General features: G+C 44.3%; 3 protein-coding genes across 4 annotated transcripts in view; 1 reads left to right on the top strand and 2 right to left on the bottom strand.

The window, feature by feature from the left end:
* LOC125917620 (cytochrome c oxidase assembly factor 7) overlaps nucleotides 1–3,463 on the top strand; it is a 17,483-nt gene extending 14,020 nt beyond the window's left edge. Inside the window, exon 3 of the mRNA XM_049623767.1 lies at nucleotides 2,191–3,463. Coding sequence (XP_049479724.1) covers nucleotides 2,191–2,639 — 449 coding nt within the window. The 3' untranslated portion in view covers nucleotides 2,640–3,463. The remainder of the gene's footprint in view (nucleotides 1–2,190) is intronic.
* Nucleotides 3,464–28,076: 24,613 nt separating this feature from the next.
* Nucleotides 28,077–43,683, bottom strand: LOC125917621 (protein shisa-like-2A). 2 transcript variants are annotated; one of them, XM_049623768.1, is made up of 3 exons: nucleotides 43,502–43,683; nucleotides 37,979–38,118; nucleotides 28,077–28,357 (listed from the first exon to the last, which is right to left on the bottom strand). In XM_049623768.1, the coding sequence occupies exons 1-3, from the start codon at nucleotides 43,681–43,683 to the stop codon at nucleotides 28,089–28,091; spliced, it is 591 nt and encodes a 196-aa protein (XP_049479725.1). In that variant the 3' UTR covers nucleotides 28,077–28,088. The 2 variants fall into 2 exon arrangements, with proteins under 2 accessions (XP_049479725.1, XP_049479726.1); XM_049623769.1 differs by having other exon boundaries at nucleotides 28,077–28,342.
* Nucleotides 43,684–55,357: 11,674 nt separating this feature from the next.
* LOC125917618 (glutathione peroxidase 7) lies at nucleotides 55,358–63,397 on the bottom strand. The gene is made up of 3 exons (XM_049623766.1): nucleotides 62,749–63,397; nucleotides 57,837–58,098; nucleotides 55,358–56,288 (listed from the first exon to the last, which is right to left on the bottom strand). The coding sequence occupies exons 1-3, from the start codon at nucleotides 62,881–62,883 to the stop codon at nucleotides 56,125–56,127; spliced, it is 561 nt and encodes a 186-aa protein (XP_049479723.1). The 5' UTR covers nucleotides 62,884–63,397; the 3' UTR covers nucleotides 55,358–56,124.
* Between the last annotated feature and the right edge of the window lie 7,825 nt (nucleotides 63,398–71,222).

Genomic DNA, 71,222 nt, shown 5'->3' with positions numbered 1-71,222 from the left:
CCGACTGAGCCACCCAGGCACCCCGAGTGTGACTCTTGATCTCAGGGTTATGGGTTTGAGCTCCACGTTGAATGTAAAGATTACTTAAAAGTGAAATAAAATCTTTAAAAAAAGAAATACACGATTCCGAAGAATGCAAGAAAGGAGAAAAAACAAAAAGCATTTGGGACAAATGGGAAATAAGTAAGATTATAGATTTTAACCCAGCTATAATCAACAATTGCATTAAGTGTAAGTAAACACTCTAGTAAAAGGCATAGATTGTTAGGCTGTGTATAAAAGCAAGACCTATATCCTATTTAAATATAAGGTGGCACAAATACACTCTCAGAACTGAAAGAACTCAGGGGAAATAGAATCTATGAGTTTTTCTGGAAAAATCTATTTGATAACCAATAAAGAAGTTAATCAAAAGAAACAATTCAGGAATGGAGAAGCTCTAATGAAAAGACTGGTGATGAGTGGAATCCATTTAGAATGACTATTGGGCTTATTAGGTTACTGAACAGAATGTAAATAATATAAACCTTTAGAGCATAGAAACACCACAATGTTTCCCGGACACTTATTATGTGCCAGGCTCTTTGTAAAAATGCATTTAAGCTTCTAACATATGAAGTAGGTACTGTTTTCCTTATGTTACAGGTGAGGAAAATGGAGGCTTATAGAGGTTAAGTAACTTGCCTAAAGTCACACAGCCAGCAAGAAATGGAGCCAGGACTGGAGCCTAGGTTTTCTGGCTACAGAGTCCAGGCTTCTGTTAACCACTGTGCTATGCTGTCTTCCTAAATTAAAATAATAGAGAAGTAACAAAAAGTAGAGGGAGGGGGAGGAAAGATGGAAGGAAATGTGAGACACCAGTCTCCTCACCTATTATAGTTGTGAGTTAGTACTTCTTAGATTTAGTTAAGGGGCACCTGGGTGGCTCAGTTGGTTAAGCATCAGACTCTTGATTTCAACTCAGGTCATGATCTCATGGTTCGTGTGATTGAGCCCTACATCAGGTTCTGCGCTGATAGCATGAAGCCTGCTTGGGATTCTGTCTCTCTCTGCCCCTCCTCTGCTCTCACACATGTGAAATAAATAAACAAACAAACAAACAAACAAACAAACTTTAAAAAATAAAATTAGCATATACAATCCAGTTTTTCAAAGTACATCTATCTAGCTGTCCATTCAGCCAGCCAGCATGTAATCTGAATATATACTACAAAGCTAACTGGAATGGTATTCTCTTAATGATAATGATGGTTATTTTTAGGTGGTAGATTTGGAGTGATTTCTTTAAAAAATAATGTTAAAAGATAGTGTTTGTATTTTTTGAGAATGAGTGATAGTACATAGGGATTTGAAATTTTCCATTAAAAAGAAAAATCTAAAAACTAAAGAGAAAATTGAGCCCTGTCATCACCATTGCTTAAAATCACCCATTAGCAGTTTCCCATAATTTCTAAGATAAAGTACAGGATCCTTAATAAGGTGCGTCAGACCTGTGATCTGACCCTTACCTGTCTCTACAGCCTTTTTTCCCTAGCGATTTCTGGGTTCTAGACATATGAGTTTTTTTTCTCTTTGTATCCTATTCCTCCTGCTTAGAACAATTCTTACTCCATTTTTTTTTCCTTCTTTTTTTCCCCATTATATTACATCTCAAATATCACTTCTTTGGGGAGACTTTCCTTGATCTTAACCTGGTCTAGGTCAGAGCCATGATACATTCTCATAGCATCCTGGACTTTTCTTCCAAATACTTGTCACACTTAAAATCATACATTAGGTTGTGTGGTTGTTAAATATCTGTTTCATTAGATTATAAGGGTAGGGACTGTGTCTGTTTATTCCAGAACCTAGAACAGTAGTTGGCAAATAATATGTATTCAATATACATTTAATGAACATTTAACAAAGTGCTTATAAGATCACATGTTCTCCCTATAACCCCATGAGGTAGTTCTTATAGTCCCCACTTTTCACCTCCCTTAGGGGTGGTCTGCCTTATAAGATATCATTTGAACAAAAGATTCCAAGGCTGGAAGGTCTTTGTGCTATATACCAGGCCACCTTCCTTTCATGCTGCCTTAGCTCAAAATGTATGAACTTTATTCAGGAATTAGTCTCTAACTTTGGCCTGAGACATGCAGGTTCTGCCCTGGTTGGTTTTATTTTTTTCTTCCCTTTCCTTCCTCCCAGGTGGACTGACCCAGGACCTGAAAGCTGCCTCCAGCTGCTTTCTGATGGCGTGTGAGAAGCCTGGAAGGAAGTCTGTGGAGGCATGTCACAACGTTGGTCTCTTGGCACATGATGGACAGGTCAATGAAGATGGCCAGCCTGATCTGGAGAAGGCCAGAGACTACTACACAAGGGCCTGTGAGGGCAGCTATGCCTCCAGCTGCTTCAATCTCAGTGCCATGTTCCTGCAGGGTGCCCCTGGCTTTCCCAAGGACATGGGCCTGGCATGTAAATACTCAATGAAAGCCTGTGACTTGGGCCATGTCTGGGCCTGTGCCAATGCCAGCCGCATGTACAGGCTGGGGGATGGTGTAGATAAAGATGAGGCAAAGGCCGAGGTGCTAAAAAACCGGGCCCGGCAGCTGCACAAAGAACAGCAGAAAAATGTCCAGCCTTTGACATTTGGGTAGTGTGGCCCATGCTTCTAAGTAACACACAGCTTGAGGCTGGCACCTCCTATGTCTTACATAGCCCTTGAAGGTCAACCTGCTGGAGCAGGAAGACTTGGGACTTAATGTCAGTAGCTCTGGTTACATAGACCCATTACCCCAGAGTGTCACCTACTAGGTTGTAGCCTGAAATGTTTATTTCAGTCAGTATTCTTTCATCTGTTGTGTTCTGTGAAGACACACACATTTATGGGATTTTATGTCTCAGAGTCTGTGCTCTGTGAAAAACAGCAAACTAGAGAGCAGTAGAGACTGGGCGGGGGGTGGAGAGGGGAGACAAAGAGCAGGAAGACTCAGCAGCCACAGTGCCTGAAGGAATCAGACCTTATTATTATCATTATTATTATTTTAGTTGGGAGGGCTTGAAAATCAGAGTCTTGACTTACATAATAGAGGGCTTAAGGAGCTAAGAACAGTTAAATAGTCACGACTTCCACCCTCTGACTTATGTAATCATTGGTGTGGGCTTCCTTTTTGCCTTTAGAGTCAGATCTTCAATAAATTCTTAGAGATTGGGAGGGATGTGCAGCATAAAAGTTAAAGGTCATTATGCTTCAGGATTGCCAAAGAGGATGAAATATAAGCTGTGCTTTAGCGGAGGCATCCACAGTTGAAAATTAGCATCCCCAGTCCACTCACTTGGCATTGCTCATCATGCTGAAGGACAGATTATTCCCAAGGCAACTTCACCTAGGGATTTGTAAGCAAAGGTTTTGTGACACATTTTGTCCCTCAGAACTGGATCTTTTTAACTGTCTCTGTGAATAAACTATTGTGATTGATTAGTAGTTTGTGTTACTAGTTTCTCTCCAGATTCTGGGTAGGGTAGAGATGTTCTTTGTGGTGGTTGTGCTTTTTCTTTTAAGGTAAACCTTTGCCTTTTCTATTATCTTCCTAACCCGTCACTAGGGGGCACGCTTGTCATTTTCCTGCAATAACAGGACTGGTCTGTCACCACCTACTGTTTCTGAGCTTCCAGTTTTGCAGCTGTTCTACAAGGAAGGCATGCAATGTAGATGAAGGTTTGTAAGCTCGGCCTGCCAGTTTCTCAAGTTGATGGAGGAAAGGGACTTCCCCAGGAGCAGATAAGTTTTAAAAAGTGAGTTTATTTTTAAAATGTGAAGTAGTTTTTGTTTGGTTTAAAATAAACTCTGTAAGCCAACAAGCATATGAAAAGATGCTCAACATCCCTAATCATTAGGGAAATGCAAATCAAAACCAGAATGAGATAATTATCCCACACTTGTCAGGACGGCTGTTCTATTAAAAAAAGGGGGGTGCTCCCTGTGTGGCTCAGTCTGTTGAGTGTCCGACTTCAGCTCAGGTCATGATCTCACGGTCTGTGAGTTCGAGCCCTACGTTGGGCTCTGTGCTGACAGCTCAGAGCCTGGAGCCTGCTTCGGATTCTGTGTCTCCCTCTCTCTCTGCCCCTCACCCACTCATGCTCTATCTCTCTCTCTTTGTCAAAAATAAATAAACATTAAAAAATAATAATAATAAAAAAGACAAACATTTTCAAGGATATGGAGAAATTGGAACCCTTACACATTGTTGGTGGGAATGTAAAATGATATAGCCACTTCAGAAAACAATATAGTTGGGGGGGGGGGAGAAAACAATATAGTGGTTCCTCAAAAAATTAAACATAGAATGGCCATATCATCTAACAGTTCCATTTCTGGGTGCACCTATGTTCATAGCAACATTTACAGTTGCCACAAAGCAGAAGCAAACTCAGATGTCTATCAGTGAGTGAGTGGATACACAAAATGTGGTGTATACATACAATGGAATATCACTCAGCCTTAAAAGGAAGGAAAATCTGACCCATGCTACATGGATGAACCTAAAAGACATGCTACATGAAATAGCCATCACAAAAAGACATACTGTGTGATTTCATTTACATGAGGTATCTAGATCTACTCAGAGAGAGAGTAGAATGGTGGTTGGCACAGGCTGGGGGAAGGGGAAAATGGGAAGTTATTTAATGGTTATAGAGTTTGAATTTTGCAAGATGAAATCGTTCTGGAGATTACTTGCACAAAAATGCAAAGTAGTTAACACTACTGAACTATACATTTAAAAATGATTAAGATGGTAAATTTTAGGCGCATTTACCACAATAAAAAAATGTAAACATTTAATTTTTTTTAATGCAAGGTTTGAAGTTTTTGGTTATAAAAGCGGTATGTTTTCATGAAATGCATTTTGGAACATGGCAGAGGAAACAATTACCCATCACTATCCTTTACAACCTACTAGCATTCTTTGGCCCAATAGTGTTGTCATTTAATTACTTTTTAAAGAATTATATCTTTCCAATTAAATTATTGGTATTGTAATTTTGAAGAGTTAATTTGATTTTTGGTAGCAGATGTACTGGGTTATTTTTTTATGGATCAGTTCCTGCCTGGGACCTAAGGTGCCTGCCTTCCTTGGATCACATAGTGAGATGGGGCTGAAAGCAAGAGAGTAAGCATTAACAGTTTCAAAATGTATACTTCACAAAAGTTATTAAAATGTAAAGAGTAAGAATTTACTGCCTAGAAAGGTCCCAAGGCCATTTCATACCCAAGTCGCTCTGGGAAGGAATGGATTGATAAAAGCCAGCATGGTTGAGTTTCTCACTTTTGTGCAACGTTTGAGGCAAGGTTTGAAAATGGGTTTCCAGATTCTGTTCACAGCAAGCTACTCATTACCGTGTCCTCTGGCTAGCAGGCATTCGAATCATCATTAGCAACTATTTCTAATGTGTTTCCTCTGTGCCAGGCTTGGCCTGGATAGTCTAATGAAGAAGTTTCCTAATTGACTAGTGGTTTGTGTTTTCACTAAAATTTCATAGTGCAGTGCTCAGTGTTGTGAGAAAGGGAAGCAAGAGTCTCAGAGACAGAGGGCCTAGAGGTTTGGGTTTTCTCTTGTTGGTCATGCAGAGTCACTGAAGGGTTTGAGCAGGAAATTAGATCACCCTACTGTGGAAAATGAATTGGAGAGCAATGTGGGGATAGAAGGGGGTGGAATCAAGCCTGGGGTTAAAAAAGAACCCAAATTTCTAGCCTGAGTACCTGGGTGAATGGGTGAGGGGGTGGGGTCCCCTTCATATTGATGTGGAGTGAAAGGAGGGGGAAAAAAAAACTTCTTAGAGCCGTTCAGTAAATTTTTTTAAATTTAGAAATAAATTGCATTTTAATTTGTTAAAGTTTTACACAATTGCCTGAAAAAATTTTGTGAGAGGCAACATGGTAGAGGGAAAATGCCTAGATTTCAGATCCTACAGATGTGGGCAACTCTGGATTAGTCAAAGGCATACTAATAAGCATGAGTAATTAGGGCACCTAACAAAGAATGAGAAGATATAAATCAATAAAATAATTTTGTATTTTTAAAAAACATCAAATAACCACTTGATGTGAAAAAAAGGTAAACATTTTTGGCTTTCTGATACTGATTTTGCAGTTTAGATCTTTTATTTTAAATTTATTATTAGGGTTGGGGAGGGGAGGTACCAGACTCTTTCCAGGTCTTAGGTCTAAAGGTCTTAACCTGGATTCTGATCTGGGTTTTGCCTTTATTGGCTGTGTGACCTTGGACAAGTTATCTTACCTATGGGTCTTGGTTTTGTTACCTATAACATGGGGATAAAAGATTTTTATGGGACCATATTTTATAATTAGGTAATTGTTTTCTCTCCATGTGTCAGTGTTAACTTGTGAAGGTGTCTAACTGTTAAGACAGTCTCCCTTTGCTGCCATTCTTTTAATATCCAGGGAGCTGATGGTGAAGCTCTCTAGAGGTATTCAGGGCCTAAAACAGCTGCTCTACAGGCCTGGAGAAGGGGGTGGGGGGTGGGGTCTGCCTCCTGCTGCTGCCGCTGCTGCCGCCGCCGCCTCCTCCTCCCCCTCCTCCTCCTCCTCCTCCTCTTCCTCTTGCTCCTCCTCCTCCTCCTTCTCTGTGGCCCCAGTGGAGACAGAGTCACTGAGAAGACTTGCACCTGCTGGGGCCTGGAGTGGAAACTATTCCCAGCTGGTGCCCCTCCCCAGGCTTAAGGAATGGTGATTGTATTACAGTTTATAAATCAGGCCTCCCCACTGTCTGAAGAGGAAAGGCCAAAATTCTTTGCCTAACATATAAGTCTCCCCGCCCCCATGATACAGTCCCTCCTTGCCTCCATATTTAGCTCCATCTTCCTAACTTGGGAGCTGCTTGTAGTCTCTGCACCACTGCTAAAAAAAAAAAAAAAAAAAAAAATTAACAACAAAACACCCTGGCTGTTTCTTACTGCCATGCATTTATGATGCTGGCTCCTCTCTCCGGAATGTTCCTTTATCTTTTACTTTTTTATTTTTATTTATTTTGTCACCCCTCCCAAGTCCGGATCCCCACCCCTGATTCTCTCCCCTACACCAGCACCAGAGTGCGAGGGCCCCTGCTTCCTTGTGCCTTTTAAGTAGAATGCTCTTCATCTTTTAACACTTTGGAAGCATTCCCTTCATCACCCAGGCTGGTTAGAGGCTTTTTCTGCCCCAAATTTCATCCATCACAGCGCTGATCACACTGTATTATCATCTGTGTGTTGATGGTCTCCACTTTCCACAGGACTATGAGCTCCTGGAGAATAGGGACTTGATTGGCTTCTTCTGTATCCTTAGTGCCCAGGGTGAGGCCGGGAACATGCTAGACCATCAGTGGCTGCTTGCTGAGATGAACAGCATAGCGTGGCACCTTAGCAGCCTCCAACCACCCCAGGACAAATCAGGCCCAGACTCATATTCCTATCTAGGGACCAGTGTAAGCCACAGGGGTATATTCTTTTTGAAACTGCTCATCAAGAAAAGTTCCTGTCTGAGTCAGAGCTGACACATGATGGATCAATACTCTTTCTTGGGCTGTGTTCAGGAAGGGTCTTTTTAAAAAAGGTTTTAAGATAATGGAGGAAAAGGGCCCAACAGAGTGCTACCCTGGCACCCTAAAGTACATGCTCAAAAACTTAATGCCAATAAATCAATATCCTCATGGCTAAAGAACCACAAGTCCAAGTTTGGCACTTTTTTTTTCTTGGAATACTAAGAATTAGTCATCATTATAAATTCTTGTTTTCATCGTTGTGTCCCTGATTATGAGTTTATGAGGAATTTATGAGGCTCCACACACAGGGACTAAGAATTCTATCCTCTTTTTTCTTAATTTATTTTTTTAATGTCTTATTTATTTTTGAGAGAGAGTGTGCAAGTGAGGGAGGGACAGAGGGGTGGAACAGAAGATCCGAAGCGGGTTCCACACTGACAGTAGCAAACCCGATGCGGGGCTCGAGCCCACCAACCACAAGATCATGACCTGAGCCGAAGTCCGACACTCATCCGACTGAGCCACTAGGCTCCCCAAGAATTCTGTCCTCTTTGAAATCCTTCAAAGATGTCCCTTATAGCAATGGTGACCCCCTACTCCTTATTCTCTTAGAGCACCTGCTTAAAATAGATTCTTGGGCCCACCTAGATGTACTAAATAAAAGTCTGGATTCTAAACAAGCAAACACCAGGAGATTTCTCACACATACTAAAGCAGATGGCCCACTCCAGTGGTATGTAGTCCTCACTCCTTGGTTTGGCACCATGACCCTCTGCAGTCTGGGCTCCATAGCTTCAGCTTTTTATAACAGCAGTTCCACCAAAACATCTGCTCTTTTCCCCCCTTCACACAAGCCTAGCCAATTCCTAATCCTCTAAAACTCAGCCCAATGTCACCTCCTCCAGGAAGCCCTCCTTGACCCTCAGGGTCTGTGGTGCTCTGACAGTCCTTGTACTTGTCAGTTTTTTTCACATGGTTTGGGACAGGCTGTAAGTGCCTCAAGGGCCTGTATTGTGTCTGACTCATCTCTATTCCGAGTGCCTAGCTCAAGACCAGTACAGATAAGATACTTAAAAACTCTTTACTGAAGGAAAGGGAAGGAACTCTGAGGCACAAATTCTGTCTTCTGGTGGATCCATTGAACATTGAAAGGGTAGCACTTTGGAGAAGGATCTGGATTTACAGCACTTCTCTGCTATGTACAAATGTGTTTATGTTACCTCTCTGAGCCTCATTTTCCTTATCACTAAAGTAGGGATAATGTTTCCTTTTCAGGACTACTGTGAAGGTTAAAGGGTTTAATGAGATAAAGTGAGATGCTTAGTTCAATGGCTGGCACATTTTCATTGTATAATAAATCATTGGAGGACTATCTTCTGGAAGGGGAGCGAGGCTTGTTCTGTACAGCTGCAGAGAGCAGAAGTAGGCCTGATGATGGAAGCTGCCGGGAGACAGACCTCAGAACTAGGCCCGATGTATGGAAGCCTTAGGAAGTGGTGAGTGTCCTATCACAGGAATATGCAAGCCAAGGGTAGATGCTCACCTGTCAGGGCTGATGCGGAGATCTCCACAATTCTATGTGAGAATTGGGGTCAGAGGTCTGTGTGGTGAAAGATGGGAGCCCAGTGAGGCTTTTCTATTCAGTGCTCTCCATAATTCATCACCCATTCAAACAATACTGAGAGTGGGCTGAATCTGACAGGTTCTCTGTCATTTAGGAGCTCACATCTATGACGTGCCAGATGCTCTAATCCTCTCAGCAGCCCTGAGAGTTTCTCAACTCTCAGAAAAAGTGGCTTGTCAAGAGACAGACCCAGAGAGTAGTGCAGCTGGGATTAAAATGGAGTCCTGCCCATTTCCTGACTCCTTTTCCCACTTCCTGAGGCTGCCCATCATCCAGATGTTGAAAATTCTTTGCATTATCTGGGAGATCCCAAAACAGCATCCAGGGCTCTTCTGGGCACCAAACAGATGCTGATGAACAAGAGTTAAAAGGCTGAGGTCAGCTTCAGGAAGTTGTGGTCTCCCTCAGATGCTCTGTGCCCCAAGGTTCTCCAGTCTGGGCCATGTGGAGAGCCTGGGAGAACATGCTGAGGTCAGATCTTACTGCTCACGTATGTAGCCGAGCTGCCTGGGCCTCGACTTTCTGACGGAACTTGAAACCCAGCTAGGTTCCATCAGCTCCAAGAATAGCAGCTGACCCTGCTCTCCCTGGGCTGGTGGCCTCCAGTCAGGTTCTAGGAGGCCCCAGCAGACACCAGACATCAGTGGCAGCAAACTTTGACTGTGAAGCTGCTCTGGGCTCGAGTAATTATGACTACATTTATGAAGGGCCCTCTGTGTACAGGGCACCTTCTGGAGGAGGGGACATCCTTCCAGGGACGTCTAGGATGTTGGTGAGGAAATTGGAGCTCAGAGATACTGAGAAATTGCCCAAGGTCACAACAGTATGTAGCAGAGCAGGATTTGAACCTGAGCTGCCTATGCCAGTGACCCTACTTTTGTGAAGAAAGAAGAATGTTCTTGAGGCCTGAGAAGAATCTTGGGCAGAGGTGATAAATGACATTAACATTCAGAGTGGAATTACTTCCAGCAGGGTGGGCCCAGGCACTTAGAACCACAAAATCTGAGAACCAGTAGAGATCCTGGAGAGCAACTCCATTTGCTTGAGCCTGTTTCCTCATCTATAAAATGAGACTCACACCCACATGGCAGGTGGAAGAGCATAAACATAGACTTTGGAGCCAGGCACATGTGGATTCGAATCCTGACTGTGACATTTTCTAACTGTAAGACCTTGGGCAAGCCACATCACTGCCTCTTTGGATTGTTTTCTCATTCATTTGTTCCACAAATGTGTATTTTTTTTTTAATTTTTAATTTTTGTTTGTTTGTTTGTTTATTTATTTATTTATTTATTTATTTATTTATTTATAAGAGAGAGAAAGAGAGCAGAATCTGTGGAGAGGAGCAGAGGGAGAGGGGGAGAAAGAATTCCAAGTAGGCTCTATGCTCCATGCAGAGCCTGATGCAGGGTTCAGTCCCACGACCCTGGGCTCATGACCTGAGCCAAAATCAAGAGTTGGACTCTCAACTGACTGAGCCACCCGGGTGCCCCCCACAAATGGCTTTTGAACACCTACTGTGTGCCAGGCATTATTCTAGTAGTTGGGGATACATTGTAGAAAAAAAAAAAAAAAGACAAAAATCATTACCCCTGTCAAGTTTAAATTCTAGAGTTCTGAAAAATATCTCATTAGATTGTTGTGAGGGTTAAACCAAGGAATGTACAAAGGTGTAATGCATCTGGGAATGGTGCCTGGTAAATAAGTGCTCAATTTAATGATATCATTATGATGTGAACATGCCTGGTCAGTGCTCAGTAAAATAACATTTAATTTGATACTGAATTCAGCCATTTCATTTAATACACAAGAAAACAGACTGGAGAGGACATGAAGTGCTGTCAGTTGCCCAGCAAGATTATGATAGGTCCCCAGCACCTAATCTGGTATTTGTACTGTTATCCACTAAATCCATAGGGCTGCCTCTGACAAAGGGAGCTAGTGGGGAAGTGGGCAGATTGAATCTTACAGCCAGTAAAGTTCAAGGTAGACTTATAGCTAATTGATGGATTCCAGAGCTCAAGTGGGCTTTAACTCTTGGTGCCAAATGCTTCCTGTGTTTCTCAGGTGTGCCAGGAGCTTTCCAGGCTCAGCTTCTTGTGTGCGTGGCAGGATGGGCTGAAGGTGGGGTGGGGTGGTGAAGAGCCATAGTTAGAAGGTGCTGCTCAGGGCCAGTTTCATGAATGTGCCACCTGTGCATTTTCATAGAACCTTATGCTTGGTTTAATTCTCTACTGTCACTACCTTAAAATTCTTAATTTCTTAACAAGGACCTCTGCATTTTCATTTTATTTCACTGGGTCCTACAGATTATGTGGTTTCTTTATGTAGGTGCTGTGCTCTGGGGTGGGAAGCAGCAGCCCCCAACCTGCAATTGTCCTGGGACTGGTCAGAAGCTTATCGATCCCTAATGGGCCAATGACTGAGTCATCAACAGACAGGAATGAGGCCGGACCAAGCCCCATCATGCAGGTCTGGCCTGTGAATGAAAATCTCTAAGAGACTGGAATGGGGCAAGGAAGAAGACAGGCTTTCAGGAGATTCTAGGGGCATGTTCTGAGGGGGATTTCAGCTCAGTGAGAGAAAGTGTTTCCTAATATTAAGTCAAAATATAATCATAATGTTTAAAATATACCTCATTAAAGATGTAAAAAATATAATAATGGCAGCTAACATCAACTGGGTACTTACTATGTACAAGGAGTTCTGCTAAGTACTTCATTGAAAATGTGAGGGATCAGGGCTCCTGCCTGGCTCAGTCAGTAGAGCATACACTCTTGATATTAGGGTCGTGAGTTCAAACCCCAAACTGAGCATAGAGCTTATTGGGAAAAAGAAGGAGAAGGAGAAGGAGAAGGAGAAGGAGAAGGAGGAGGAGGAGGAGGAGGAGGAGGAGGAGGAGCAAGAGGAGGAGGAGGAGGAGGTGGAGGAGGAGGAGGCGGCGGCTAGCAGAGTGGTCAAGAACACAGGCTCTGGAGATGTACTGCCTGTGTTCACTTCTGGCTCCACCACTGATGGGCTGTATGATATGGGGCAAATTACTTGACCTCTTTGTGCCTTCTTTTCATCAACCGGAAAATGGGGATAAAAATGGTACCTACCTCCTGCGGTTATTTTTATTAAATGAGTTTACATGTGGAAGACACTTAGAACAGTATGGGACGTATGCTAAGCACTGTATGTGTTTATTGTTTTATTTAATGGTCAGCATAATCCTGTGGTATAGGTATTGTTCAGCATTATTTTCATTTAACAGATAGATAAACTGAACCTTAGAAGAGGTAGATGGCTTGCTGACTACAGAGTTGGTAAGTGGTGGAGCCAACAACTGTCAAGGAAGTTTCAGGGAGAACCCCCCCTTAGGAGTTAGGTCAGACATGGTGACCATTATGCCCAGTGCATAGACCAGAGTAGGCATCTGGTGAGTTTTTGGTAAACTAATCAAGTATTTATTATTTTTTTTCTCTCTGAGATTCTCAGGGAAATGTGCACTCTGCCTGGAGAAGGATTCAGGAACCCTACTGCTTGGGATTTCTTACCGATTGTTGGCCTTAGCATAGTTAAGTATCAAGTGTGTCTCCCTCCAAGCCTTCTGAAATAATTGCTGTTTGCTTCCTCCTTTCATCCTGTGGGCACTACCCAGGCTCCAGTCTCATCATCTCTGGACTCTGAACCCAGTACCACTGTATACTAATCCTGGTCTCTCACACCTGCAGAGCACTTCACAGTGCACAGTGTTTTCACATTCAGCGATTCATTGGTCCGTGTGGCAAATAGCTCAGTACTCATGGCAGGCCTCTGCACAGACCCCAGCTGGGCAGGGCTACCCCCCAACAACAGGACAGACTGTGTGGGAGGCATGTACAGTCTGGACACTGAGGGAGCTTGTGAGCTGTTATTCTCTAGCTGGTGTGTGGGGATCCTCTAAACCAAGGAGTGGACTGAGAAGGGAAAACCCTCAGCAGGGTATGTTCATGGCCACTCACACTTACGACCTCAGACTCAGATCCAGTGCTTGGGAAGAACTATCTGAAGATGGGCAGTCTCTTAGCAACTCTAGAAGTTTAGAAGGTATGCCTTCAATGAAATTGGAACTACAGAGGGCTGGGGTCCTAACCCTCATCCCTGCTAGAGAATATCTTTCCCAAATTGCTATCAGCTTATAGCCAGGATTGCTGTAGGACATACAGTGGAGTGCCAGCATACCTATATTTAACAGCAATTAGAGCAAACACTCTGTGCCAGGTACTCTTTCAAGTGTTCTATGAATATTAACCCTTAATTCTCACAACAACCCTATGGGGTAGGTACTATTTTTCTGACTTACAGAAATTCAATTTTACTTGTGAGTGAAAAGAGACAGATGGGAAGAGAAGGACCGATAACATATTAAATATTAATTCATTCACTCAGCATATTCCCCAGAAGAGTGTGTTAGGGGAGAGGTAAATCTGCTGTTCCTTCCATTGGTATCAGCTCCTACATGCCTCATAAAATCCTTGGTGTGTGCTCATTTTGCCACACCTTATGTGATTCCAGTGTTTAAGGCAAGACAGTCTCTTCAGATACACCACCAAAGAAACAGCAGTCTTTTCTGTTGCTAGGGGATAATTGGCTGTGCTATTGAGAGGTGGGTTCTGTACTTTACTTCTTGAATGAGTGTAAGGCTTTCCAAGGATAATTTTATTTATCTTTCATATTTATTTAATTATTTTATATATTTTATATATTATCTTATATTTATTTTATTTATATATTTTATTTATTTTTAATATTTTATTTGAGAAAGAGAAAGAAAGTGAGTGGGGGAGAGGGGCAGAGGGAAAAAGAGAATCTTAAGCAGGCTTCACGCTCAGCAGTCCCGCAATCCTGGGATCATGACCTGAGCCGAAATCGAGAGTCAGACACTCAACCGACTGAGTCACCCAGGTGCCCCTCCAAGGATAATTTTAATTATACATGCTACTTTAGAATCTTACCATAGGTAATCTCTGACTGACCGATAGCTCACAAATAAGGTAATCAACCATCTCAGTTTGTCTGGGACCAAAGAGACTCATGGGGCACAAGACTTTCAGTGTTAAAACTGAGAAAGTGCCAGGCCAACTGGGATGAGTTGGTCACTCTACTACAGAACACATCTCTGGGTCTATTGTGAGGGAGCCCATTACATCATTCTTTAGGAGGATCTCAGGAGATACTCTTGTCTGGTCTTCATACCAAGAATAGTTGTATGTCCCCTAAAGAGTAAGTGGTTTGTTTTTATCTCATGAACACTGTGAACTGTGTAAGTGAACGGGTTTCCCTTTTTGCCTTGGCTGCTGGAAGTCTTAGAGCTAAATATGTGGGATACAAATTTAGCTGTTGTAGGTCACTATGTTCTGCACTTTTTGCATCATTCCAGGCTCCGCTTTGCCCCTACCATGTTTGTTTGTTTTTTTTTCAGTCTTATCCTATCTTAAACTTAGATCTTGTTTTATTTTAAATGTCTTTCTGGATTAAGGCAGGGTAAAATTAAGCAGTTCTTAGCTTAGAGTCCATGGATCCTGCTGAGGGTTATTGAAAATCTGAAATGATACACAAAATGATATGTATGTATACATTTTTTTCCTGGGGAAGAAGGAGCCAGAGATTTTAAGAAATTTCTTAAAAGAGTTTGTGTTCTCCAAAAATTTAAGAGCCAGTGGTGTAAGTGAACCAAGAGACAAATAAATGGTTATAGTAGAAGGAAGTTGGAGGATTGAAAGTTCCAGTTGTGGTGCTGGTATTTGAAAATGTTGGAGTGCTGGTATGGAGGAATGTTGGTGGAGCAGAATGTTGGAATGGCAGAGAGAGGAATGTTGCAGGGGTGGAATGTCACCCATAGGGAATGGCAAGGTGACAGAATGTAGTGTGCTGGAACATCCGTGTGTTAGAATATTAGTATGTTCTGGAATGTTGATGTCACTGGGTCCCTAAAACACTGCCTTCTAGATGTCCTGGCATCCTTCTTGCTTAGTTTTACCTCAGTGTTGAGCCTCTGATTCAGACTCTGATTCTCATATCCCCAGCTTAGTGGCCTATAAGGGCCCAATAAAGACCTAGTTGGCTGCTAGAGCTTCTCACTTATGGGCATCTGGCTGGCTCTTGGGCTTCTGTCAGCTTCACACTGAGATGTCAGGGCCTGCACAGAGACCATGCCAGCCTGTGGCTACTGTATGTCCTTTCTTCTAGGGTAGCCTGACTGAGCTGCTGGCCAGCAAGCTGCCTGCAGATGGGGCTCTCACTACTGGAGTTCACCTTCTGGGGACATTAGACTGAAGGCAACTCAGGATCCTTGTAGTTGGTCAGGAGCAGGGGAAGCCAGGTCAGAGTTAGTTGGGGGAGAGTTGAGGCTTCATTATCAAAGAAACTAGATCCAAAGGCGAAATCCAGGAGTTGGGATGGAACAGAGACTGATATCCTCGGCCTGGAGTTTAGAGTGCGAATAGAAGAGGAACTGGGGAGAGGGCTGCATTCCTGGGTGTTCTCTCCTCCTTTTTCTCCATCCATTCATTCAGTTGGCTAACATTTGCTGACTCTTCTCTGTGGCAGACTTTTCCATACCCTGGAGTTAACAGTCTCTAATGCAGGAGACAGGGGCATATTCAATGACAACCCAGTGTGGTCACTGATGTAACTTACATAGGAAAGCTGTAGGGGCTGCAGGAGACCAGAGTAGGTTCCAACCCAGCGTGAGAATCAAAAATTTTTCCTAGGGAAATGCTATCTGAGCTGACTCTGGATGGAGTCAGGAGGGGTAGGAGGAGGGGCAACTGTGTGGAGGGAAGTCTGCCTCAAGGGCCAAGGCACATGGAAATTTCCCAGTGTCTAGGTGTGGGCCTTAGATGAAGGCGCTAATGATCACAGACTGTCCAGCTCTTTGGGCCACACAAGTTTGATCTTGTCCAGGTCTAATCTAATTGCCTTCAGATCCCTCTCTCCAACTATTCTAATAACCCACAAATTTAAGTCTGTGTCAATCAGTTCCAACCAGGATGAGATAACTGGCTCTCAATGTTTGGAGACATTTCCTGATTATGAGAGAACAGGATTTTCTGGAGGTTCAAAGCCTCCTACTTCTCAGCCATCCTGCTGCTTTTTTCTGGGCCCACACCTAAGCCTTATCCCAACAGCTGAGTGCGCCATTTAACTACCCTTCTGTCCATTTTAGTTACCTCAAGTTTAAAATGAGCTCCATAATGGTGTGAGCAAAGCTCACTAAACTGGGAGGCAAGACAACTGTATTCAAACCCTGGCTCTTGTACAGAGGCTTTATAGACAGTGCTGTGTGAGGTTGGGCAGGGCACCTCCTCTCTCTGGGCCTCAGCTTTCCCATCAATAAAAAGGGAGAAGGCTTGCAGAGTCTTGAGGCCTCTTCCTGCCTTGGCATTTGTGTCTGTATTGAATCTTGAATGTCCTGCTTTCAGCTTGCTCCTTTGAAGTAAAGGCCATGTGTTAGAGCAGACCCTGGGAACAGGAGACCTGGATATGATTTGGGCTCTGACTTGCTTTGGAAGTCACAAGTTCTGAGCTTGGAACAGTCACTAAACCTCTCTGAGGCCCTGTGTTCTCATTTTGGTAAACTGAAGTAATACCTAACTCACAGAGGTTTGTGAGGCTCCCATGAACTAAATAAATAAAGGCAATATGATGATGATGGTGATGATAATCTGTCTACACTGGAGTCCGTCTCTTGGGGTAAACTACAATTGTGAGTGTTGTTAGTGGCCAACTCCAGAATCCTAGGGAATATGAACAAGTCTTTGAAAGCCTTCCCCATGGCTGAGCAAACATTTCCCAGCAATAGCTACTACTCAGGGGGAAAAGGGAGTTAATATTTCCTGACTACCTACATCCATTCTTTTTATTCCATTCCTGCAAGGTGAGTGTTAGTGACCTGCTGGGTGACCAGTAAATAAACCCTTCAGAGACAAATTCTCTATAAAATGTAATATTACCTGATTCCAAGATTGCTAAAGGCTTGAGGCGCCTGTGTGGCTCAGTTGGTTGGGCATCCAACTTCAGCTCAGGTCATGATCTTGCGGTTTGTGGGTTCAAGCCCCACATTGGCTCTGTGCTGACAGCTCAGAGCCTGAAGCCTGCTTTGGATTCCGTGTCTCCCTCTCTCCCTGCCCTTCCCCCACTCACACTCTGTCTCTCTCTCAAAAATAAACATTAAAAAATTTTTTTGAAAAAAGATTGCTAAAGGCTTTAGTGGACATTGGATGTTTTTGGCTGCCCAACATCCAGATACTTTTGTCTGTTTGGAGGAACTCCAAGCTATACAGAAGCTGAAGGGGGCAGCAACTCTTCCCCTGACCCATGTGGATCTGGACTGAGCCAAGCTGATGCCCTCACCTGAGCCTTGAGTCTGGTGGGAGTTAGGCAGAGGGGTGAGGACAGAGATTATGTCGGGAGGCTGAGGTGAGGACAAGAGCCCAGTAGTGCCATGGTGAGCAGCAAGTGGCAAGTAGCATGAGGTGAGGTCTGTCCTAAACAGTTCCTGTGGAGGACTTTGGCTATGCCCAGTTACCCCTGAATTCTATCTGGCCCTCTAGTCTCCTCATCATTTCAGTGAACCATCCAACAGCCTTCCAATAAAGCTCCTTTTTGCTTAGGTTTGCCAGGGATGGTTTCAGTTGTTTGCAACTGAGAATCCTCACTGATATAGAGTAAACCATGTAGCATGCCAGACACAATGCCCATTATATACTAAGCACTCAAAAAAACCACACACACACAAACACACACACAGAAACTAAGGTTCAGAGAAGTAAAATGATCTGCCTGAGGTCACATAGCTAGGCAGTGGTGCTGGTAAGGGGCTAACCATGAACATCTTTCTAGCACATTGTATTTAGATATCAGTTTACAGCACAGCATGTAATTCTTGAACAATTTATTGTTGATACATTTTTTCAGAAGCTTCAGAACACCCTGTGAGGCCCACAGGGCCATAATACTCTCTTTAGACAAAGAGGAAGGTGCTAGCTTAATGTAACCCTATTATCAGTAGTGGCCTGGGAGCCGGATCTCACGTCTGTGGCCCAGAGCTGGTATCCTTGTGGTGTCCACATATATAAGCTCACATGCACCCATGCTGTGGACCTAGTGAAGCAGCCCCATCGGAATACATGGGAACCTGGTGCATTAGCCACCTGGGGTGAGTCAGCAGCCAGCTGCCTCTGAGGCCATCAGAGAGGAACACCATGTACCAGAACCTACAGAAAGGAATGCTCCTGTAGCTACATGCTAATGGTGTGAGGGAATAGGGGGGATGGTGCTTGGGGTATGGGGTAAGGGGGGCTACAGGTGGAACCATCCTAGATTGGGGCCTCTTCTGCTGGGCCTACTAATTGAGGGAAGTCTTGATTCCTGCAGTGTTGGCAAAGTGGTTTAATTGGACCTAATGGAAAAATATGTGTGATGAATATGGATCATACAGGTGATGAGGCCCCAAGGAAGGTTGGCTGGAGGAAGGGTGATAAGCTGAAGACAGGTCTGAGGGGAATTAGGCTGTGGTTCCGTGGGTGAGCCCAGACACTGGACGGCAAGGACAGCTCCTCCTCCCCAGGGGCCTAGAATGCTGACCTGGGTCTTCACCCTGCCTGGCTTCAGACCTTGCCTTCACACCTGCATGGAATCAGAGAATGTCAGACTCACAGGGTTCTGGGATTAGAATCAGGCTCAGGATTCTAGAATTGTAGACCTTTAGCATCACACATGTTAATCATGGAAAAGTTCAGAATCTAACAATCTGAAAGTTGGAGGCCCTTGGGAAAAAATTTAGGCGATCCTTCTTCAGCCTTCATTTAATAACAATAAATAACACATCTGGTGAGCTTAGCTTATCACATCTTCCCAAGTCCTTTCACATCAGCACAGCCATCACACAGGAGGGAGTGGTATTCTTTCAGGTTGAGTAATGTGCACAAGATCAAAATGAGCAGGTTGGGACTGGAACTCAGCTTTGCAGGATGAATTCTCTTTTCCATATGCCAAGGTTTTGATACCCTTGTCTGTTAAAGTTATAGGAGCACTTAACTACTTGGCAGAATGTGTCAAAATTCTCAGGTGTTTGTTGTGTAAACTCTGCATGGTCCTGTACTGGCTTTCTTAATGCATTCTGGAAAATCGCAAGGCTCTGAGATGTGATGCTCTTTTGTTGCATCTGCATAGTCAGGGCGGGTACATTCTGCAGTAGCTTGTTGGCAGGTTTTATCATCTAGCACTATTTCAGTTCACCAAGGACTTCAACAGCTTACCCAAGAATAGATTTGAAGTCACCAATGTAAAGACTGAACTTCACGTCACTCCAGGTTTAGTCAGAACATGTTCTGAATTTCTTAGAATAGAAAGTTAAACTACCAAAAATGCGGAAAGAAGGAAAAAGGAACAACAGGACTCTCTGGATAGGAGGGGTGGTTGTGGTGAGGTCAAGGTGCGCCCCGTGCAGGAAATGAAGTGTGTTTGGGACTCTGCTACTAAAAGGCTGTGGGTAGCCTGGGGCAGGTCTCTCCCCTTCTCTGGGTCTCAGTTTTCCCCGATTTCAAACGGGGATAATAATTCCTGTCCTGGGGAAGTTCGGGCTTATCAGCCCTGAGGCGAGTTAGGGGGGAGATCTGCAGCCACAGAAGAAAGAGCTGAGAGAGATGGAGAAGGGGGAGGGGTTCAGAACAGCAGGGAGCTGTGAGGGGCTTACGGTCTCCATGGTAACGCACAGCAGCCTGGAGGGAAGGCGGGGCTTGGGAACCCTCGCTGGAGGTTTTGAAAATGAACGTTTCACAAAGGAAGCTCCCTCCGCTCCGGAGAAAGGCCGCCGAGATACACGTCTCGGCCCTGGAACTGCCCTCAGCGAGGGCTGCGCCGTGATTCTTGCCCCCTGTTGGAGAACAAGGCCCAGGGAGAGGACGAGCGTAGCCAGCTAGTCACTGGCAGGGCCCGCGTTTGAACCCAGCTGTCCTGACCTGTAATCGGTGCCCTTCTCTGTACCAGAACATTGTTTCTCTGAACCTTGGTTTTCCCGGTTGTATAATGAGACAGCTGATAGGAATAGGTCTCAGAGGGCCCTTTGAGCTCTGACAGTTTTCAATGAAACTATTAGCAAACACACCGGAGATGGTGAATGCTAAGATGAGGATCATGTGATCTGATCCCACATGGGGCCACCATGTGGCCCACACATTGTCTGATTTGTCTCTGAATCCCCCACCCCAACAAATGTGGGGTGAGCACTGGTATTTGTGGAACTGATGTAGAGAAATGTTGGGATTTGGAGCTGACGGCCAAGAAAGAATTCTTGAGATGATTTTGGTACAAAAAGATGGTTTTGTTAAAGCACAGGGACAGGACCCATGGGCAGAAAGAGTTGCACTGGGGTCATGAGGAGTGGCTGATTATATACTTTCAAGTTGGGAGGGGGTTAGGAACAGCCCAAGCCTCAAAGGTATTTTGGAAACAAATTTTCCAGGACCCTGAGGCGGCTAGCTATTGTTAGGAAAAGGTCATTTATTATTGTTTAGTAAAACCTCAGTTATGAGACTCTTCAGATGTATATGAGTGGGTCATATGCTTGGAGTATGTTTGCCAACATGCATCTTGTGGGGTGGAGATAAAGGAAGTTTCCAAAGGAATGTCTATATGTTTCAAGTAGACTCATAGGATCCTGGGGGGTCACCCTATGATTGCCTTTTTGCCCTTAGCAAATTGTCAAATGGAGGCAGCTGAACTTCTAGAGGACTGTCCTCTGCCTGTCTCAAGGACTTGTCAGTGGGCTGTAAGTTGTAAGGAAATTTCTTTTCTTTTGCCTTTGTTTCCTACATCAGAACGAGTATTTATGCAGATGGACACATTTATTTTTTTGTTCCACAACGTTTAAAGAGCACCTACTCTGTGGCAGGTACTGTGATAGCTCACAGAAATGCTCACTTACTGAGGCCTGGAGTGTTCTGGAAGCCTTGTTGGAGGAGGGCTTCCCAGCCAAGTATGACTTTTCCTCATCCTGTCTCCAGAAGGATGATTTCATTTTCAAGTTTCCTACTGAGCAGTGAGGTACGCAGCTGGACTAAGACCTTTTCTTGGAAAAACTCAGGAAGTTCTGTTGAAGAAGAGGGTGAGGCAGGTGGTCCCTGTCAGCTTCTCCTGAGAGGTCCCACTTTATTTTTTTCTTTCCCAGTTAGCTTATTGGAGAGGTGTGTTGAGGCCATACCTCTTCCTCATCCCTCACCTGGTATGGCAAAACAAACACTGAACCAAGAGTCAGAAACCTGGATTCAAATTCTGACTATCTCCAGCTCAGTGTGTGGCCTTCCGCAGGTTGTTTTCCTTCCCTGGTCGTCATTTGCTAAGATAGATAGATTGGTAGATAGATAGATAGATAGATAGATAATCTTCATAGTGGTGTAATGAGAATGAAGTAGGAAAATGGCTATGAAATCCTTCCTACCTCCTCACCAGAATCCTATTTATCATTTACTGTGAGCCAAACATTTTACAAACATCTATAAACTGAGCAGCAATCCTGCAATGTTGGTATTTGTTATCCAAATTTAACACATAAGGAAACAGACTCTTCTGGAGAAGTGAAGAAATTTGTTGAAGATCATACATCTAGGAAGCCACGGGATCAGGATCCAGACCCTAGTCTTTCTGATCAAAGTATAACTTTAACAGCAAATTCCTTGGAATCTCCATTCCAAATGACATTCCTCCACCAAATGACATTTATTGAGTATATACTGTGAATTAAGTGGCAGCTGGGGATAGATTAAGGAATAAGACAGTATCATTCAGGGTGTCAGAAGGAAATAGATGGCATTCTCAAACTGGGTAATCTGAAAAGGGTTTATATATATGTATATGTGTGTGTGTGTGTGTGTGTGTATAATATATATATGTATTATATATATATATACACACACTATATATATATATATATATATATATATATATATATATATATATTAGAGAGAGAGAAACAGCATGAGAGGGGGAGAAGGGCAGAGGGAGAGAGAGAGAGAATCTTGAGCCATCTCCACACTCAGTGCAGAGCCCACTGCGGAGCTGGATCTCATGAACCGTGAGATCATGACCTGAGCCGAAATCAAGAGTCAGATGGTCAACCGACTGAGTCACCCAGGAGCCCTTTGAGAAGAGTTTAATAAAGAGATTATTTAATAGAGGGACAAGGAATAGGGAAATACTCCAGGGCAAGTCGTGTTAGGGCACTGGTAACTACCCTTAGGCCTAAAGGAGCGAGGGTGGGAGTAATTACTAGAATCTGGAGACAAAGAAAGCTGTTGTAAGGGCTACCTGATTGGAATTATATCCCTTGTTACAGGAATTACATCCCTTGGTCCAGAGATGCGGCCCATGATGAACCTTCAGGAAGGAAGCTAGGAAAATATGTATTCTGCTAGGACTTCAGTTGGCCAGACCCTACCAAATTCCAGAGAGCAACCTAGCCTCTTTGTGTAACCCTCTTAAGGTACAGAGCAAGGTGGAGAAGGGAAGAGAGTGGATCTGGAGTGGTAAACGGAAGATATTCAGCACAAAGACAGTTTTTTTCCTCTAAGGAGGAGCTCACAGACCAATGGAGAAGATGTATACACATGTTCACAATTGTGACAAAATATGCGAAAAGACCTGTATTAGTAATCTCTTGCTATGTAACGAAGTACCCCAAAACAAATGGCTTAAGAAAATAACCATTTATTTGCTCATGATTCTGTGAATTGGCACTTTGGGCTTAGCTAGTGATTCTCCCCTAGTTGATTTCACCTGGGGCCACTCATGTAGTTTCACTCATCTGGTCCCTCAACTGGGAGCTGGTTGCTCTAGGGGACCTCAGTGGAGAGCTCATATATCTTCTACATGGTCTCATCTTCCAGCTGGCTAGCCTAGGCTCCTTATGTAGTGATACTGCATTCCAAGAATGTGAAAGAGGAAGCTGCAAAGTCTCCTGAGGCCTAGACTCAAAAGTGGCACAATGTCACTTCTGCCACTTGCTATTTGTCAAAGCAAATCAATCACAAAGTTAGCGAGAAACAAAGGATGGGGAAAATACATGCCACTGCTTGACTGAAGATGTGGGAAAGTTCTATTGCACTAATGTAATACCATGTATACATACATACTAATGTAATACCGTGGTATACAATGTAATACCATGTAATACCATGTAGCAATACAGTTAGCATAACCATCTTTCAATTGATGAATGAACAAAGCACTTTCCACTATACTGTAACTGTCTATTTAAGTTATCAGTGTTCTCTAATAGCCTGAGAACTCCTTGAGGACAGGAATTTTGACTGATTCATTACCTTGTTCTTAGTGCTCACGATGAGGCCTGGCACACAAAAGATATTAAGTTTATGTTTGTTGAATGACTATGGTTGGGGTAGGGCTGGTGAATGTTCTACCTTGTCCAAAGCCCTTGGAGCCACAAGTAGTATTCTGTGTCTCTGTCTCTGTCTCTGTCTCTGTCTCTCTCTCTTTTTTTTTTTTTTTTTTTGCTTTTTTTAAAGTTTATTTATTTTGAGAGAGACAGAGACAGTGTGAGTGGGGAAGGTGCAGAGAGAGAAGAGAGAAAGAGAATCCCAAGCAGGCTCCACACTGTGAGCACAGAGCCTGATGTGGTGCTCAAACTCATAAAACTGTGAGATCGTGACCTGAGCTGAAAGAGTCAGATGCTTAACCGAATAACCCACCCAATTGCCCCAGTAGTATTTTCTTTAAATATAAAGTTGACATTATAGAACACTTTCTATACCTCACTGAGACCCTTCAAATATTGCCATGATCCATCAAGGTCAAACTCAACACCTACTTTCTCCATAAAGGCTTCCAGACTGCTTATTTTCTTCTATTGTAGATTCTCTGCAACTCTAATGGCTCTTAACCCACAGCTCTGCATTTGCTTTTGAATTCTCTGACTGCTCCCTTGGGGTTTTATGGGTGAAACTTACTTTTCATCCCTAGTGGTGAGTCCCCAAGGGCTGAGCTGCATCTTCTACTCTAAAGGGCTCATCACAGTGCTGAGCCCACAGGATATCCTCAGTCAATATTCCCTGAGTGGACTGTCCACTCTGGATGGCCTTGATCCTGTGAGGTATGAAGAAGGCATGCAAGGAGCCATTCATACCCTTGTTAGTGCTCTGCACGTGAGAGCCTCCCGGGTCTCTAGCACAGAGCAAAACAATGCTCTTCTGGGCTCTGGTCTATGGCCTGGGCCTTGGTTGTACCAGGCTCTGGCCCCTAAGCTAAGTGGGCAAAGACCAGGAAGAACGGAGTCATATATGACAGTGGAATGGCCTCCTCCCCCTGATAAGAGTCCAGGGCCTGAGGCACTTCTTGTGGACATGGGAGCCATCACTGTCCTTCACACTTCTGAGGTTTCAGGAACCAAAGGGGCTGGTGTTCAATAGGCCCCCAAGGCAGAGCTCCTGGTTAACAAATTTTACTTCAGTGTCTTGAAGAATATGAAAGCAAGCTATCACATAAGGTGCCAAGTTCCTTCCCATGCTAAACTCTTTGCCATCACTTCCCTTGCCCTCAGGATAAAGCCTGAGCCCCTTAATATGGCCAAGGCTTCAGGACATGGCCCACATAGCCCTCCAACTTCATCTCTCACCATCCCACCTTGATTCTAGTGTCTACTCAAAGTGAACTATTTATTGTCCCTTGAAACACCATATGCTCATTCCTAGCTCTGGACCTTTGTGTATACTGTTCCCTGTGCCTTCCTTGAATGCTGTTCCCCGTCTTGTACCACAAACCCCCTTTCACCTGTCACTGGGTCCTTCAAGACTTAATTCAGGCATCGCTTCCTCCAAGAAGCTTCCCGAAGCCCTTAACTGTGTTAGGGATCTCCTGTAGATGCCATAGCCATGAGCTCCTGAGGACAGGGACTGGGACTTCATTTAGCCCAGATCCTGGCAGAGAATTGTTGTCAGTCAATGTTGAAGGAATAAACAAATGAGAATGTTTGAGGAGAGGCTGGAAAACCAACTGATAGGAGTATTATAAAGGCGAGTGCAAAGTTCTAGTATTTCTGAGTTCTAAGATTCAGCAGTTCCCTAATTCTTTGCTGAAGATTCAGAATTGGGCTCCCCTTCATTTAGAGCCCACTCCCCAGCTAGCCACCTTCACCCTGTGGCTTCCGAGTGTTTGTTCTCAGGCAGGCACACACGCATGTTCTGAACATAACCAGGAAAGCAATTTACAAGAGATAATTGCTGGTCGATGTGTGCTTGGGAGCAGCGGTGAGCTCAGACTATTTCTGTCTGTGCGTCAGCCCACCCAGCTTCCTTCCTCCTCAACTGCCCTGGGGGTGGGGGGGGGGCTCCCACTGCAGAGGGTGGGCAGTTTGTTTCTGACCTCAGACTCAAACAAGCCAACCCCAGTGAAAGCCAGCTCTGAGGATTGATTAAATTCAAAAGGGAGAACCTTAAACGTGGGGGATGGGAAGAGCTTTATGGGGCCTGGGATGTACAGGTCAGCAAAGGCAACACACACAGTCTGTTTTCCACCTATCCCCAACCCATCCATACAGACTCCTGCTGGGATGTTCTCCTAGACCTTCAGGGCCCTGCTCAGTGTGAGGCTGGCTCTTAATCTCTCCAGCTGATTCCTCTTTGTTTTTCCTGGCCAGTCATGCTCAAAAAGGTGGACCCAGAGCAGCAGGAGCAGCATCACCTGGAACCAGTTAAAATTGTGGGGACTTATTCCAGACCTACAGATTCAGACACTCCAAGGTAGGAAAGAGGTGGGAGAGAGGCAGACCTAGCAATCTGTGCTTTAACAAGCCCTCCGTCTGATTCTGATGCAGTCTGAAGTTTGAGAACCACTGCTTAGGCCACTGATGACCACTTGAATTTTTAGAATTTACCGATTATGTCCCCCTGTCAGACCGTGGACAGCCTAAAGGCTGTATTGGATTCTCCCTTGTAACCTCCCAGAAGATCCAGCACAGAAAGTTCAGAGGAAAACTGAAATTTACTGATGGGGATACTAAGGAGAGAGACAGGATCTGTCCTGTGAAAGGTCATACAAAACGTCAGTGACTAAACCTCCCGTCTGTCACCCACTCCCACTTACACACACAAAAAAAGTACCCTAAGCTCTCGCTCCAACATATGACTTGCAGTTCCTGAGATGTGCTAGGCTCTCTCTGTTTTGGTGCAGGTTGTACTCTGAACATTATGTCTTCTGACCTTGTCTCACCTGGAAACTTTGACTCATCTTTGATGATTCAGCTCAGACATCACTTATTCCTCACTCAAACTGCTTAAGGGGCCACCATTGGGCCCACTGCCCTTTTGTGTGCTCTCCTTGCTCTCCATGTGAGCCCCTTGAGGTCAGCAGCTGTGGCTGATTCCTTTTTGTTTCCAGTAACCTGCACAGGTCTTGGCACAGAATAGATGGATGTACATACAATAAGTGGACAAAGGTGCTGGGTTCAGAGTGCTAATAATAAAAGACACATACATACACAAAATAAAATACACATGCATGCACACATGTGCACTCACATAGACATATACGCAGGCACATGTGCATGCACACATACCTACCTATGCGTGTACACATACACACAGGACAACAAATGAAGACCAGAACCAAGGTCTCTTGACTTTCAGTCTAGGGCACTTCTGAAGGTGACTCACTCTGCCTTGCCACTCCACCATGTGCCCTTGGCTGGCTCAGGCCCCATGAACAAATATCTAAGAGTGGCTATTTCACTGTTGCCAAATCTAGCAGCAGTTTATGTCACTCTCAGAAATGTCAAGAGCTGCTTTCAGTGGCCACCGAATCTCCTCGATCCTTACCTTGTGCTCCCAAGGCAAAGCCTAAAGCCATTTGCAAAGTTAAGATAAAGAGAACAGCCAGGAGAGGGGTGGAAGTCAGCCATCCCCCCCTAAGATCCCTTAACAATAAAATTAATAATAGTAATAATAATAATAATATAATGGCAATAGCTAATACATAGTGCTTTCCATTTGCCAACACTGTTCTAAGTACTTTGTATGGACTAAGTGATTTAATCTTCCCCCAAACTCTATAAGGCAGGTCCTACTATTATACCTGCTTGCATAGATGAGAGAACTGAGGCACAAATGTCACCAAGGAAGTAAGGGCAGGGACAGGATTTGAACCAGATATTTGGTTCCAGAGTCCCTGCTCTTACTCATTATATTGAAAAACACCCAACTGTAGTTTCAAAAGTCTTTGTAGCACTTTCATATTTATGAAGTCAGAACATAACCATCATCTTATTGAACACTCACCATAACCCAGCAAGGGAACTGAGGCTCAGGGAGAGTTAGGGACTTTATCAAGACCACATGAGGACAGGAGGTGGCTGCGTCTACACTGTGCAGCCTGTGTTCAGTCTGTTAACCATACATTCCCTCTCTTGTTTATTCACTCTTTCATCCAACTAACAAATTAAATGATATTAAATGTGGCTGGGCCCCGTGTACTCTACACTCCCTCTCATTCTGTTCCTTGGGGCAGAGCTGCAGGAGAGGTAGAAGTCACCTGCTTCTGGGTCCCAGGCATCTTTCCAGGGCATCCTAGGTACACCTGCTCTGTGACAGGAAGACCAAGTCAGACTTCTCTTGCTCCCTAAGTCGGGTACAGGGCTCCTCCGAGCCTCCAGAGGCCTCAAGTTTCCCTCTGATTGCATGGAGTTATTACCAACCATTTCTCTGGGACTCATGTCTAAACTGTCTTTGGCCCACAGTAGACCAGGCACAGCAATATAAATGGGTGCAAAGCAAGGCCTGGGTGGGATTTCTGGGGAAAGCCCTCATGTATCCCACCGGGCTCCAAGGTCCCTTTGATCATCCCCACCCCCACCTTTCATGGAAAAGAGGCTCCAGAAAAGGATGATGTAGAGACATTTATTCGATGTTTATGGGGCTGGTCCACATGGGTCTAGATTTGGGACAGGGGCCTCCTCAGGGCTGCCTGGAATGTTGCTGACAGTCACTGTGGCCATGAAGCAGTGCTGGAGAAAGCACTTGGGGTCCATAGCCTGCTCCTCAATGCAGTCCAGCCGTGGGTTCAGGAAAGGGTGATTCTGCCCAAGAGCGCTCACTCCTGGCACTTCCATCAAATTGCCTGTATTCCCACCTTGGCAGTCAGGGGGCGCCTCCTCCTTGGGGTCTGGAAAACAGCAGGCTGAAGGTATGGGGTTTCCTCATGCAGACCTTCCTCCCCCACAGTCCCATACACCCTGGCTAACTTCCCTGAGTGCTTACCTGGGGTAGGACTGTGCTTATAGTCTTAAATTCATCATTTGCTTAACAAATATTTATTAACAACATACTACATCATTCACTAGGAGCTATCAGTGTTTTTTTTTTGTTGTTTTTTTTTAACGTTTATTTATTTTTGAGACAGAGAGAGGCAGAGCATGAACAGGGGAGGGGCAGAGAGAGAGGGAGACACAGAATCCGAAGCAGGCTCCAGACTCTGGGCTGTCAGCACAGAGCCTGACGCGGGGCTCAAACTCACGGACCGTGAGATCATGACCTGAGCCGAAGTCGGACACTTAACCGACTGAGCCACCCAGGCGCCCCGAGCTATCAGTGTTTCTAATGAAGTTAAAGTCTACTCGGGGAGAAGGACAATAAACAATTGTTAGGAAAAATGAAGACTTGACCTTGACCATAAACCCATAAGATAGGTACTACTGAAAACTCATTTTATAGATGAAGATACAGGCTGACTACATAGCTAGCATGCAGAGAAGTGCTGGAAAATTTTAAAAGATACATTATTCTCTTCTTTAAGAATAGATTCACGACTCTCTTCAGCTACTGCTTTATTCTCTCCTCTTCTTATATATGAACTTGAAAGGAGGCTCGCTTGGCCTTAGTATTCCCTATTTCCCATTCATGACTTATTCTGCTGTAATTGACTTAGGTACTTCCCCCAACTTGCCTCAAAATGTTTTGTCACTAAATCCCATGGTCACTTACAAATCCTTGTCTCCCTTGACTTATCAGGAGCATTTGACACAATTGAGCATTCCTGCTTTTTTGAATAAAAAGTGCATCAAGTGTTCAGGGGCACCTGGCTGGCTCAGTTGGTACGGCAGGTGGCTTTTGATCTTGGGGTTGTGGGTTCGAGCCCCATGTTGGAGGTAGAGATTACTAAAAAAAAAAAAAAAAAAAAAAAAAAAAAAAAAAAAAGTGTATCAAGTATTCAAGCCAGAAATGTGAGTCCTGCAGATTCCACCAATCACCATCTTCCATATTCACCCATTTCTTTACATCTTCAAGGCCACCACCCTCGGTCAGGCTTTCATCTTCTTCCTCCTAGACCAGTGGAACAGCTTCCAGTTAGACCCCCTCCAATCTATCCTCTAGGTTGTGGCCAGAGAGAGCTTTCTAAAGTCAAGTGAGTCCACATACTGTTTTTTCTCAAAAGCCTTCAATGTCTTCCCATTACCTGCGTCCTGGGGTGGTATTCAAGGCTCTTCATATACTGGCCCAATCCCCCTTCTCTTTAGCTTCATTACTCTCACCCTTCCCTTAAGAATTCTACACTTTGGGTTACCAAGGTTTTCATTGTTCCCTAAACAGTTTCATTCCTTAACATCTCTGGTTTTTTGCTTATGCTATTTCTTCTGCTTGGGATGACATTTTATACCTTATCTGTCTAGAAAACACCTATGGTTTAAAAGACCCATCGATGGGGGATGTCCAGGAAGAATGATGCCTTCAAAACTAAGGGAAGAGTGAGTTTCAAGAAGGAGGTTGTATTGGACATTGGAGTTGGCTACCCAACATACATCCCACCTCTTCCCACCTGTTAATAGCAATTATATTTGGGTGGTATTGGCCCCATCCCAGCTCCAGTTGTGGGGCCTGGGTGGTCTGAGCCAATCGGGTAATCCCATTCCTTTGCCACATGAATTGGCAATGGGTGCATAGCATTTCCCTGGGCACAGTGATTGGTTTAGGGTTGGACACATGACCTTAATGGTCCAGTAAGAGTAGAGCTCACACCTTCCCCCTTGAAAGAAGGGATAGTTCCCTCTTTCTTCTCCTGGCTAGAAGGAAACAAAAAGCTAGTGGCCCCAGGGACTGCTGGTAGTCAACTTACTACCATAAGAAAAGCCAGCCTGAGGAGTAAGCCAACACAAAATAGAGGGTAGAGCCAAGAGAATCTTAGAGGATGGAGACACAAGCCTAAGGACATAGTGAACTTCTATTCAAACCATCCAGAAAGCCCACCTGACTTTTGGACTTCTCACCCACAGAGCCAATAGATTTCCTTTGTTTTCTTTTGACCTTTCTATTTTTTAACTAATTTAAGACTCATAAGAAGTTACAAAAATAGTAGAGAGTTGCAGTTTACCCTTCACCTAGCTTTCCCCAATGGTAAAATCTTAAATAACCACAGAATAACTTCAAAACTAGGAGACTGACATGGATACAATATGATGAACTAAACTACAAATCCTGTTCAATTTTCACCAGTTTTTATATGTACTTTTTTTTTTTTTTTTTTTTGTGTATGGTACTATCAAAGTTTATCACATACATAGTTATATAATCACTGCCACAGTCAGGATAAAGAACTGTTTAATTACCACAGAAAAAACTTCTTCATGCTATCTCTTTATAGTCAGACCTTCCTCCTAAACCTAACTCCTGGTAACCACCAACCTTTTCTCCATTACTATAATTTTGTCATTCCAGAAGTGTTATATAAATAGAAGTATATAGTATACCACCTTTTGAGATTGGCTTTTTTTATTCGACATAATACCCTTGAGATCCATTTAATTGTTGTGCATATCAATAGTGCATTCCTTTTTATGGCTGCATATGTGCCATTGTATAGTTGTACCATCTGCTCATTGAAGGACATCTGGGTTGTGTCTAGTTTTCATCAATTACAAATAAAGCTGCTATGAACATTCATGTATAGGCTTTGTGCAGACATACACTTTCATTTCTCTAGGATAAACACCTAGGAGTGTGATTGCTGATTTGTATGGTATAGTGGGCTGAATGGTGGCCCCCAAAGATATCAGGTCCTAATCTCTGGAACCTGTGAATGTTACCTTATATGGTAAAGTTTTGCAGATGTGATTGAATTAAGGGTTTTGAGATGAGGATATTATCCTGAATTATCTGGGTGGGCCCTAAATGCCAACACAACTGCCTTTATAAGAGAAAGGCAGAGGAAGATGGACACATGCAGAGTGATGTGAAGACACATGTAGAGTGTGTGATTGGAGTGATACAGCTACAAGCAAAGGAATGCTGGCAGTCACCAGAAACTGGACAAGGCAGGGAATAGATTCTCCCCTGGAGCCTTTGATTTCAATCCAGTGAAACTGATTTGGAATGTGAGATAATTAATACATTTCTGTTATGCTAAGCCACCAAGTTTGCGGTCATTTGTTACAGGGGCTGTAGGAAACTAATACATATAGTAAGTGTATGTTTAACTTTATGAAAACACCAAGCTGATGGATGATGAGAATGGCTGATTAATGATCTCCCACCAACACCTTTTAGAGGGAAAATTGAACTCTTGTCTCTCATTTCCCCCCCGCCCCTTTTTTTTGTCTCTTACTAAACGTACCTAGGTTGTAATATCACCTCTACACTTACCTCATTCACCTCATCTGCAAAATAGGGTTGATAATAACCACTTGGCAGAGTAGTTGAGCTGGTTAAATGGGATAAGGTGTTTAAAGCATAGCACCTAGCACAACAGTAGGAACTCAGTCACCCTTCTGATCAAGCTAGTTCCTCACAAAGTACCAGAGTAAGAAAGTTACAGTCTTTGTTGCATCCTGAGTTTGGGTGATGGGATTGGTGTGGGTGTGATGGGATAGTACAGAATGCCTGAGCAGCAGAAAGAACCTATTTTCAGAAACTCAGGTCCATTCCCACTGTGCTCTTACTAAGGTTCTCACTCCCTACACTGCTGTGTCCCCATAGTCAGATATCATGGCCCCAAGATACAGTGCAATAATCGTAGTCTTTAGAGTCTGGGAGACTGGGCTTGATACCTCAGCAACACAAGCTCACTAGCTGTGTGGACTTGGCTAATTCACTTCCCTTGGCTAAGCCTTGGTTCCTTCTGCTGTAAAATGGGGCTGATGATCTCTCCACATGTCCTACCAGAGAGGGAGACAGAAGTGAAAAGTCTTTCTTTGTGAAGGGTAAAGCTCTGATGAATGTAAGATAGTGGACTTATAAACTGTCTCAGATGCAGATGGGGTGTCTGGGTGGCTCAGTTGGTTAAGCATCTGACTTCAGTTCAGGTCATGATCTCACGTTTCATGGGTTCAAGCCCCGTGTTGGGCTCTGTCCTGACAGCTCAAAGCCTGGAGCCTACTTTGGATTCTGTGTTTCCCTCTCTCTCTGCCCTTCTTCCACTCATGTTCTGTCTCTCTCTCAAAAATAAATAAACATTAAAATTTTTTTTAAACTGTCTCAGATGCTGGAGAAATGAGAAGCTCCTGGTTAAACACTGTGTATTCAGAAGAAGGAGAGCATAGCACTTAATGAAGAAGGGGAGGAGCTAAGAGCTGAGTTTGGGCAAAATGCAGAGAGAGCTGAAAGCTATCACTTAATAAAAGGTCAGGAAATGCATTTTCCATCTTAAAAATAAGCAAGGGGCGCATGGCTGTCTCACTCTGTTAGAGCATGTGATCCTTGATCTCAGGGTTGTGAGTTCAAGCCCCACATTGGGTATAGAGATTACTCAAAAATAAAATCTTAAAAAAAGAAGAAGAAGAAGCAAAAAGCAAGAACACAACTGCCTCAAACCCTAGGGACTGAATAATCTACCTGGTGGCTGAGCAGTGAAAAGTAGGAGGGTGGTTTTCATTCACACGGCCAAAGAATGAACTATATCTCCTTTGAGTCAGAAAGGTTTGGGGGATAAAACAAGGAGAGGTAAGAGAAGCAGGTCACAAGCAGGAACACCTCACACACCTGGCCTGGCAACACAGAAAGAGTAGGACTTGGGAGGCAGAAAGACACATGTATTTGAATTCCAGTTCTACAGTTTACAAGCTGTAAATCCTTGGGCCAGTCATCTAACCTCTCTAATACCTGGTGTTCACATCTGTAAAAGGGGTGACAATCATTAACCCATTTGGGAAAATTAGATGAGAGAGTGCACATAAAGTTTCAGTGTCTGGCACATGGTGAGGACTTCCCTTTGATGGCACAGGGATAAGGAGAGGAAGGAGGGTGGAGGTTGAGTTGGTTCTGTCACTCACTCACTAGGTGACGCTGGGCCTCAGTCTGTAAAATCCTCATCTGTAAAATGGATAGCAATGAGATCTGTGCTCTGCCCAGTTATTTGAAGAGCAAATGAGATAGTGTATTTAGAGCTAGTTCATTCCTTTTAACTGTGATATCATATTTCATTATTCCTCTACTGATGGACATTTAGTTTATTTCTAATTATAACAAGTTATCATGGATGTATCTTTACAAGCCCCTCCTAGTGCAACTATTTCTCTAAGGCAGATAATTACAGTGGAATTATGGAGTATAGGATGTGTGTGTATATATATATTTTTTTAATTTTTTTTTTTTTAGTTTCAATAGATATTGCCAAGTTGCTCCACAAAGTGGTTGTCCAAGTTATTCTCTTACCAGTAGCATATGACAGGATCAATTCCTCACACCTGAACTTCTCACTATTAATATGATCCATTTTTGGACTTTTGCCAGTGTAATTGATTTTTTTAAGTTTATTTATTTATTTTTTTAGTAATCTCTACCCCCAATGTGGGGCTTGAACTCACAACCCCGAGATCAAGAGTCACATGCTCTTCTGACTGAGCCAACCAGGGGCCCCGCCAATGTAATTGTTTTTAAAAGTTACATCATGGGGCGCCTGGGTGGCTTGGTTGGTTAAGCGTCTGACTTCAGCTCAGGTCATGATCTCATGGTCCGTGAGTTCGAGCCCCGCGTCGGGCTCTGTGCTGACAGCTCAGAGCCTGGAGCCTGTTTCAGATTCTGTGTCTCCCTCTCTCTGACCCTCCCCCGTTTATGCTCTGTCTCTCTCTGTCTCAAAAATAAATAAACGTTAAAAAAAAAATTTAAATAAAAAAAAATAAATAAAAGTTACATCATTCTTAAACTGCACTCTTCTGATTATTAGTAAGGCTGAGCATCTTTTCATGTGTATTGAGCATTTGAATTTCTTTTTTTGTAGATTATGTTTTTCTCATTTGTTTAAAGATGTGCCTGTATATTCTGGATATCAACCTCACCTCTACTTTATATATAGTTGATTCTCATAATTCACAGTAGTTATACTCTTTTCTTAACATTTATTTTTTTAAATTTGTTTCTTTATTTTGAGAGAGACTGAGAGCACAAGCAGAGGAGGGGCAGAGAGAGAGAGAGAGAGAGAGAGTGAGAGAGAGAGAATCCCAAGCAGGCTCTGTACTGTCAGTGCTGATCCTGATGCGGGGCTTGGTGCCACAACCACGAGATCATGACCTGAGCCAAAATCAAGAGTCAGACACTCAACTGACTGAGCCACCCAGGCACCCCGCAGTAGTTATATTCTATAAAGTCATCACAAACACTGAATTAATGAATACTGAATCATTGCTCCTGGGGAAATGCTAGGTTAGATTCCTGTGAGCCTCTGGTCACAACAGTTTTGTCATCTGACCAATACATGAATTTACTTTGTGTGTGTTTCTGTTTGAAGACACATTATTTAATATACATTGTTGATTCATTAACATTGAACTCATGACCAACAGCATTATAACTCCTGCCAAAACAAAGTTTAAAACACATGTGTTTTCTCCACAGGGCACAGCAGCCTTCTTATGCTTAGGAACAGTAGACAATAATACTTTGGCACTATATTTGGGGGCCATTTTAAACAGTGAAATTAACAAAAATCACAAAAATGCAAAAAACATGGCACTAAATATATACTTGTTTACAGTATGAGAGCTGAAAACAAGAAGGCAAACAAGTAGCCTTGTTTAACCTCAGCTGGGTATGTGCGTGATGGGCAACTCAAACTGTTTGCTGCTCTGCACATGTCCACATCCACACATGACCTCAAAAACACTGTAAGTATTGATTTTGAGGTTACAGATAAATTTTAGCAAGTACACAATTTCACAAATATCAAATCTGTGAATAATGAGGATTGTCTATATGTGTGTATTTATTTTTATGTTTCTAATAACTTTGCAGTCCACCACTTGTTTTGTAATGTTATTTATAATGTCTTTTGTCTTTTTAAAAACAATTTTTTTCAGTTCATTTATTTATTTTGAGAGAGACAGAGAGAGCATGAGCAGGGGAGGGGCAGAGAGAGAGGGGAAGAGACAGAATCCCAAGCAGGCTGCACGCTGCCAGTGCAGAGCCTGACACAGGGCTTGAACTCACAAAACTGTGAGATCATGACCTGAGCCAAAACCGAGAGTTGGACGCTTAACTGACTGAGACACTCAGGCACCCCACTTTTATCTTATTTTTATTTCATGTCTATTTGGATTTGATGAAGGCAAATTTGCCAATTTTTCCCTTATTTAAGAAAATTTTTTTAAGTGTTTAATTCAAATTCCTACATTTTAATCAGTCTGTTTCTGGACTCTTTTTTAATCTAGGGTTTTTCAACATTGGCACTATTTAATTTTGGGTTGCATAACTCTTTGTTGTGGAGTGTTGTCCTCTGTATTGTAGGATGTTTAACAGCATCCCTGGTCTCTATCAAGAGATACCTTCCCCAGTTGGAACAACCAAAAATGTCTCCAGACATTGCCAAATGTCCCTGGGGGGCAAATGTACAAATTAGCACTGCATTGCTAATTCTGTCTGTCAATTGCTGTGCCAATATCAAGCAGACAATATATCTTCTTAAAATGTCTGTTATCTGATAGGGTAAGTCCCTCGTCTCTTTCTTTTCCCTTTTTTTTTTTTTTAATTTTTTACTGTTTATTTATTTTTAAGACAGAGAGAGACAGAGTGTGAGCAGGGAAGGGGCACAGCGAGAGGGAGACACAGAATCTAAAGCAGGCTCCAGACTCCAAGCTGTTAGCACAGAGCCTAATGTGGGGCTTGAACTCACGAACCATAAGATCATGACCTGAACCAAAACCAAGAGTCGGATGCTCAACTGAATGAGCCACCCAGGTGCCCCTCTTCTTTCTTTTCCAAAATTGTTTTGTTTAGTCTCTCCCTTTACTCTTCTACATTAATTTTAGAACTAATTTGACAAATTCCATGAAACACTTTGTTGGGATTTTTATTTATAGATTAATTTTTTAAAGATCTGATATGTCTATGATATTGAGCCTTCCTATCTACATACATGCTATATCTCATGAGATAGTTTCTTTCATGCCTTTCATTAACTTCTCTGATTTTTCTCTGGAAAAGTTGAAGCCTGGGCTGTCTCTGGTCTCCCTGAGCTGTCTGGATCTAGGCTCAGGGCTTTCTTCCTATTTCCTGCCACTGCCTCCCATATTCCTGACTACAAGGGGAGCCAGAAGAATCCTTCCACCCTCATCCCTTCTGCTTTTCATTGCTCAGCAGCAGCAGGATTATTCATTGTCATCAGGATCGGAGAAGGGTTCTTGTGCTGTTGTTTGTTGCACAAGTTGTTAAGTTGGAAAATTAATCTTTTACAACTGAAAAAACCCTCTATCTTCTTCTGAAAGTTAGCTACTCCGCACCTTTCTACGTCCCTGATAATTGCCACCCTTGCTTTTGCTTAGCTTAAATTCCTCAGGTCCTGCCTGGCCTTATTTCCTATGGGGCCCCGTGATAAATGAACCAGTCACTGCATAGCTCTTACTCAGAACTGCCCACACACTTTTACCCATTATTTACTCTAACCTGGAATGCCTTTCCTCCTTTTACCCAACCAACAACTTTGCTAACTCAGCACTCATTCAAATCTACTCTCGTTTGGGTGGGCAGAAGAGCATGATTCAAGGTAGAAAAACATGAGCTGAATTTCAGCCTTACCTTTTAAAAAATTTTTTTTAATTTATTTTTTTAGAGTAGGCTGTCCACCTAACGTGGGGCTTGACCTCAGGACCCCAGTATCAAAAGTCACATGCTCTACCAACTGAGCCAGCCAGGCATCCACTCACCCTTACCATTTATTGGCTGTGACACTTTGAGTTAAGTCATCTAATCTGTCTTAGCCTCGATTCTCTCATCTCTCATCTGTAAAGTGGAGATAATAATACTCATTTTGAGTGTTGTTTGCCAAACTATACAGAAAGATCATTTGCCAGTAGGGACTTGTATCTTTCATAGTACCTTGCAGAGGTCGTAAAAATGTGTGCAATAAAGACTTATGAAAAAGCAATACTGTTTTTTGGGCAGGGGGCCTTTGAGGTTCTAGATGGCCTGTGCTAATGAAGGAAGGGGTAGTCCAAAAATTCAGATTATCGAAAAATAACTATTTAATTTCTGAACAAACTCAGTTTTTCTTATTAATTCTATTTTGGGACAATATTAAAATCAGTTTTCACTTTCTAAGGCTAGAATGAAAACATTATCTTAGCAAATCCACAAGATGGATTAATCTTTGTGTGACAAATAGAATCCTGACTATATCAAATTATTTTGATAAACATTGAGCACATGAAGAGCTTCGGATGAAAATGTTCAGATCATGACCCTCTTAAAAAATGTGTTGCTGCTTCAGGATATTCTAGGAACACTCGTGAAGCAAATATTTCGTACGTCACTTCTAAATATCTCCCCTCTATAAAGGTGCTAGCCTGTTCAATACACGGAAATCCTGAGGCCTATTTCTTACCTGTAGGCTGTAAGCTTAAGCCTGGGTCCAACTTCGTGTGGGGCTTTGAGCTGATGAACAGGTAACAGAGCACACAGGCAGTGACAATGAAGGCCAGGAGAACCACTGCTGCTATGGACAGGCCCACAAGGGCTCCAATACTGGGGAGAGAAGACAGGAGGGAGCTGAGTGTCGGGAAGGGACTTGGGAGGCAGCCTGTTAGATGCGAAGTATTGTAGATATTATAGGAATCAACTGGCTTCAGCTTTTGTTCTGTCTCTACTTGTCTTAGACTTTCTGCACCTAAGCATGAGAAAGAGCATTAGCTATACGCCAAGTACTCACCATACATGTAACATGACATGCTTCAGTGCAACCACGTAGTTGGGACTCAGTATGTATTCCCCTTCTTCTGTTCGCCTTCCCTCCCTACTTTCTTCAACCTGCTTCCACCCCAGGGAGCTGGAGATGGTCTTAAAGAGCCCTCCCCACGATGCTGTTTCTTAAAAAATCAAGACAAAGAGTAAGCCTTAGTTAAAAATCAGCGGTCCTTCCAGACTCAAAGTAATTTCTGACCCACCCTCCAGTGGGTCATTGCACTGGTGTGGATTCCACATCTAGAATATCTCCTCACTGCTGTTCCTTCACCTCACCATGGCTAAATAAATTATTTAGTCAATTATTACTTTTAAGTTTATTTATTTATTTTGGGGGAGGGGAGGAGGGGCAGAGAGAGGGAGAGAGAGAGAATCCCAAGCAGGCTCTGCTCTTGAGATGCGGGGCTCGAACCCACAAGCCATGAGATCATGACCTGACGTGAAACCAAGAGTCGGACACTTAATAGACTGAGCCACCCCGGTGCCCCTGGCTAAATAAATTATTGAACACCCTGCAGTGGAATCATATAGAGCCATTAAAAACATATTTTCAAATATTATTTAAGGTCAAGAATAAATTCTGATGGGAAAATGTTAAGTGAAAAGACTAGGACACACTACTAAACATATAGCATAATGCCAACTTAAATAAACATAAACATTTACATAATTATACATCTGTAAGGTCGGGTAGAAATACATCAAATTGCTAACAGGCTCTCTCTGGGTGTAGCGCAGGCTGTGGATGTCCTGTCTATGTCCCATTTGGTCTTATAATTATAGAATATTCTGGCCAGAGTTTCAAATGCCAGCATCTGCATCCTTTTGCCTGAAAGCTTTCTTGGGCCAGAACAGTCTTCGTCTGTACATCAAGCAGGTCATAAGTACAGGAAAATTAATGCCTCCCTTCTCCCATCAGCACACAACCAGTGACTGACAGAAATTGGTATATAAATACCCTGGTATACAGATTCCCTGGCATATATTCCCTATATACCCTGGTATATAAACTGGTATATAATTCCTGGTCCTCAGGTGGGATGACTCTGAGGTATAATTTCTGCAATGGCTGGCAGAGTTCAGCAGGTTGAAGCTCCTGTGACCCTCAGTGGTGATACACCATTGTTTGCTTCTACCCTTCCCCGCCTCTCTCCCCCACCGTCTACCGATGTTTTCTAGGATGCCTCTCCATATAAACTACTTGACCTCAAATTCTTGTATCTGAGTCTTTGGGGGCAATCCAAGCTAAGACACCTGATCTCCCATGATTTCTTTCCTTTTTTGTTTCTCTTGTCCCTTCCACATTTTCCACAGTGAACATGCAGTACCTTTTGGTTCTCATAAGTACTTTAATTAAACATTATTTCCTCTTTTGAGATATGCTCACTGTTTATAAGGAAGGCTTGTGCTCCAGTTGGGACCCTATACTTTCCATGGGACATCTGTGGCCACCTCTAAAAGTAGGGTCCTGGGGCGCCTGGGTGGTTCAGTCGGTTGAGTGTCCGACTTTGGCTCAGGTCATGATCTCGCGGTCTGTGAGTTCAGGCCCCGCGTCGGGCTCTGTGCTGACAGCTCAGAGCCTGGAGCCTGCTTCAGATTCTGTGTCTCCCTCTCTCTCTGCCCCTCCTCTGCTCATGCTCTGTCTCTCTCTGTCAAAAATAAATAAACATTAAAAATATTTTATAAATAAATAAATAAATAAATAAATAAATAAAAGTAGGGCCCTTTGAAGAATGGGTGAGAGAGCTGGGGGAATACATCCTAGATTAGCAGTCAGTTAGGGAGCGGGCACTGTCCCTGATGGGCTGTCTGGGAACAGAGGAACCTGCCCCCAAGGATAGAGTCAGGAATGCCAGGGGAAGCTCTAAGGGGGAAATCTGTGCTTGGTGTAAGATGAACTTCAAATGATTAGCATTGTCCCCAGGTGAATGCACTGCCTCAAGAGGTGGTAAGCTCTCTATTATTGCACAGGTTTGTGAAGAACACCTGGATAAGCACACTTTTCAATGAAGTTGGAGTTTCCTGCCCTGGGTGGGAAGCTGAAGAGCTGCTAGCCTTGCAGGATTTCACAGATCTACAAGTCTGAAAGATCACACTGTGTCCTCTAGGAAAGAATTGGAGGGGTAGTCTAACATTTGGTAGGGTTTTTGAGTCGGGCAGTTCTAAGTTCACATCTGGGTTCTGTCACATGTAAACTGCAAAGTCCTGCATCTCTTGACCTTCATTTTCTTTATTTGTAAAGGTTCCTTTCTCACCAGGTGTCCATAAAGATTAAATGAGGTGGTGTATATCCAGTGCCTGACACCCAGTTCTGTCCTGCTGCAAGGCTGCTGCCTTTTGGCTCACATTCTGGTTAAAAAAAAAAAAAAAAAAAAAAAAAAAAAAAAGGAGCTACTGATAGAAGGTGTTTGGAAAGTGGACCAGACATGTGATAGCACCAGCTGCTTCTCCACAGGGAGTCTTCACTTCCTGAGACACACTTTTAAAGACAGCAATTCTCCTTGAGCACCATACAAGGAAACAGTTGTTTACCTGGAGATTTTTATGTTTTTGAGGGCCAACTTTCATGAAAAAGGCCAAATGGAGTCCAGAGCCGAACAAGGTCTCCACCCTGCTATGGTAGGGCTCTGTGGAGCACACCAGAGGGTTGTTTCAGGGGTTAGAGTACACTGATTACCTAGATGTCCTGGGGACCCTCAGTTCCTCTCCTCCACTTTGCAACTGTCTGTGATGTTTATGAACCACATTATGTCCAAGCCTAGGAAGAGTCAGCCCTGCACGCTAAACCTTTCAACTGCTCTTGAGGTCAAAGAATTGGAGGGTCAGTGAGTATCTTTTCAAATGATCTGAGTAGAGCAGGTTATGAGAAAGCCAGGCTAGATTTAAACAGTTGTGCCACAGGACAGACCTGGTCGTGGGGCCAGACAGGCCTGAGTTTTCATCCCAGCTCTGCCACTTGCTCTCACTAGGGCATTCCCAGATAGGAACTCAGCTCCTTGCAAGTTTTCTCATCTGTAAACTGGAGAAAAGATGTGCCAGGGTTGTGAATGTGTGAATTCATCTAACTCTCGGTTGATCCTAGGTACTGTTCTTTAAACCTCAGTCTGCCAATACATTGCTAGATGGTCTTGGACAATTCACTTCGATACTCCAAGCTTCACTTTCCCTACCTATGAACCAGGGAAAGAAACCTCCTTTTACTGAACATCTGCAATATGTATTAGTCACTCCCACCTGCATTATTTTATTTCACTAAATCCTCACAAAAATTCAACGAGATAGGTATTCCTATTGCTATTTTGAAGATGAAAAAAGAGACTCAGAGGGGCGCCTGGCTGGCTCAGTCAGAGCAGTGTGTGACTTGGGGTCATGAGTTCGAGCCCCATGTTGGATGTAGAGATTACTAATAAATAAATAAATAAATAAATAAATAAACAAATAAACAAACAAACTTAAAAAAAAAATACCACTCAGAGGTAATTGCCCTAATTCACATAGCTATTAAGTGGCAGAGCCAAGGTTTGGACAGCCTTCTAACCATCCCCAAAGTTCTATACTGTCTCTATACCTCAAAGGGAGGTCAGCACTGCCATATTTCAGCACCCAGCTCAGTGCTAAGTACACTCAGTCTTCAGCAAATCCTCCATTGTTATACTCTAGGTGCATGACATATCTCTCTGAATGGACTATGAGCTCCTCGGGGGCAGGGAATAATTGATTTCTGTGTCACTATTGCCTAGCATTGCACCAGGCACAAAGCAAAGGCTATAAGGAATGAATGAATATATGGGGGAATAGAGAATAAATTAGTATAATTCTTCAGGTTACAGACAGCAGCCAAATGTGCAGGATCAGAAAACTTGGCCATCTGAAAATGGTTTCAGAATTATAGATTAATCGGTCTAGAAAAAGTGGTATCTGTAATTGTCAGTGGCATATGCCAAGTTGATTTCACCTCTATCTCATTTGGTCCAAGTCAGAAATTGGGGCAATCATTTATCATGCTCTTCATTTGATAGATGCAAAGACAGAGGCTCAGAATGGGTTCTGCAGCAGACTGTCCTTTCCCACCCAGAGGGTATGCAGCCTCCAGTCACATACCTGCAGGAACAGAAAAAATCACTATCTACTGAGATGGCCCACGCCATTTTTGCTGATGTCTGTTTTCCAGAGCAGGCTCAGGATCACGTCCTATTTTCTGGGTGAGGCCTTTAGAGACAGAGAGACACTGAGACCCGTTGCCCTCTCAGCACCACACTTAGGCTCCAGGAATGTCAGTGCTGTCCTACCCATCCCCTTCCCTGAACAGGCAGGGAAACTAAGGTCCTGCGAGTGGGAATCCACCCAAATTATACTTCTATTAATATAGCCTGAGCTGGCTTCTGCTGTAGCATTGTGCCACTGATGAACTTGGAGGCATCTCTAATTCCTTGGTCTTCTGCCTTAGCTCGGGAGTGGAGTACATCCCCAGTACCCACTCCAGGGCCTGGCACAACTAAGTGCTCAGTAAGGGGTAGCTGAAAGAATAAGTAAATATGAGGGGGAAGAAAGTTGAACCTGGACTGGGCTGGGATTGACTAGGGATATAGTATGAGATCAGGAGTAGGATTGGGGCTGAGGTCTGGGTGTAGGGCTGGACCATGTTTGGAGTCAGGGTTGGGAAGAAGAGCTGAGGTGGGTTGCCTGGAGGATTCAGGGGGAGGTTGGGTCTGGTGATCAGTATTGCGGAGTGGGTAAAGTCAGGGATGATGTCGAGCTGATGTTAGGATGGGGACCCTGGTTTGCATTTGAATGAGGGTGGAGTTTGGGTTTCCAGTGATTGTGGGAGAAGAGAGTGTGGTGTCAGGAAGAGGGTTGGTATGTAATCTGGGGCTGGTTTGAGGGTGGTGGAGTATGACGTTGGGAGTAGGGATGGAGTTGGGGTGAGGGTCAAGCTTAGATCTGAATGGGGGAAGAGGTTACTGAGGGAGTTGGGTTGGTGACGGGATGAGAGCAAAGGTCAGGATTGGGCCTGAGGGGCTAAAGGGCCGGTGGGGTCCATGCTGATGTTGGGGTGGGCATTTGGGTGAGGGCTCAGGGTTTAGCCCGCGCTGGGCCGAGGGTGCGGCGAAGGGGCTAGGGCTGGAGTGGGGTTCTAGCTGGGGTTAGGGCCACGGCCGGCCGGTACCTGAGCCACCACATGTAGCTGTGCTCGTAGGGAAAGAAGCTGTGCGGGTCGTCGCAGCAGTACTTGTGGTCGCGGAAGCCGCAGCAGAAGACGGCGGCCGCCTCGCCCCCCGGCCGCGGGCAGCTGAAGCCACGCACCACCTCCTGCTCGGCGCTCACGTAGCTCGTGCAGGCGCCGCTCATCGCGCCCCGCGCCGGGCCCGCTGCCACCTCGGGCCACCAGACGGCTGGGCGAGGGACGAACGGAGACAGCACCGAGCCTGAGAAAGACAGAGACTGAGGGAGAAAGAAACGGAGAGAAGCAGCGAGACAGAGAGAGACGCGGCGAGAGGCGCGGAAACGCAGCGGTTAGAGCTCTAGACTCCCCGAGGACCCAGAGAGGCAGCCTGGTACGCGGACGGGCGCAACGGGAGGGGGCGTGGAGGAGGAAGAGGAGAGGGAGGAGGAGGGCGGAGGAGCGGTGGGAGTGGAGAGCGGCTGGAAGCGGGGCGGGACCCGGAGCCCGAGCGCTAGCGCGGGGCGGGGGTTAGGGGGGCCGGATGGGAGGGCGACCGGCGGAGCCGGGAGGTGGGAGCAGCTCGGGGGAGTCTCCTGGGCGCGGGTCTGTGCCCGCACTTCCCCTACCCGCCCTGCTGCGTTCCCAGGTTATGCACGGGGGTGCTGGGTGCTCAGACAACACAAGTCCAGGGTGGCAGGGTGGGCATGGAAACCACCGCCGTGGATTCCACACTTGGCGCTTGGGCAGCCGCCTGGTGCTGGGCACTGTGCTCGACGCCGGCAGTTTCAGGGCAGTTCCAGGCTAGTGCGCGCCTCCGCGACCCCTCAGTAGCGTCAGTATGGGATGATTCGTACACTACTTAACCGTCACACCAACCCAGAGGGCCAGAGATTTTCAAACCCATTTTATAAATGAGAGCTAAGCGCCAGAGAGGTCGTTTCCCCCAGTCCTCAAGCCCTGAGATTTTAACCTGGGTCTGTCTAGTCCCCAAGCCCTTGTTCTTTTCCAGTGCGCCTCTTTTCCAGTGGACTTTAAAAAAAAAAAAAAAATCATTTTGGTTTATTCATTTTTGAGAGAGAGAGACAGAGCGAGCAGGGGAGGAGCAGAGAGAGAGGGAGACACAGAACCCAAAGCAGGCTCCAGGCCCCATACTGTCAGCACAGAACCCGACGGGGGGCTGGAACCTATGAAGCACAAGATTTATGACCTGAGCCAAAGTCCAACACTTAACTGACTGAGCCACCCAGGTGCCCCTCCAGTGGACTTTTAAATATCTTCATCCTCTGACTTCCTTGCCTGTCTCTTCCTTCCTTGAGCAGCTCATTTATGTACTGACTTGTTCACACCCTGATCAGACTCCTTGCCATGCTGGCCTAGGACAGGGGAGCTACACAATGTCCCAAATTATAATTCCACCCCCCCAACCCTCCCACCCCCACCCCTGCCAGGAAGCAAAGCCAACACACCTTTCTACTCTCAGAAGTTATTTATAGATTACAAGAGCAGCATTCTCACTAGGATCAGGGGACCACAGACTGAAGGAGCCATATGTGGCCCTTAGGAATTGCCTGTCTGTCCTCTCAGGATACACTGGGGAAACTGAGGCTCTGAGAGTTACACAGCTTTGCCCAATCACACTGATCCAGGACTAGAGACTCCTGAGCTTTAGCTGTCCCATCTTATATGCGAATCATGCCCATTCAGCTAGACACGGGGTATTGGGGTTGAAAAAGACTTGTGGGGCATGCAACCAGTTACTGAATCACAGCAAGCTTTAAAAAATAATAATAATTGAACAGAATAGAAAAAGTGCACTGCAGATAGTAAAACTAAGTGTTCTTTCATAAAATGTCTCTTTCAGTTATGTATGTATGTATGCATTATAGACCAGATCACAATGTAAAATGCATTTCTTACTTTGAATCAGGTCAAAAAGGCTTGAAAGCCACTGAATCTGACACCTCCCACTGGACAGATGGGCAGGGGCTAACTCAAGATTACAAGATCTTTAGCTCTTTTCATTTTTCACAGGAGTGGGTAGAGGAGGAAATAGTTATTGTGATGCCTTGAAACTCCTCAGTTCCTCCATCCCTTGCTTTGGGTATATGGGGGATATATCATGGGCATCAGGTGACCTGGGTTCAAGCCCTAGCTCTACTCCTTCCCTGGTTTTTCTGTGTTTCAGGTCACCTTTCTTCATCTAGGCCAGCTTCTAAGACGCTAATGTGTGCCATGCTTTTTAATGTTTATTTATTTTTGAGAGGGAGAGAGACAGAGGGCAAGTGGGGGAGTGCCAGAGAGAGAGGGCGACACAGAATCTGAAGCAGGTTCCAGGCTCTGAACTGTCAGCACAGAGCCCAACGCGGGGCTCAAACCCACGAACCACAAGATCATGACCTGAGCTGAAGTCGGATGCTTAACCGGCTAAGCCACCCAGGTGCCCCTGTGTGCCATGCTTTTGACCTGAACACTGGAATCCCTGAGGGGGTCAGATCTGGGTCTGCCCTTGAGAAACACACAGTATGGTGGGGGAGTCACACAGATGATCATAGGACAGAGCAGTGAAAGGGGAAATGTAGGGACCATGGCCACAGAGGGGTCACCATCTGAAGGACAGAAGAATAATTTTGGAAGGGGTAGTGTCCTCAAGGGTCACTATAAGGTCAAATGTGAAAACTGGAGGGAATCGTTATTATCCCCCAGAAAACATTTCCACTGAGCTATGGATCTCTGCAAACTGGGAGCTGGATGGCATACCCTAATGAAGGTGCACTTTGACCTCTTTATTTATCAGATGGAAAGTAAAGGGGGTGGAGTGGAATCCTGTGGAAAGGAGAGAGGTTTAACTGAAAGGTAAAAAGGACTGTACTCTGACTTTTGGGAAAATTGTGAAGCTGCCAACAGTTTCCAGAAAACTTTTCCAGCCAAGAATTAATTTGTTCCTCCCAACAACCCTGTGGGATGAGCCAAGCAGGGATGATTGTGCCCCTGAGAAATAACAAACCCAATGTCACACAGCAGTCAATGGCCCCGGCATTAATAAACATGATCAACGTGTCTGTTTATCCAAGGGTTCCTTTAGTGGTCTGATGAAGACTTATAGACCACCACCCCCCCCCCATTCAGAAGACTATTAAAAAAAATTTTTTTTAACGTTTATTTATTTTTGAGGGAGAGAAAGAGACAGAGTGTGAGCTGGGGAGGGTCAGAGAGAGAGGGAGACACAGAATCCGAAGCAAGCTCCAGACTCTGAACTGTCAGCACAGAGCCCGACAAAGGGCTCGAACTCACAAACTGTGAGATTGTGACCTGAGTTGAAGTTGGACACCCAACCGACTGAGCCACTCAGGCGCTCCTGGAAGAATATTTTTAACTACAAAGAGTAAATTACTTAGGATAACAAGAATACTAGTTATATAGGATCATTATCGAAATATTTATTTTGTGTCTTTTTTAAACATTAAAAAGCAAGATCTAGGGATTGGTCTATTAACTATTGTAATTTTGAGGTGGTGAATGAGTGTAAATAGTATTTCAAGATATTGCTACTGCAATGCAATACAAAACTATCTAGGATTTCTATTGGTGACAAAGTCACAGGTACTGATAAATAGTACTGTGGCTTGTTCCTTACCTGCATGACAGAAAGAAATGCTAAATTCCAGTTAGAGGTTAGTGAAAACAGGATGTAATTTTTTTTCATTCCAGGTTCATAGACTAGCCCCCACCCCCCCACCCCGCCCTGAACTCTAACCACGGACCCCCTGGGCTCTGTGGACCATATGCTAAAATCCTTTAGTTTTTCTGGCCTACCTCCTACTGTAATGCTTATTCTTCTTGCAGGCACGTATTGTAGACCTACTAAGTATCAGGAAGTTTTCCATCTTGTGTGTCATACAGTCTTATTCTTCTTGCAGGCACTTATCAGGAAGTTTTCCATCTTGTATGTCATACAGTCCTTGAAAACTTCCTTTGAGATCAGTGTTATTCTTCCCATTTTGCAAAGTAAGAAACTCAGGGAGGTTAAGTGATTTACCCAAAGTCACACAGCCAGTGTGACTCCTTCCATCAATTCCTTCCTCCCCAGCTGAGGTCTGGGGACCAGAGTCTCCAATACCACAAGGGAAAGAAAATACAGGAGGGAAGGGTGAGCAGGGAGAATTCACATTTATGGAGAAAACACTGTAATCTAGAGTTTGTGTTCTGTGCTTTTCATCCTCTCTTTTAACCTTCCCAGCAACCCTGTGTACTATTACTCTCCCGGTTTTAAATAACAAAATATACACATATTCATTATAAAACAACAAACTAGAAATTATAATAAGTTAAAGGAAACAATAAAAATCACCCATAATCTCATCACAGAAAACAAATACTTTGGTATGGTGTCTTCCAGATACACAGATACACACACCACACCTTGGACCCAAACAGGTTAAGTAGCTTGCCCAACTATATGCAAGGAGTAAGTTCCAGTCACCTGCAGTGTGACCTTAGGTCGGTCACTTTTTGCCTGTGCATTGCATTAGGGCAGTAGTTTATATTACTGGAGATGGAAGGAAGCATGTGTCCCCTGGCACCCAGTGAGCCATAACTGGAAGCCTCTCCTGCGTGGCTCTCAAAGCAGTGCCCCTAGACCTCAGCACCCTTGCTCCAGGAACCCAGTCCCCTCAGAGAGGCTCTAGAAAGAAATGGCCCCTCGCGGGGGTGGGCCACGCAGTGCGGTGACCTCAGTCAGCAGCGGCTGAGAGCCCGTGTGCAACCTGAGGTTGAGTATTCACTGCTGGGCTCAGCCGCGTGTGGGCCCCGCGGGCAGTGTCGAGCACCCCTCTCCCCTTGCCCTGCTTCCTGCAGCTGTGCCCACCCTGAACCCATCCCCTACACACCCCCATCCTCACCTTCGGGCCCCCACCGAGCTCTGGGGTCAGCTTGCAGTTCACTGCAGCTGGAGAAGCAAAGGAAGGAGGCACAGGTGCATTATTTCCCTCTAAGTGCCAGTTCCTCTCAGGGCCTCCCCCTTGATGCCCAGTACGAATCCTTCCTTTCCTGTCCATAATGATGCTCTTGTGTCTCATCCTGGGACAAGTGACTTTACCACAGTGGAACACCTTGATGACATCCAGGGACAAATGACATCCAGGGACAAATTGGGACCTAGGCTCAGAGCTCCTGATACCAGCCAAACTCTTTCCTGACTCCAGGTGTAGAGTTTTTGTTAAGACACATTAAACAACATAAAGGATAGTATAAGGACCACCCATGTACCCTCCACTCAGCTTAAGAAATACAAACATTGATCAGTCCTGTTTGAAGCCCCCTGTGTACTCCTTCCTGCCTGCCCTGTCCTCCCCCAGATAACTGCTCTCCTGAATTTAGTGTTTATCATTCCCATGTTCTTCTTCATGCATTTATCACATAAGTATGGATCTTTGAGAAATTGTAGGGAGTTGCTTTACTTGTGATAAAACTTTAAATAAAAATCATACTGCATGTATTCTTCTGGAACCTGTTTTTTTTTTTTTTTTTTTCACTCAGTTGTGTGTTTGTAAACTTTGTACTGATGTGTATGCTCAATCTGGTTCATCCAATTTTGCTGCTATGTAGTTTTCCATTTAGTGAATATGTGATGATTGATTATCCATTTTCTTCAACATTTAGGTTCCTTTCAATTCTTTTATTGCTATACGATGATGCTGCTCTTGAGGGTTTTTTTCTTTTAAAGTCAACTTTATTGAGGTGTAGGGGCGCCTGGGTGACTCAGTTGGTTAAGCGACTGACTCTTGATTTCGGCTCAGGTCATGATCTCACTGCTGTGAGATGGAGCCCACGTAGCAATCCATGCTGGGCATGGATGGAGCCTGCTTAAGATTGTCTCTCTCCCTCTTCCTTTCCCCCCCCCCCCCCCCCGCCCTTCTTCCCTCCCTCTCTCTCTCCCTCTCAAAAAAAAAAAAAAAAAAAAAGATTTTAGTTATTTAAAGTAATCTTTACACTTAACATGGGGCTCAAACTCACAACCCAGAGACAAAGAGTAGTATGCTTTACCCACCAAGACAGCCAGGTGCCCCTCCTTTCTCATTTTCTTAAATGCATTTTTCAAAAAGCAGAAATTAAAATTTTAGTCTAATTTATCACTTTTTTTCTGTTAAGATTAGTGTTTCCTGTGTTCTATCTAAAAAAAATCTTTGCCGGGGCGCCTGGGTGGCTCAGTCGGTTGAGCGTCCAGCTTCGGCTCAGGTCATGATCTCTCGATCTGTGAGTTCGAGCCCCACTTTGGGCTCTGTGCCGACAGAATGCTTTGGATTCTGTGTCCCCCTTTCTGAATGCCCCTCCCCCCACGCATGCTCTGTCTCTCTCTCTCTCTCTCTCTCTCTCTCTCTCTGTCTCAGAAATAAATAAACATTAAAAAAAATTAAAAAAAAATCTTTGCCTACCTCAAGATAGCAAAAATTTTCTCCTATGTTTTCTTCTAGAAGTTTTATGTTTATGCTTCTGAGTTAGTTTTTATGTGTAGCGTGAAGCAATGGTTGAAGTTCACTTTTACATACACATATCCAGGGGTACCTGGCTAACTCAGTCAGGAGAGTATGCGACTCTTGATCTCAAGGCTGTGAGTTCGAGTCCCATGTTGGGTGTAGAGATCATTTAAATATAATAAATAAATTTTTTATTTATAAAAAAAAATACGTGGATATCCAGTTGTTCTGAAAATCATCCCTTGAAAAGATTATCCTTTCTCCCATTGGATTAACAGATTTTCTGAAGGCTTCACTTGATCTGTTGAGTTGTCCCAGTGATTCCAGAACCTCTAAAATCTGAACTCTCCCTGTCTCTTCAACTATACCTGCCTCTTCTTTCCTACAGGAAGCTTCCGATTTAACCAGTCTGACCAGGGAAAGGAACCCCCTCTCCCAAGTTTTTGCTCATGTAGTTCCCCCCCTTGTACTTATCTAAATCCTCTCCACCTTTCAAGGCCAGGCTTGAAATAACCCCTTCTGCTGGACGCCTTTCTGTGGCCAACTCTCAGGACATTGTACTTTTCTGCAGTATCTGTTGTCCTGACTGTATATGTACCATTCATTGAGCACCTTCCATGTGTCATCATCTCACTTGGCAATTACAGCTTCAGACCACAAGCTCCTCTATGACAGAGGTAGTGCCTGCTTCAGCCCTAGTTTCACTGCAGTTGGCCTAGGGTCTTCTAGAAGGCAGGACTGCTGCTTTGCACTGCCTTTGTTCCTTTGTGCATATTAGGAAAAAAGTGACCTTTCCCGTGGCCTGATGTAGCTCCATGCCAAAGGTAAGGCTGGGTAATTAGAGTTCAGGCCAGATTTTAACTCCCACCTGTCCCTTCTGTTGCATATCTTTAAAACCTGCATGGCCATAAGGGTCAACTGTACCTCAAGGGAGGAATTAATAACTGAACAAGTCGTTCTGAAGTATGGGTATTTTATATATAAATATGTAGACAATATATCTATCAAGCCTCAGAGAAGTTAAACTACTCACCTGAGTAGTTTAAATCCCAACCTGGTATTTGCCCAGCTGGGATTTGTCCCAGGTCTGTTAATCCCCAAAACTCAAGGAAACACTGCCTTTGCCTACCTCCTTCTCTGGTCTCAACATGAGTCCAGCTCTTCACGTGTTAGTAAGCATTTTTCATGTTCACAATTCTTTTTCAGCCTGAGATCAGCCACTCCTGGAATTTACTCTAGGATTTCTGCACCCTGGAGTGAATGTCTTGCCTTCTTCTAGGATCATGTCTCTAATCCTAACTGCCCCTCTCTATCCTAGCTGGAGTGTCATTAGAGTCCAGGAAACAGAGACTAGGGAGAGGCAAGGACTTTGGTACCGGATCAGTCTATCAATACTTGGCAATTGACTTCCTGGGAGAATTTGGACTTCTTACTTAGCCTCATCTGTAAAATGGAAGTCAAAATACTGACCTCATAGGTATGAGATAGAGGTACATGAGCACTTGGGAAAGGTTAGTTCTCCCTTTCCTTCCACTTTGCTGAGAACAAGGATTGTGTCTCGTGTTAGGTCCACACACAAGAAAACTTCAGCATTTATTTACAGAAGATTCTTAGTGACATTTGTCAACCCTATGACTGGAACTGCCTTTTCTGTTAACCTTGGCCAAGTCTGTTCCCATCTCTGAGCCTCAATTTCCTGTTTTTTAAATGGAGACAATAAACTTAAATAACCACAAGAAGAACTATCATTTACTGAATATTTACTATGTATCAGGTACTTCAGTGGTTTGTGGGTGTATTAGCATTTATCATCATAATAGGCTTATGCATTAAATGCTATTAATATCCCCCATATCCCAGAGGGAGACACTGAGGCCCAGCAAGGTATAGTACTTTGTTCACGAGTCACCCAGCTGCTAAGCAGCAGAGCTGGGATTGTGACTCCTGCTCTGCAATACCCCAGACCAGGATTTATTAACCTATTGACATTTTTAGATAATTCTTTGTTGTGATGGACAGTTCTGTGCAGTATAGATGTTCAGCAGCATCCATGGGTTCTACCCACTAGATGCCCATAGTACCCATCCCCTAGTTGTGATAACAAAAAATGTCTCTAGACATTGTCAAATGCCAACTAAGTATTGATTAATAATTAAGGCTTGGCAAATAGCTAAACCACTAAGTGATAAGATAAAACCTGATAAAATATAATGCTTATAAAGAGTTAGAAGATAACTAAAGTGTAAGTAGAAAATCAAATATTAACTACTCAAGTATTAGCTGATTTACCAAGGGATTAATTTAAAACTAAGTTGTTAGCAGATACTGGTTAGTCAATGATGATTAAGGTAACAGTTGATAAGGATTTAAAGTGAGATTTTTTTTCCTCTGGGACTCTTGCACATTCGAGGGGACGTGGGGACAGCAGAAAGCTGATAAAGCCTAGGAATGAAGGTCTAATTGGGACTACAAAATCCTCAGCTGGACTCTAAATTTCTGGGGGAAACTGACAGCACAGAGCTGGTGCTCAAAATGTTTACCTTATAATTAAATGTAATACTAAGAGCCAGGCACTGTGCTCGGGAGAGAAGGGAGGGCAGTCACTTAAACAATAATACTATAGTGAGCGAGTGGTGTGTGAATGGAAAGGCTTTGGGGATTTGTGAAGGCTGAGTGGAAGGGAGAGAGGTGTGTCCAGGAGAGATGATGAGTTTAGTTCCGGACATGTTGAACTGAAACGTTTGTAGACATGCCTAGTAGGCAAGTGAATAATAGGTGAATAATATCTATCCAGTGTAGATGCAAGGTAGAGATTTGGGTGTCAAGAGAGCATGGGTGGTGGTCAAAACCATGAGAAACAATGAGGTGGCTGCAGAAGAGTACATGGTGTGAGAAAAAGGACCAGCCTATTACTCCAAAGAAGACCAGTAGCAAAGGAGTGGGCAGGGGGAAGAGACATTAACAGATACTGAAAGGAAAAAGCACTCAAAGAGATTGGGGTGGAATCAAGAGAAGATAGTGGCATGAAAGCAGAGAATGTGTCAGGGAGAAGAGTGTAGTCATCAGTGTCAGATGTGGCTAAGAGGCTAAGCAGGATAAGCCAGAGAGACATCCACTGAAAATGTCGTTCTGGGGGCACCTGGCTGGCTCAGTCAGTAGAGTGTGCAACTCTTTAAAAAAAACATTTTTTTAAGTGTACTTATTTATGTTGAGAGAGAAAGTGAGTGGGGAAGGGACAGAGAGAGAGGGAGAGAGAGAGAATCCTTAGCAGGCTCCACGCCAACAGTGTGGAGCCTGATGTGGGGCTTGAACCCACGAACTGCAAGATCATGACCTGAGCTTGAAACCAACAATCAGATGAGAGAGAGCGAGCATGGGAAAGGGGCACCCAGGTGCCCCAATGTTTATTTTTGAGAGAGAGAGAGAGAGAGAGAGAGAAAGAGCCCATGGGGGAGGGGCAGAGAAGAGAATGTGGTTCTGAGGTGTCCATCACAAACATTTCTTTGATTGCTGCATTTCGTTGCGTGTGTGTATGTGCACGGAATATGCAGACCTGGAACTTGGAGCAGGGTGTGTTGTGTAAAGGCAGGCTTGAAGGCCACGATAGAGGGACTTGTGGTCGGCTTACAGAGAGCCTTCTTTTATTCTGGGTAACTTTTTGAGAAGGACCGTTAAGGGACACTGCAAAAACTGTAAGCACAGTTCAACCCTTTCATTGTCCAGTGGCAAAATGGAAGACAGCAGAGAGGGAACAATTTGCTTAGTCTATGAGTCAGGGACACAGCCAGGACTTGAATCTGAGTCTCCCTTCTAGAAGAGTGACCTTGGGAGAAGTGGACATGAAATTCTTATTAGCCAGTGAATTACTGATCAGTGACTTTGCTCATCACCTCAGTTTTTAGCTGCCTCTTTTGATATTTATATAAAAGCGAAATACATATTTTATATACAAAATTCAAACATTACAAAAATACTTAACAAAGACAGTGAAGGATTCCTGTTATGCCCTCTTTGCCCTGACTCGCTCATTGACAACCACCATTAATAGTTTGGTCTATATTCCTCCCTCCCTCTCTCCCTCTTACTTAACATTGAAATTTTTGATAAAAATATTATGCTTGCTTACAGTGGATTTTTTAAAAGATTTTATTTTTTAAGTAATCTCTGCACCCAATATGGGTCTTGAATTTACAATCCCGAGATTAAGAGTTGCATGCTCTACTGACTGGGCCAGCTAGGTGCCCCTCTACTGGCTTGTGTGTGTGTGTGTGTGTGTGTGTGTGTGTGCGCGCGCACGTGTATTCATTCTGTTTTACAACTTGCCCTTTTTTTGCTTTTCGAAAACTTATTATGGTAGTATATAGAATTCTGATTCATTCATTTTGGGGCACCTGGCTGGCTCAGTGGGTAAAGCATGTGACTCTTGATCTCAGTGTTGTAAGATTGAGCCCCACGTTGGGTGTAGAGATATCTTAAAAATATTTTAAGACAAAAATTTAATTCATTCATATTAAGAACTGTATTAGTGAACTATTTGGATTTGTACACTAATTTATTATCAGATCATATTGATGGACATAGAGGTGCATCCAATTTTCACTATTTGAACAGTAAATATACATATTATTGTACATATATATTTGCACAGTTGGGGAGACTTCTAGGATGAGAAATGATGGATCAATGGGCATGAGCATTTTGTTTTAAAAGACACTGCCGGGCACCTGGGTGGCTCAGTCAGTTGAGCATCTGACTTCAGCTCAGGTCATGATCTCACGGCTCGTGAGTTCGAGCCCCGCGTCGGGCTCTGTGCTGACAGCTCAGAGCCTGGAACCTCCTTCAGATTCTGTGTCTCCCTCTCTCTGCCCTCTCCCAACTCGCACTCTGTCTTTCTCTCTCTCTCAAAATATAAGTAAACAGTAAAGAAAAAAAAATTAAAAGATACTGCCAAATCACCATCCAAAAACTTATGTCAGTTCATTGTCCCACCAACAGTTACTATGAATGCCCATTTCCCCACATCCTTACCAACTATGAGTATTATCATTTAAAAAATCTTTCCAATTTTAATGAGGCTGAGCATCTTTTCATATCCTTATTATCCATCTACATTATTCTGTGAATGATCTCTTCACATTTTTTGCCTATTTGTTATTGTAGTGTACTTTTGGTCAGTGCGTTCTTACTGGGCAATAATGATTGGCTTGATAGAAAAAAAATTAGGAAGTCTTTGTACCAGATTCCTAACAGTGTTTACTTACCTCCAGGGAGTGAGATATAGAAAACGAGGGAGATACTTTCATTTTTAAAAAATTTTTTAAATGTTTATTTATTTTTGAGAGAGAGAGACAAAGTGCGAGTAGGGGAGGGGCAGAGAAAGAAGGAGACACAGAATCGGAAGCAGGCTCCAGGCTGAGCTGTCAGCACAGAGCCTGATGTGGGGCTTGAACTCACGAACTATGAGACTATGACCTGAGCTGAAGTTGGACGCTTAATGGACTGAGCCACCCAGGTGCCCAGATACTTTCATTTTTATTTATTATCATCCTGTGTTATTTTACAATCTATTTGAATTACTTTTTCAATTAAAAAAAATAATACAGAGGAAAACAACTACAACAACAAATAAATCTTTGGCCTGGATTCTCAATGGCTGGAAATTCATGTTGGGTGCAAGTTTTTATTGATTACAAGTTATTTTTTGGTTCATATGCAAAAAACATTTATTGAATGCTCCTAGTGAGCTGGCACTGCCCTAGGCACCTTTCATAGGTTGTTCATACTCATCCTCACCACAGCCCTGTGAGGTAGGAATTGGTCCCATCTTATAGAGTTCTTAATAGGCAGCAGATTATTGCTTGATATACTTCTATTTGCCACATGTTTTCATGGGCTAGAGGTGCTTATTGGCTGGTGATTTCATTGGTCAAGAGCTCTCACTGGCCAGGAGTTCCTAAAGGTTGTTCTAAGACTCAAATACAAAATACCAGACTTTTCCCTCATAGGAAGGATAGGGTACATGGGATAAAAGTGGAGGAAGGAGAGTCCATAGGCCCTCCCTCCGAGCACCATTGAGCACGACTGAGTTTGCTTTGGTCACCATCCAAGGTGTAGGGTGGGGGGAATGGGACAGTGGGAGAGGAGAGAAAGTGGTTATAAGTCTTCTCGCTTCTTCAGGATGAGCTTCCTCACGAGTGCTGTGATCTGGGGCCTGATTTCCTCCACCGACACAGTTGGGTCCCAAGCCCCTACTACCTTTCCATCTGGGGCCACTAGGTACTTCCAGAAGTTCCAGGTGGGCTCCTTCCCAGAAGTCTCTAGAGAAAAAGGAAGAAGGAAAGCAAAATGTGCTTCCCTGTGTCCACTCTCCTGGAATTCCATTATCGGTGTCCATCCTTCCCTTGAAGCAGTTGTTCCATTATTTAGAATTAACTAGAGAGCTTTTTAAAATCCTGATGCCCAGGCCACACCCCAGACTACTTAAATCAGAATCTCTGGTGGTAAGTCTTAGGAATCAGTAATTTTTTTTTAAGTTTATTTATTTATTTTGAGAGAGAGTGCAAGTGGGAGAGGGGCAGAGAGAGGGAGAGAATCCCAAGCAGGCTCCATGCTGTCAGTGCAGAGCCCAATACAGGGCTCGATCCCATGAAATGTGAGATCATGACCTAAGCCCAAACCAAGGGTCAGATGCTTAACTGACTCAGCCACCCAGATGCCCCCAGGCATCAGTATTTTTTTAAAAGCTCTCTAGGAGATGCCAATATGGCCCCAAGGTTGAGAACTACTGCTTTAGGATTCTGTGAAGTACTTGATAAAGTAGTATCAGATCCTCCTTTCTTAATGATCTCAAACTACTAAATAGTCTACAGCCTATTCTCTAAGGAAATCTTAATGGTTTCCAAATGTTAGTCTGTGGACTGGTTGCATCTGAATCTTGGTGGTGGGGGTGGGGGAGGTACTTAAATAAATTCTTGGGCCCTGCTTCAGTAGGTCTCAGACTAAACCACTTTTAAGAGTTCCCAGTTGCTTCTAAAGCACAGTTAGGTTTGATCTATAACTATGGGAACTGGAAAGGTACTAATAAAAACACACAGGGGGAAAAAAAGCAAATATTAGGATTGACCCATAGGGCAAAATTCAAATCTGCATCAGTAAGGGATTTTTTGTTTGCTACACTGTTTTCATTTACTCCTCCAGGTAAATGGGTGGGGGGGTGATAGTGAGGGATGTGAAGGCAATCAGATATATAGCATAGATGGCAAAAATGGAGCCCCCAAAGGAAGAGAGAGGCCCAAGGAAGGAAACAGGACCATAATGATAAGCTTGGCCCATGACCTCATTTTGTAGTTCTGAAGCTTCTGGGGATGCAGAGGGGACCTATTTCTGAAATATTAAGATCTGGAATTTTTGCTCTAAAGGTTTCCCTCCATGGTATATGGACTTTGCCCCTAACTCAGGACAGGAGATAACCTGTCAGCCATCTTGGTCAGCCTTCTCCAGACATGTGGCATCCTCTGTCTGCCCTTGGTGTCTCCATCCGAAATCCATAAGTTCGACTAATTCACATAGACTAAATCTGAGGGCCTCAGTCTCCTTTTAAAATCCCTGTGTATGAAAACAGGACCTCAGAGAAGTCTGCTAGAGTGCCCCTGAGGGGGAACTTCAAGGCAGCAGGGGTAGAGGTATCCTCAGGCAGGAATACCTCTCTGTTCATCCTCAAAGATGAGTGCTCGAACAGACCATGAACCTATATGCAGGAGTCTGGAAGGGGCCCCAGGTCACCCAATCAGCAAGTAGTTTCTGCTGCCCAGGGAGCCATGACCTCAGCCAGCTGAGGGAAGGTAAGGGAACAGGTCAGGACTCACGGATCAGGTACTTGAAGGCAGGGTGGGCACCAGTGCCAGTAACTGCGACCTTGCTAAACATGGGGAAAGAGACACCATAGGTGCGGCGGGCGAAGCTCTCGATCTCCTTGTTGCTATCGGGCTCCTGCTGGCCAAACTGGTTGCAGGGGAACGCAAGCACATTGAAGTGATGGGGCCCCAGGTCCCGCTGCAGCTGCTGCAAGGCTCTGTAGTGCTGGTCTGTGAAGCCGCACTCGCTAGCCACGTTCACTACCAGGGACACCTGGGTGGCAAAAACAAAACCCAGATACATACACAGCCCAGTGAAGAGTCATGCACTTGCACATGCCAGACATGCCCACACGGTGACCACCCCCCAAAAATTAATGCTTTCTCATATATTCAAGAGCACAATGTATGCATATATAAATGTGCAATGCTCTCACAAATACACAAACACATGCACATAGGCACAAATGAAATCAAACATTCAGGGGCTTGCAGATATGTGTGCATACACATACATGAACATCCATGAGAATAAGCATACAATATACATAAATGGGGATGCATATGCCCCATGACACAAAAATATATTAGCACACATCACACATGCCCACAAACACACACAACACATTTACACAGAGACGCACACACACTGGTGAGCTCACATCAGGAGGTAATGTGGGGGCACCTGGGTGGCTCAGTTTGTTAAGCATCTAACTCTTCATTTTGGCTTAGGTCATGATCTCATGATCGTGAGATCGAGCCCCATGTCGGGCTCTGTGCTGAGCATATGGAGCCTGCTTAAGATTCTCTCTCTCTCTCTTCCCCTCAGCCTTTCTCCCCTGCTGGCATGCTCTCTCTCTAAAATTAAAAAACAAACAAACAAACAAAAAAACTTAAAAAATAAAATTAAAACAAAAAAGGAGGTAATGTGGGGGAATGGAAAGGCAGACCTGGGTTCAATTTCTGGTTCAGTCAACTGGCACTCATCACTTTACATGAGTAATAAACCCTTCTAAGAAACCCACTGTGAACCCGTTGAAGGCAGGAGCCATGTCCTCTTCACCCCGGGCCTGACATATGGAAAAGTCTCAGAAAGTGCTAAATGAATAAATGTACACACATACACAATCACCTGCATGGATACAGAGACAGACGTAGGTTTTCTTCATAAAAGGACCCCATGGCAATCCCTTTCTGCGCCTCTCCCTCCAGCACACAAATACCACTTTCTTGAGTCACTAGACTATTCCTTAAACTTATCACCTTATAATAAATGCATTTATTTATAGCCTTTAGGTGATACATACAAAGCTGGCTGATAAATACAATTGCTGACAATACAGCGAGTAGAATTTTGGCACCAATGCTGTATACATTGTTAAAGAATTCTTAAATCTTACCCTGTGTCTGTGGAGCCCAGCCCTATCTCTTTGGCCACTTTTTTGGAAGAGCTGGGATTATACTAGCTGGCTCCATAAAGAGGGCCACCTCCCAGAGACAGCCTGGGGCACTGGACATACACTGGCACAAACTGCTCAGGCTAGACAGGCTTTTTCAACCTCAGCACTACTGACATTTTGGGCCAGATCATTCTTTTCTTCCTTCCTTCCTTCCTTTCTTTTTTTTTTTTTTAATTTATTTATTTTGAGAAAGAGCAAGAGAGCACAAAGCGGGGTCGAGGCAGAGAGAGAGAGAAAATCCCAAGCAGGCTCTCAGCTGTCAGTGCAGAGCCCGAGATGGGGCTGAATCTCATGAACCATGAGATCATGATTGAGCCAAAATCAAGAGTCGGTGCTTAATGGACTGAGCCACCCAGGCACCCCACTGGGCCAGATAATTCTATTATGCAGGGGCTTTCCTATTCATTGTAGGATGTTTAGCAGCATCCCTGGCCTGTACCTGCTAGATGTCTAGCTTTAAAAAAATTTTTTTAATGTTTATTTATTTCTGAGAGAGAGAGAGACAGAGACAGAGCGTGAGCAGGAGAGGGGCAGAGAGAGCTGTCAGTACACAGCCCAATGCGGGGCTCGAACCCATGACCCGTGAGAGTGTGACCTGAGTTGAAGTCGGACGCTTAACCGACTGAGCCACCCAGGCGCCCTGATGTCTAGTTTTGACAATCAAAAATGTCTCCAAACATTGCTGTATGTCTCCTGGGGAGCAAAATCACCCCCAGTTGAGAACTACTGGGCTGGATGATGAGAACTGTTGAGCTGTAACTCCCCTACCCTGCCTCTACCAGATGAGGAAGGACCCATTCTATGGGGCCACAGGCCATTAGAACAACCTCCCCTATCTGTGTCAGCATGTCGTATTCTGCTTGTGGTGCTGAGAAACTGGGACCCTTAATTCCCTTCCTTAATTGGGGGTCTTCCTCTTTCTTTTCTGCTGGATCCCTGGGCAGTGAAAGCATTAAAAGCTGCTTATTTTTAATCTATGTCTTGTGCGTCTGCCTACCCTTGGAAGGAGGGAAATCCTGTTTCTAGTTCCATACCTGAAACCAAAAAGTTTCTCCTTAAACTGATCAAAGCATGGATGGACAGAGACACCCAAATATACATAGTTAATTTACATATGTGCATATCAAAGCATAGATACAGACTCAGGCGTGCACATAGAAGCAAGGAAACAAATAAACTATTTGCATGCATGCATACTACACTCAGGCCTGCATGTACAGAAGCTCACACCGTAGACAAGCACATTCCCAGGTAGTCACCCATTCATCCATACTCAACACTGGTCTAAATGACTGCCTTCCAGTTAGCCACAGGGCATAAACTATACAATCTTGCTCATGGTTTTGTCTCCAGGGCTAGACTCAGTGCCAGGCATGTAGTGGGAGCCAATAAATCTCTTTCAATTCTTAAAAGACAGTGGTAAAATATACATAATGAGCCAGTAATTATTTACAGGTGAATGAATGACCAAGTGGTAGTCCTAGCTTGGATTAACTCAACAGAATCATTTACAGCTTCCCTGGACTATTTCTGGTTTCCCTCTAAACCTGGAAGCTAAGAGCTTGGGCTTTGGAGCTGGACTGCCTATGTTCAAATTCTCACTCTATCTCTTAGCAGGTGTGTGACTTTGTTCTTTTCTTTTTCTTTTTTCCATTTTCTTTCTGATTGATTTCTTGGCTTCTCACTCCTATGCTTTTTAGGATATACCAGTAACCAAGAGTATGAAAACACTCAGAATTCTGGGATCACTTCTCTGGGTCATTTTTCTCCAGGATTTCTGTTCTTCACATCCTGGGTGCCTTATTACTTCTGAAAATAAATAAAATTTGTTCTATTTCCATCTTAGCACTTATTCCCACTGTACTAGGAATTACCTTGTTCGTTTCTGTTCCTGTTTATTGTCTCTCTCTTCTCCATTACATATAGGCTCTATTGAAGTGGAAACTTATCTTTTTTGTTCACCACTGTGTCCCAAAGACTGGCCTAGTAATTAGTATACAGTAGGTACTCAATAATAATGAATGAATGAATGAATGAATGAGTGAATGAATGAATGAATAGCAGAGCTAGTCAAGTGCTAAACCTGGAGCTCTCTGTTAAGCTGCACTAGAAGGGAGGAAAGGCCTAACTGGGAATGGGCCCTACTCTTATTGGCTCTTTGTCCTCAGTCCTGGATGAGTTTCCTGCTGGAGCCCACCAAACACAGGTACGGAGCACTCTACCAAGAGCTTCCACACTGTCATCTCATTTGAAATTCACAATACCTTGGAGGACAATCAGGACAAGGAATACTGCCCCCAGGACTACCAGCATATTTGAGCATTTTCAGGTTTAGAAAGTACTTTCTTCACTAAAGACTCGCTCCCAGGAGAAGAATGCTGATAGCCATTTTTGTGTGGTCCATCCAAATCTGGATGCTGTACCTATGTGTTCATTACCAATTCCCCACCTTTCCCACATTAAGGCCCTAGGGCCATCTTGAGAAATGGGGCTCAGAGTGCTCTTCATTATACACAGTGTAACATCTAGGCCTCTGAATATACTGTTCAAGGACCCTCTCGGTCCCTCCCTACTATCATCAGCCTCATCTTCCACCACTCAGCCTCATGCTTTATACTCCTTCAAGCAGATCTGCTTGAAGGCCACCCACTCCTCCTCCATCCTTCTTGCTGTTTGTTTGCTTTAGAGACTTGGTATGAACAGTTCTTTGCCTGGAAAGTTCTTCTTGGTCTTGCCAAAACTCACTCTTGTTTCAAAGACTCACCCAGGTACATTTCTTCTCTGAGTCCTCTCTGAGAGACTTGGTAATGAGATAGCAGTTAGCCTGGATGGCTCTTGCATCTCAGCCCGAGCTGCCATCTTAGGAGTTTGCCTAGAGAAGTCCACAGATGGATGGGTAGTTCTCTCCAGGCTCTGTGCTTTCTAGAGCTGTATGACCTTCCCTCTGGACCTTCCTGTCCTCTCTAAAGGATGATCTGTGTAAAGGTCGCCGTGCATCTTAACTAACTCCCCCAGCACTGCATATCCATATCCACGGGGTTCTCATTGGACTCAGTATCAGCAACAATCCCAGTTCCAGAGCGGAAACGGGGGATGGGAGAGACAAAGGCGGCAGGATTCTAGGGTTGCCTTTCGACCGGTGCTTGACAAAGGCCTAGCCGAGGCAAGCAGCCTCTGGGAGAGGTCGGGCTCCACTGCCCAAAGTCGCTGCGAGGGAAATCGGCGTAGGCTGGAAGAGTTTCGGGTTTCACTGCGCGCCGAGGCCGTGCCACGTAGTCGCGGGATAGGCTCAGCGCAGGATCTGGGGGCGCCGCACCCCGGGGGGGGGGGAACAGCTGGGGGAGTGGGAGCCAGGGCAGGGCTGCGGAACCCCCTCGGGGCCACACCCGCAGGGTCCCGGGCTGCGGGGTTCCCGCAACGGGCCCTGCCCGGGCGGCTCCGAGGCCCCGCCGGCGGACACTCACCGAACCGCGGTACTTCTCCAGCGACACCAACTTGCCCCGGATGTTGACCGCCTTGAAGTCGTAGAAGTCCTGCTCCCGCTGCGCGCAGGCCGCGGCCGATAGGAGCAGCCACGCCAACACCAGTGCACCCAACATGACTCGCTCCCGAGCTGGCGGCTCTGCGAGGGCAAAATCAGGCGGGGGGACCCAGCGTGGGGGGCGGGCGGAGGCGGCACCCGCGCCAGGGGGCCGGCGAGGCAGGACGCGCCCCCTCGCCTTCTGTCCCGCTGGCGGTGGAGCGCGGGGCTCTGGACCTCAGTCTCCCCATCTGCACCGTGGGAGCGTTGGACTGCGCGCCCGTCTCCGACCCCAGAGTCGTGGGTTCAGGCGTCTGACCACTGAGACCGTTCTGACCAGTTGCAGTGAGGCTCCGTCTTGTTTCAGGATGCAGCGACTTGGTAGGGAAAGAGGTGAAAAATTCGATTTGAGAGTTAAACTTTTAATTAGCTCAGTGGCCTTAGGCTGGTCAGGCCACTTCTCTGGGCTTCAGCTTCTCCATTAGTTCAGTGGCGCTAGCCTCCCTTCCTGACGCACCTGGGCAATATAGAATGGGAGTAATAGAAAAAATGGAGGTGAAACTGATGGGAGAAAAAAGAAACAAATGTCAGGCTTCATGTGGCAGTCAGTCTCCAGGCAGAATTCCTGAGGCTTACAAATTGTTAACACTCCCGCAGCTCTCTCAAGAACTTCCTTTATTGCTTTACCTCTGTAGCTTTGCTCTTAATAGTGTTACTTTCCGTGATAGCTGTAAACACGCCCCGAGATATATTTGCAATTACCTCCTGAGCGTATGGCCTACTGATACACCTCTGAAGAGTCCCCAGACTGGTGTTTTACTAGGCACTAGTAAATAACCTTATCATAGCAGCAGCAGCCCCCCCCCCCCCCCCCCCCCCCACCCCCCTGAAACCTTTCCTTCCAAATTCCTTGGAGATTTAAGCTATCCCTAACCCCCACTAACTAAAAAGTGTATAATCAGTGAGTCTTCACAATCCCAGTGCAGCTCTTTCTGCCCACGGGTCCTGAGTCGTGCTTTGATAAGAACACTTTTTGCACTGAAAACGTCTCAAGAATTCTTTCTTGACCGTTTACTCCTGGCTCACATCACATCTAAACACTTTGTCTGCTGAATGGTGCCTACAAATTTTAGAGGAATGAATGTGTACGGTCCCTGAAAGAGATGACACAGAGAAAAGGAAGAGAGGACAGAGGGTCTGTTGTAGGTTGGGTGCCAGGGAAGCAGATTCTGAGATAGAGGTTGCAGTGCAGGAATTTACGAGGGAGCCTCCCTCGGATCAACACCTGTGGAAGGGAGGGAGGGAACAGGAGTGGGCACAAGTCCAGAGCTCCATGCAGGTCCAAGGACAGTCTTGGTTGATCCCATGGGGACACTGGAGCTAGAACGGCCCATCAGAGTAGTCCCCAGATAAATGAAAATGGCCAGGCCAAGACTTTATATCCCTGCTACACCTGTCTTTGGATGTGAGGCCATCTGGGCAAGGGTGTGATAGGAGCAAAGGTGACCCTGTCCCTGGAGGGGCTGACAGTTAAAGGCTTTCCACTGACAGCACTCCCAGCAGCTGGTGTCTCAGGTCTTCACTGACGGGAAATCTGGGCAGCACATTACAATGTCTCCCACACTCAGAAAATGTGTTCTTGTTGAGGCCACTTTTAGACAAAGAGGCTTGAAGGATGGAATGTTGAAAGGGCCACAGCAACCACCTGGCTGAATATAGACAGGCCCATCATGCGACCCACTTCAAAATACCCATGGGCCCTAACTGACCAATGGGCTACTTACAACTAGGCACAGTTACCAAAAAAGGGAGAATTCCATATCTGGCCATACCTCTTCATCTTTCCCCTTTAAAAACAGCCCCCACTTGGGGTACCGGGGTGGTTCAGTTGGTTAAGCATCCAACTCTTGATCTTGGCTCAGGTCATGCTCTCACAGTTCATGAGCTCAAGCCCCATACTGAGCTCCACGCTGACAGTGTAGATAGAGCCTGTTTGGGATTCTCTCTCTCCCTCTCTGTCTGTCTGTCCCCTCCTCACAATACATAAATAAACCTTAAACAAACAAACAAAAATAACAGACCCCACCCACTGCCTGTTTGCTCTTCACCCAGCCGCTCCCTTGCTGTGTATTTAATAAACTTCTAGCTGCTTTGTTCTGCCTCCGGTAAATTCTTTCACCGCCTGTGCCACAGGCTTCCACCCTATCGTCACCCCACATTTGGGGGTCCCATCCCATCGGACAGACACACCATTTAAATACCACATTGCTGAGCCGCACCAAATGCCAAGCATGGTGCTGGTGTGACAGTGTAGCCAGGATGCAAGGGTACAGAGCGCCAGGTTCCAAGGGTCCCAAATAGACCAAGTTTGGCCACTCATTGCTGACAAAATCCAAAGGCAGAAAGACAAGTGGTGGTGAAAGAGGAAAGGAATTTATTTCAGTGAGGACAACACCAGGAAGACAATGGACTAGTGCCTCTCAAAGACTGTCTCCAAAGTGGCAAAAATACATCCAGGTTTATATAAGGAAAATGTAGGACAAAAGTGGGAGGGCACATGTGGATAGGCAGTGACAGTCAAATTGATCATTTTCTTGGAGTCCATCACAGGCAGGGTCTTGCTGGCTCAGGGCAGTCCTGACGGCTTAAGAAAGTAGTTTGGGTTCCCACATCCCAAAGCCAGGGATGCTTTGCCTGCAGGGTCTTCCACCTGAGCCAAGGGACAAACTGGATGAAAAACCCAACTGGAAAATTTGAGACCGAAATGGAGGCAGCCAATGTCCACTTTCATGAGAAACCAGGTAAACTGTAGATTTCATGTAATGTGGTAAGGGCTAAGCATTCCTACCGTCATTCAACAAACACTTATTGAGCACCTGGTCTATGCCAGGTTCTGCTTTAGATGCTTCTTGTGCAGTGATGAACAAGACAGCATGGTCCCTACCCAGGGGGAGACAGGTATTAAATAATTCATAAATAGGTCTATAATTACTGGTGTGTTAAGTACCACCTAAACTAACCTGGTAGGAGAGGCAGAAGCAGGCTAGGAGGGCTTCCCACAGGAAGGTCTGAGCTGCATTCTGAAGAATAAGTAGAAATTGGGCAGGTTGAAACAAGGAAGCAAGTTCAAAGATCCTGAGTGAGAGAGAAACATGGTGCATTGAGAAACAAAGAAGGCTAGTCTGGTTGGAGCAGAGAGAGCAAAGGGTAAGGGAAGGTAGTGAGGCAGGTAGGGGTGAGGCCACACAATACCTAGTAGGCCACAGTCAAGATTATGGTCTTTAAGGCAAGAAATGAGGGTGGTTTGTTGTTGTTGTTGTTGTTGTTGTTGTTGTTGTTGTTGTTTAAAGCAGAGTAGTGGTGGTGAGTCCTATGGTGTAGGTGTAGAAAGGTACCTCTGGCTGTTCCAAAGAGAGTGGATAGAAAGGAGAAAGAGTGCATGTGTTCTAGATGCTGAAGTAAAGGAAACTGTGCGTTTTTGAGGCCTAGAGGTGGTTGCTAACCTAGTGGTCAGGAAAGTCTTCTTGTAGGTGGTAACACTAGAACCATGTCTTCGAAGAGGAATGTAAATTCTCCAGTTTGGGCAAGGGGAGGGCAAAGATGTTGGCCTGAGAGAGCAGTGTCTATGAAGGGGCAGTCTTCACAAGTGTCTGCTTGGCTGTTGGGATGAGAGGGTGGAGCGTAGATGAGGTGGGGACAGTTATCAGGGGCCAGATGGAGAAGGGTCTTGAGTGCCAAGCCTAGGAGCTTGGACTTCACTCTCCGTGCTGTGGTGAGCAAAGTTTGAAGGTGGGCACAAGATTACACAGTTAATGAAACTTAAATCCAGGCCTTCGGACTCAGAACATGGAGTCCTTCTGTACTGCCAGTGTGGCTCTCTCTTCAGGAGCAGACAGCATTATCGGGAGAAGAGGAAGACCAGAGAAAATGTGCTCCAGATAAGGGCCAAGACAGGAATAAAGTGCTCCGGCCTTCCTACTCCCTCCTCCGCCCCACCTCCGTGGGAACCTTGAGCCTGTGATGCTTCTCTGGTATTAAATGGCTCCCGCTTTACTCTGCCCCACAAAGATGTTGATCTCCCTTCCTGCCATCTGTCCCTTTCACTCAGCCTTTCCCTGGATGTCCTAATAACCACGAGTTCTCAAATTCTGCTCCATACAGAGTTTTGCAAGCTTGGCCAAGCTGTTTCCTGTAAAATCCAGATAGGCAGGCATTTCTACTAAGCAGAAAAAAAAAAAGTTAGAGGTGAAATGTTTCTCAGTTGTAAATTTCTCTTCTGGGGCCTACCCTTCTCCCCTATTCATGCTTTGGAACCCAGTTCAGATATCACCCCCCTGTGGTACTAAATCACTCTCTCTTCTCTGATGCCTTTGTACCTAGTACATTTTCCTCTCAGTGGGCTGATGATAATATTGTGCAGTTGTCCATTTCTGTGGCTTGGGGGCAGGCTGGACTATATCTGAATCATCTTTGTCTCCCTGGTATACATTAGCTACTCAGTAAATATTCATTCTTCATAAACTTTCTTTCATTATTTGTCTGTGCTGGAATCTGATATGAGATGCTATTGATTTTAACCATCAGTGTATGTTTTGTCATTTTATTTTCAGTCCACTATGAATTTTTTTGTGTTTCTGAAAGAGCACACCTATTCCCAAGTGGTCTATCTATACAAGTGGGAGACCCAAGGGCACTGACAAATGCACATACAATTCTTAGCTGAACACCTAGAAGGGTGAGGGACTCCCTCCTGGATCTCCTGTAAAAGCTCAAAGAAGCTTTTAATGGGCATTTAGAATACTCATTAATGTTTTGTTTGTTCATCAAATTGTTGAGAACCTACTATCTACAAAACACATTTTAAGGTCTAGGAGTATAGTAGTCAATAAGACAGACAAAAAAGACAATAATTCTTGAATTTACATTCTAGCAGGGGGAAAAGAATAATAAACATTGATAATAGGAAACATACATATAACACATTAGATGGTGATAAGCTGGGGAGAGGGATGGAGAATGTGGTGGTAAGGTGGGGAGATTGCAACTTTAATTCGAATGATCAGGAGGCCTCACTGAGAAAGTGGCATTGGGCAAAGACCTGAAGAAAGAGAGCAAACAATGGGAAAACAAGAAGCAACATTCCAGATAGTGGAAACAGCAAGTACAAAGGCCATGAGGCAGAAGCATGCATAATGTGTTGGGAGAACAGCAAAGGGGCTAGCATAACTGCAGTGGAGTGAGTGGGGGTGGGGTGGGGGGGGAGTAACTGGGGATAACATTAGCGAGGTAATAGGATGGGAAGGGAGCACACACTGTAGGGCCTTATAAGCCATCGTAAAGACATTGGCTTGGAATCTGAGATGTGAAGCTATTAAAGAGTTTTAAGCAAGGGAATGGCATTTCTAATTCATATTTTAACAGAATCGCTCTGACAGCAGTATTGAAGTAAGGAGGCCATTCAGGAGGCTCTTGCAATAATGGATGTGAAGGAAAATGCAGGCCTTCACAAAAGTGATGGCGGTGGAGGTAGTGCAAAGTAGTCAGATTCTGAATATATTTTGAAAGTAGAGGCAAAAGGGTTTCCTGATTGTTGAATGTCACGGGTGGCTTTAAAGTTTTGGCCAGAGCAACTGGAAGAATGAAGTTCTGCTGTTAACTGAAATGAAGATGCCTACAGAGGCAACTGGTTTGGGATGGAAAATCAAGAGCTCAGTTTTGGACCTGTTATATTTGAGTGGCTTACTAGCAGTGGTATGCTGGTAAACGTTTGACAACTTCTGCGCCAAGGGAAAAAGGTGTGTGTGTGTATATGTGCGCATACACCCATATAAGTGTATTATAAAATTTACGCATGGCACACGATTCACAAATACTAAAATTTAGTAGTTCTCCCCCTGTCTACATGAGATATGTTCCAAGACCCACAGTAGATACCTGAAACCATGCATAGTACTGAACCCTATATAAAGCTATGTTTTCTCCTATACATACCTGAGAGAGTTTAATTCACAAATAGGCACAGTAAGAGATTAATAACAAGTGCAAATAATAAAATAGAACAGTTGTAGCGATATAAAAGTTATGTGAATGTGGTCTTTCTCTCTCTATCCAAACCCCTTGTACTGTGTTTGTAACCAGGGAACCGGGGTGCAAGAGCATGTGGCTCCAGGGTCCCCAAAGACACCAAGTTCAGCCACTGGCAGCTGACAAAATCCAAAGGCAGAGAGAAGGGTGGTGGGGAAACAGGAAAGGGATTTATTTCAGTGAGGCCAACACCAGGAAGACAATAGACCAGCATCTCAAACACTGTCTCCGAAGTGCCGAAAATAACTTCTAGGTTTATATAAGGAAAATGTGCGACAATGGTGGGTGGGTACATGCTGGTGGGCAGTAAAGGTCAGGTTGATCATTATCTTGAGGTCAATCATCATGGGGTCTTGCTGGCTCAGGGCAGTCCTGATTGCTTGAGGGGGTATTTTGGGTTCCCATCAGAGGATGCTTTGCCCACAGAGTCTTTTGCTTGAGTTAAGTAAGAGAAAGCTGGATAAGGGTTCCTGGGTGGCTCAGTCGGTTGAGCATTCGACTTCCGCTCAGGTCATGATCGCATGGTTCATGAGTTCAAGTCCCGCCTCGGGCTCTGTGCTGACAGCTCAGAGCCTGGAGCCTGCTTTGGATTCTGTCTGTCTGTCTGTCTGTCTCTCTCTCTCTCTCACTCTATCTCCCTCTCAAGAAATAAATAAACATTAAAAAAGAGAAAGCTGGAAAAAAGAGCTTAATGTGTGAAAGTACAGACTGAGGTCAAAATACAGGTAGTTGGAAGTCCCATTTTCACCCTTCTTGTGATTATGTGAGAAAATAAAATGCCTGTAGGATGAGAGGAGGTGAGGTAAACAATTAGGCATTTGTGATGTAGCATTAGGCAAAAATTGACCTTTTGGTGGTACATCAGAAGGAGGACTGTCTAGGGTGCCTGGGTGGCTCAGTCAGTTAAGCGTCCGACTTCAGGTCAGGTCATGAGCTCATGGTTTATGAGTTTGAGCCCCATTATCTTGCAGTTCATGATTTCGAGCCCCATGTTGGGCTCTGTGCTGACAGCTCAGAGCCTGGAGCCTGCTTCAGATTCTGTGTCTCCCTCTCTCTCTGCTACTTTCCCACTTGGCACTTTGTCTCTCTCTCTCAAATAAATAAACATTTTTAAAAATTAAAAAAATGCTCTTTATCATAAATTCCAAATTTGTTCTGACAGAATGTTTTGATTTTTGCCAAACTTGTTTTTTTTTTAAAGTAATCTCTACACCCAACATGGGCTTGAATTCATGACTCCAAGATCAAGAGTCACAGGCTCTACTGACAGAGCCAGCCAAGCACCACGATTTCACTAAACTTGTATCTGTAGCCATTTAATGGTTGCAAATTGCTGAACAAGTATAGTTTCAAGGCTCAGCCATAAAAAAGAATGAAATCTTGCCTTTTGCAAGGATGTGCAATGACAATGACCTCTAGAGAGTGTAATGCTAAGTGAAATAAGTCACAGAGAAAGACAAATATCACATCATTTCACTCATATGTGGGATTTAAAAACAAAACAAACAAACAAGGGGAAAAAAAAGAGACAACCCAAAAAACAGACTCTTAACTACAGAGAACAAACAGATGATCACCAGAGTAGGTGGGTGGGTGAAGGGGTGAAATAGGTGAAGGGGATTAAGAGTACACTTACCATGATGAGCACTGAGTAATGTATAGAATTGGTGAATCACTATATGTACACCTGAAACTGATATAACACTGTAGTGGAATTAAAACAAAAATTGAAATTTAAGAGAAGTATAGTCCAAGGTGAATATTGGTTGATATTTGTTCACATTAACAGTAAGATGGGGGGGGTGCCTGGCTGGCTCAGTCGGTAGAGTATGTAGCTCTTGATGTCAGAGTCATGAGTTCAAGCCCCACAGTGTGTGTAGAGCCTACTTAAAAACAAACAAACAAAAACCAAATAGTAAGATGAAAGTAAAACAATAAAGACTAATGTTGGAACTTCACTAGTCAATGACACACATGATTGCTTTGCTGACTCAGATAGTAGTCTTTCAATATTAGAAGAATAATTCCTCAATGTTTTAATGTTATTTACAGTGTAATAGCTACAGATACAATGCAGTCTAAATTTAATCTGCATTATTAATATGTTTTACATCACTTTCTTAAGTATAGGCAATCAACATAGTAATAGGTCAAACTCTGGTAGTATTTTGCCAATACAGAGTGGTGTGATACTCTCACTATGGCTGGTTTTGGAGCTACCAACATAATGTCACTAAATGTGGAGTTAGGAAAAGATGTAAGAATACTACACCATTATATAGTATTTCCACAATACAGAGAGAATAGATGTAAATAACACCAAGAGCATAGAAA

The sequence above is a fragment of the Panthera uncia genome, unplaced genomic scaffold, assembly GCF_023721935.1.
Source record: "Panthera uncia isolate 11264 unplaced genomic scaffold, Puncia_PCG_1.0 HiC_scaffold_210, whole genome shotgun sequence".
Classification (NCBI taxonomy): Eukaryota; Metazoa; Chordata; class Mammalia; order Carnivora; family Felidae; genus Panthera; species Panthera uncia.
Note: the sequence above shows the minus strand (reverse complement) of the source record. Positions and strands in the feature narration are given on the sequence as shown.

Coding starts and splice junctions, on each gene's coding strand:
- LOC125917621 (XM_049623768.1), bottom strand. CDS start 43,683: ATGAGCGGCGCCTGCACGAGCTACGTGAGCGCCGAGCAGGAGGTGGTG. Junction 38,119..43,501: donor AGCTACATGTGGTGGCTCAG/GTACCGGCCGGC, acceptor TTCTCTCCCCAG/TATTGGAGCCCTTGTGGGCC. Junction 28,358..37,978: donor CTTAAGCTTACAGCCTACAG/GTAAGAAATAGG, acceptor CCATACCTTCAG/CCTGCTGTTTTCCAGACCCC.
- LOC125917618 (XM_049623766.1), bottom strand. CDS start 62,883: ATGTTGGGTGCACTGGTGTTGGCGTGGCTGCTCCTATCGGCCGCGGCC. Junction 58,099..62,748: donor TGGAGAAGTACCGCGGTTCG/GTGAGTGTCCGC, acceptor TTTGCCACCCAG/GTGTCCCTGGTAGTGAACGT. Junction 56,289..57,836: donor TGCCTTCAAGTACCTGATCC/GTGAGTCCTGAC, acceptor CTTTTTCTCTAG/AGACTTCTGGGAAGGAGCCC.